General features: G+C 38.9%; 1 pseudogene; it reads left to right on the top strand.

Moving 5' to 3' along the window:
* Positions 1-37,722: 37,722 nt before the first annotated feature.
* Positions 37,723-50,139, top strand: LOC122005735 (annotated as a pseudogene).
* The last annotated feature ends 21,950 nt before the right edge of the window (positions 50,140-72,089 follow it).

Here is a 72,089-nt window from a genome sequence, read left to right as displayed (position 1 = left end):
AACGTTGTAAGGTCTAGGGGAGGCACTGAACTGCCTGCCTCATGCTGGGGCTCAGTAGCTGGTGTCCTTCTAGCTGGGCGTCCTCGTGCCATTTCTAAAGACATAGAGGACAGGACATGTATAACTAATACAATTATAATTGTATAACTATTGCTATCATGTTATCTACTATCACATACTAACATGCATCAGTTATCTATAAACATGAACTATAACAAGAAAGCAAGGAACATAAATAAAGTAGAGGTATTCTTACTTGGAAGCTGCAGGTTCAATGCTGATGTGTGTGTAGGAAGTATGGAACACTGCTCTGATACCACTCTGTAACGACCCGCCTCCTACTGACTAGGCTGCGAGGCCGATCGTTACGTAATGCTGTGCTAAATTACTATTGCGGAAAATCTGGATTGATTAAAATTTTTACTAAACTAATTACTGTAAACTGAACTTAATATTCTAGGTGTACCTAGGAGTCGTACACATGCTAGGGGAGATATTCTATGCCTTTCGGATGTCCTGCTAGCTGTAATCAGGCATTTCAATCGATCCATGGATCGATTGGGCTGTCGGATCGATCCCGTGATCGATCCAGCTTGATACTGGCACGGAAGAAGGCTCTGGATCGGTCGGCTGACCGATCCAGAAGCTGTATCGCTTCTGTATGCGGCTGGATCGGTCTACCGACCGATCCAGGAGTACACTGATCGGTCGGTAGACCGATCCAGTAGCTTACTGATCGGTCGGCTGACCGATCAGTGAACCTCTGTACTCACTGTTCGCCTCTGGATCGGTCGGCTGACCGATCCATAAACTCTCTGTTCACGCTTGGATCGGTCAGCTGACCGATCCAGCGGCACAACCCGGCTCTGATCGGTCTGCAGACCGATCTGGGTTCTGATCTCACCCTGAAACTCTTATTTCAGCACTCTGGCGTGCCAAAACCTCACACAACAATTCTAAAATCAATTGGAATATATTCTAGCAACTATTAACCAGCATTCTAACATAATTACTAACAAACTAAATAAATCTCCCATGGTTTAAACATTCTAAGGTCTAAAAATGCATGAAAGAAGAAATACTAAGAATTCAACTATTTAAGCTTGCTAAAACCCCTGAGGATCTTTTATTCCAGTTCCTGCCACACACACCATCTTTGCATTGAACTCCAGCTTCCTCTGCTAGTCCATTTTTCCTTTACCTTTATCTGCAGTATAAGGAAAGTAGAATCTGTAAGCTTAAAGCTTAGTAAGAAACCAACTACCTCACTAAAACATGCAATGATGCAAACATGCTTTCAAAGAATGCTATTTGAAAACATGTACTGGCATGACATACTATGGTTGCAAGCATAAACTGAAATAACTGAACATGTAAGCTGAAGCATGGCATAACAGGCTAATCACATAGAACAATAATAGAGAACTAAGCTAACTGAAGCTAACCTGAAGCTGAAATCAAACTCAACTAACATAACTGATTTTATGAGTTTTGAAAACTAATAGCATAGTAGATCAAAATAATAATCATGTGCTGTTAGGCCCGGCAACTGTACTTACTGTGCGCGCATCCCTAACTAAACTCGGGTTTGCAAGTCCCGAATTTAGTAGGGTTTACTAGGTTATCTGAACCTAGGGACGACTGTGGGAGTCCAACCCAATGGATATCTAATCCGGTACAGTGCCAACTGAAAAGTAAAATACTGAATATAGCTAAACTGTTCTAATTTGCTGTTTCTAGGTTATCTGAACCTAGAGCTAGGTTGTCTGAACCCAGAGGCGACTGTGGGAGCCCACCCATTGGACCGTAGTCCCCATATAAGCTAGAATAAACTGATTTACTGATTTAGATGCTTCTAATGCATTCAACTGAGCTGTTAAAATGCCTAGTTTGCATTTTTACTTAACTAGGTATTTTATCGAACACTTAGTGTGCCCCAACTCTCCTCTCTATTAGGGAGACCACTTCTAGACACCCGACAATGTCTAGAAACCCCCACTGAAGAGGGATTACGTGTCCGGCCCATCTAGAAGTGCTCACTAAATCCCTAAACCTGCGAGGAGGGTCAATTTCACGCTATGCGTTGATAAAAATCTGCATATAGCTAAACTAATGCGTCGAAACCCAAACGGAGCTACTTATACTGCAGGTGAGGGGTTTCTTACCTCGTACGCTAATTTCCTTACAATTCTATTCGCTAGAATTCCGGTGGAGACGACTTCTCGACGATCTTCTCGCGTCTAAGCGTTCCCCTCGTGAAGGAGAGCGTCCTCGTGCCGGAGTTATCGCCGGAAGATGTCCTTGGGGCCCAAGGGAGAGAACCCTAGGTCTTCCTTGTGGTTGGCGCCGAGAGAAGGAGAGAAGAAGGGTGTTCGGCGTGAGGGTTTGGAGGGGAGGAGTTTGCCGAACCAAATTCTAAACTAAACCAAACCCAACCTAACTCTTCTATTTATATTAAGTGGATAATTGAACCCAACTCGAATATAAATATAATTGATTCCTCTTTCTTTCAGCATGGCCCTGCTGGGTTTACCAGTTACTAAGGCTAACTAAAAGTTATCGGATCCGAGAGGTTCCGGGTTCGATTCCCGCCTAAGCTATTTTGCGGTTCTAATTATTTTTGCTGCTTCCGCTACTCGGAAAATTCCGGAAAAATATCTAAAAATTCCAGAAAAATCATAGAATATTTATAATGTAGTTTCAAGAATTTTTGGGTGTTACAGATTTAGTTTATTTGGTTTTATGTAATGTATTTTTCCTTTGGGTATGTAGTATTGGTTAAGTCCTACTTGCATGGTTAAACACGTTTTCGGAACCCAAGCTTTACTTGTTGGTTTATGTTGGGTTATTAATGATTTAAATGTTTTATTTGAACTTGACTTATAGCCAAGTCCGATTTTGTTGTAAATTACTTTTTGATTATTTAAGATTAAATCTAAAGTTTTAGAACTTGTTGTAAATTTTTCTAACATTTCTTTTAATTTATTAATTTCTATTTTTAGTGATAAATTCTCCTCCCCAAGTGTTAAACCTTGAGTTGTATTATTTTTTGTAATTTGTTCCTTAAGGTTTTGGTTTTCCTCAAGGAGTAATTTGTTTTCATCTTCTAATTTAACTAATTTCCTATTTAAACAAGAAATAATTTTAAAGAACTTTCTATTTAAATTTAGGTATACCTCTTCGGGACTTCGAAAACGAGTATGGACTTGTGGCTCGATTCGGGTTCGGACTCGTCTTCCGATTCGTCTTCCGACTCTGCTTCGCGGGCCATCAGCGCGAAGTGACTCTGGTGTTTCTAATCTTCGACCTCCGATTCGTCCGAGGAAGAGTCGTCCCACGTCGCTTTGAGGGCCTTCTTTTTGGTCGTCTTCAGTTTGTCGATCTTTAGTCTCGGGCACTCGTTCTTGTAGTGGCCCTTCTTGTTCCACCCGAAGCACGTCACATTCCTTAGTTCGGTTGGCGAGTTGATCTTCTTCAAGTCCTTCTTGCTAAAGCTCTTCTTCTTCCTGGTGAATATTTTCCTTACCAGGTTCACCAGGTACTCTTCGTCTTCAGAATCTTGGTCAGAATCTTCTTCAAGTTCAGGCTTGTTCTTCTTTTCTTTGGAGGAACCTGCAAACAACGCAATACCTTTCTCGGTCCTGGAATTAGTTTGCTCGTGTAATTCTAATTTGCAAAACAGTTCGTCTAATTTTAATTTAGATAGATTTTTTGAAATTTTGTAGGCATCCACGATAGAGGCCCCCAAATTATTGCAAGGAAATACGTTTAACGCGTACCTTATCAGATCTCTGTTTTCCATCTGGTGGCCTATCGCGTGGAGCCCGTTGAGGATGTCCTTGATCCTCGTGTGAAGCTGACTCGCCGTTTCTCCTTCCTGTATTTTTATATTAAATATTCTATTTAATAACAAGTCGTGTTTTGTTACCTTAGCATCGCTGGTTCCTTCGTGCAACTCGATCAACTTGTCCCAAAGTTATTTCGCGTTCTGGTGCGGTCCTACCTGGTTCATCTCTTCCCTTGTCAACCCGCATTGTAGCGTGTTGATTGCCTTGTTCTCCGTCGATGCTCTCTTCTTTATGTCCGAAGTCCACTGTTCCGGATCAAGTAGATTTCCGGAGTTGTCAACTGGTGCTCTGTAGGTTTTTGTGACGCTGAGCCATTAGTCGAAGTCTGTCTTCAGGTAGACTTTCATCCTTTTCTTCCAGTACGAAAAATCATCCCTGTTGAATAGGGGAGGACGTACCGTGCTGAAGCCTTCAAGCTGAGACATGCTGACCCTGCACACAATAAAGCAATGACACACAAAGTCCCTAGACTTGGTCTTGGATTAGTAGTGCGGGAAGAATTAAGAATAATAAAAAGAGATAAATTGGTGTTGTGCCAATTTAGAATTAATTGCAATGGAAAAAATTTCCAAAAAGGTAATAATACCAGTTTGGAATTATGCAAAAATTGAAAGCCGAAAACAAATAAAAGGAAAGTTTCACCCCCTTGTCTGATTGGTGTTTGCACCAAATTAGAGCGATACCTACTCTGATACCACTTGTTGGATCGTAGAGTTTCACTAAAGGGGGGGTGAATAGCGATTTAAAAAAGTTGAGAGTACGCAGCGGAAAAAGACGAAATCAAAACAATGCTAACACAAGAACCTTTTTACTTAGTTCAGAGCCTTTGGCGACTCCTACTCCAAGACCCGCACACAAGGGTGCTTTCGATGGACAATTCACTAGAAATTCGGAAATTATTACAAACTAAGTACAGGAATGCCAATGAAAAAATAAAACAATACCGACAAAGTAAGAAACTAAAAGAGCAGCGCGTTATCGGAGCTTCACAGGAGCACAGGAGAGCGGATTCTGAGTTGTTGTGCTGACTCTAGCCTTGACCCTCCTTATATATGAGGTTCGGGGCGCCTGGAACCTTTAGGGCACCCTGGTTGTGATGTAGCCGAGCCAACCAGCGAACTCCATGTGGCATAGCGACGTTGGGGATAAAATTTGCCTCCCGGCGCCCGGGTACCTCCCGGGCACCCGGACCCTGTTTTCCAGCGGTTTCCTACCTGCAAGAAAACGTTAGTCCGAGATAAATATATATCCTACAAAATATAGTGTTAGCATAGTTTATCATTAAATAAAATATTAATTAGATTTCATCTCTCCGAGACCAGAATCTAGTCAAGATCTCGACTTAGAATTCCGAAATGGTTCAAAGTCGGATTGGCGCCTAAGTTCCCTTCCCGGGAATGCGTCCTCACAGTCACTCCCCTTGAGTGACTTACCTTTACTTACCTTCCAGACGTCCGGTCAGCCCTTCGACCTGTCTGGGCTTCGTGTTGTTAGAGTGTATACTAAAAGCCTAGCTTTTTGTATAAACATTTATTTAGAAATAAGAATCACATTGGTCAAATATCTACATTTAAGCTAAATGTAGTTGTTCAATTAATTTATATTATAGATAACATGGCGTGTGGTGTCACACACAGAAGATTATGTTATCAACTCTTTATAAATTATAAATAGTTGCTCACGACTGAGATGGAAAGGAGCAAACCATTGGAGTAGTCGTAGTATAATTAGCTATTAGTTTATCTTGACCAATAAATTATACTAATACACTATGAGTGTATTGAGTAGGACCATTTAAGGAAAGTTCTTTTTATACTGACTTAATAAAAGAACAAGACCTTAGTTATTGTGGAAGTGTGTGCTCTTAATCCTAATATAATAACAAGCACGTGTACTTAGTATTTATTTCTTTGACTTATCAAAGGGTGAAGTTTAGATCAATAAATCAATAAGCCCAAAAAGTTGGGAAATGATATTATTTATAGTGTGTGTTGTTGATTATAGAATAAATCTGTGTCCTAGTATTCTAGGTTGATAATGTCCCCAAGAGGAGCTCATAAGGATTGTCATGTTAAACCCTGCAGGTCAATTTAGTCCGACATGACGATAAGGCTGAGTAGTACTACTCTTGGACTAAGACATTAATTAAAATGAGTTGTCAGTAACTCAATTAATTAGTGGACATCCAACATCTTAAACACAGGGAGACTAACACACTCATAATAAGAAGGAGCCCAAAATGTAATTTGGGATTGGTGCGGTAGTTCAATAATAATTCTTTAGTGGTATGAATTATTATCGATGAAATTAAGTTGTGTGTTCGGGGCGAACAAGGGAAGCTTATTTTCATCGGGAGACCAAAACCAATTCCTCCTTTCGGTCCTTATCGTAGCCTCTTGTATATAAAGAATTATACCCACCTTCTTACCCACTCTTTGGTGGCTGGCCAAGCTAGTTTGGAACCCAAGCTAGGGTCGACCAAGACCCAAGGATTAAGCCAAGCTTAGTGGTCGGCCCTAGCTTGGAGTCCAAGCTAGGTGTGGCCAGCCACATATAATATAAAAGGGATTTTATTTAAATTTTTTCTTATGTGGATAACATGGTTTTAAAAGAGAGTTTAAAATTTAAATCTTTCCTTTTATAGCTTTCTACAAAAGATTAAAAAAAGATTTGAAATCTTTCCTTATTTGTAGATTGAAAGGTGGATTTTAATTTTAAGAAAACTTTCCTTTTTTGTAACCATGTTCATGATTTAAAAGAGAGTTTAAAAATTAAATATTTCCTTTCTACAAAAGATTAAGAAAATAATAAATATCTTTCCTTATTTGTAGATTGAAAGGAGATTTTAATTTTAGAGATAACTTTCCTTTTTGGAAATTATCCACATGTTTAAAAAAAAGATTTTAATTTATAAAATTTCTTTTTATAATACACCTTGAAGGGAAAATTTATTAGAGAAATTTTTATTAAAAATTTTTGGAAATAAATTAGGAAGTTTTAATTCTTGTGAATAAAAACTTTTCTTGAAGAATAGATGTGGTTGGCCACTTTAATAAGAGAAAAGGAAATTGATTTTTATCAATTTTTTTTTCTTTTTCTTGGCAAAGAAAATAAGAAAGTTTTATTAAACTTTCCTTATTTGCCAAGACTAAGGATTATAAAAGAGGGGGTAGAGGTACCTTCAAAAAGAACAACTCTATTCTATTTTTCCTCCCTCTCTTCCTTGGTGGTGGCCGGCCCTAGAGCCTCTTCTCCTTCTCTACTCTTCCTCCTTTGTGGTAGGTGACATCAACACAAGAGGAGTCCATGGTGGCCGGTTCTAGCTAGGAGAAGAAGGAGAGAAAGGATGCTTTGTTTCTAGCATCCCTTGGAGCTTGGTGGTGGTGGCCGAACCTCACATCTCTTGGAGTTTTTGTGGTGGCCGAAACTTGCTTGGAGAAGAAGGGCTTGGGTGGTTGTTAGGATCCTTCGTACGGAGGCTAGAGAGGGGGGTGTGAATAGCCGACCCCAAATCGTCGTGTTTCTACAAACTAGGTTAGCGCAGCGGAAAATAACACGTAGAAACGAAGGAAAAGAAGACAAACCTCAAACAAACCGATGTAACGAGGTTCGGAGATTAGGGCTCCTACTCCTCGGCGTGTCCGTAAGGTGGACGAGTCCAGTCAATCCGTCGGTGGATGAGTCCCCGGAAAACCGGCTAAAAATAACTCCTTATGGGTGGAGAAACCTCGCCACAATACTCTTGCAACAGCAAGATGAATGTACAAGAAATACAAGAAAGCAGAAGACAATACAAGTGTAAAAGCAATCTTGCCTTCTCGTCGACTGGAAGAAGCAACAGCTCAAAGCGCCTACAACAGCAGATGATCCAGCCGGAAGCTCACGCGAAGCTTTGGAGAAGCTCAACAAAGCTCAAGCACAGCAACACTTAGGGACAGGAAGAAGGAAAAAAGAGAGTTAGCACCAAAGGCTTGATCTCCTTTTATAACCTGCGAACCTGCACAGCGAAGACAGAAGCCAGCGGAGAAGACGGAGCGACCCGTTGTGACTCAACGGTCGAACGTGGACCGATCAGGCTCCACCCTGATCGGTCCAGGACCCTTCTGATCGGTCTGGGGACCGATCAGGCCCTGGGCTGATCGGTCCCTAGACCGATCAGAATGCTTCACAGAAAGTTGCCCAACTTTCTGTTCGTTTCCTGATCGGTCTGTGGATCGGTCTTGGAGACCGATCAGGCTTCATGCTGATCGGTCCCCAGACCGATCAGTAAGCTCACAGAACCGATGCGCTTTGCCTTCTGTTTGTTATCTGATCGGTCACCAGACTGATCAAATACACAAACGTATCACTAGATCGGTCTGCAGACCGATCCAGAGCTTGGTTTTTGCCCAAACCAAGTCCCAAGTCTCCCAAACCAACATCCGGTCAACCTTGACCTGTTGGTACATCATGCTTAGCATCCGGTCACACCCTTGACCCGCTAAGACTCTCCACCAAGTGTCCGGTCAATCCCTTTGACCCACTTGGACTTTTCTCTTCGTGTTAAGTATCCGGTCACTCCCTTGACCTACTTGACCTTCTCAACACCAGATGTTCGATCACCCTTGATCCATCTGGATTTTCCCTTGCCCGGCCTCACTCACCAGGACTTTCACCTAGCTTCACTCACTAGGGTTTTCACCTGGCTTCACTCACCAGGATTTCCAATCTGTCTGGCTTCACTCACCAGGACTTCCAAACTGCCTGGCTTCACTCACCAGGACTTTCCCGAATGCCTGGCTTCACTCACCAGGACTTCCACTTTCACCTAGCTTCACTCACTAGGATTTTCACCTGGCTTCACTCACCAGGATTTCCCGACTGCCTGGCTTCACTCACCAGGACTTCTCCGACTGCCTGGCTTCACTCACCAGGACTTTTCCCCGTGCCAAACTCCCTGTTTGGACTTTCCCCGTGCCAAGTCTCCATACTTGGACTTTCCGCGTGCCAAGCTACCTGCTTGGACTTTTCCCCGTGCCAAGTCTCCGTACTTGGACTTTTCCAGTGCCAAGTCTCCATACTTGGACTTTTCGCGTGCCAAGCTCCCTGCTTGGACTTTTCCCGAATCAGGTCAACCAGGTCAACCTTGACCTAAGGTTGCACCTACAATCTCCCAAACACCTATTCTTGTCAAACATCAAGAATACAACTCTCTTCTCGTCAAACATCGTCAAACATCAAAACACAACTCGAGTCAGGTCAACTCGAGTCAGGTCAACCAGGTCAACCTTGACCTAAGGTTGCACCAACAATCTCCCCCTTTTTGATGTTTGACAAAATCCAAAATCAAGTTAGGTTAACCCGATAACCTAACTTAGGTTTTCCAATGTTCTTCCTTGAACATTCTTCCAAAACCTACACTCTCCCCCTTGGGACATCTCTCCCCCTTTTTGACACACATCAAAAAGAGGGAATCAAGGTCAAGAGTTTCTTCCAAATGAAAGTCCCATTCCTTTCATTGAAACCCTTAATTTCCCCCTTGATACTAAACTCAACACTCAACTTAGTGGCAATCCCATATCACTAATCCTCAAAAGTCTTAAGGAGTAAAAACTCCCCCTAAAAGTCAACTCCCCCTTGACAATTAGTTAAGACTCCCCCTTGACCATTGCGCCAACAATGTCTTGGAGAGTTTCAAACCTTTAGAAACCCGAAACTCAACTCCCACAGTTGAAATTTCAGACCACAGTCGAAATTCAGCAAATTCAGCACGCCTGATCGGTCACCGGACCGATCAGGACCCCTCTGGATCGGTCCTCAGACCGATCCAGCCTTCCCTGGATCGGTCCAGTGACCGATCCAAGTTCAGATCAGGCGGTTTCTGATTTCTTCTCTCCCGAAATTCAGAAACTCACAACAAATTCTAGAAAATTCGAAAAATTGTGAAATTTTGAGGATACATTTCTCATACCATATACTGTCAAGGAAAAATAGTTTTCTATGAAAATAACTTCCATTTTTCAATCTTGATACAAAGTTCAAAAGACTTTGAAATAGTTCAAAGTTAAGTAAACTTTGTATCACAATGTTCAATGATGAATGCTATCACTAGAGTGGCTTCATCAAGGTTTTTCAAATCAATTTTGAAATGATTTTTAACCCTTTAATTTAGGACCACAATCTTAGGGCTAAATGTACATGACTTGTACATAAGCTTTCCCTATGATCCTCCTTCTTGAATTAGTCTCATCTAGGTACAAGAACTATGCACCTTGATTCTAACTCATGATCCTAATATCTCACACACATCTAAGGTATATCAAACACATCCAAGTCAATTTTGATGTGAGATATGGGTTTAAGTTATCTTAGGCTAGATTCTCATGCATTTTCTAAACATCAATTTGATCTCAATATCAAATTGTGTTTCTATCCTTAAATCAATTTAAATTGATCATTAATGCAAGAGATGATGACATGACATGAAATAATATCATAAATAGAAGCATGTGCCAATGTCATGATGTCATGGCATAAAGTTTGAAACTTAAATAAACATGACATAAAACTAACCTAAGCATTATCATGACATTTCAAAAGATAAACTTAGATATGATGTCATGACATGTGAGGGCAAACAATCATGGCAAGATTTAGCATGAATAAGACATACCTAGATTACCTATCTAAGTATCCTTAGCCTTAGCTAATACTTAAGCTTTAACCCTTGATTGCCCTAATATGCCAAAATCCTAATTTTGACACTTCTTGAACTCTAGATTCATTCATGCCACTTAAAGATCAAATTTATCCTCAAATCTTGGCATGTTTCATTTTTCCTCAAGAGTTCTCTAGATTTTCCCAAATTGTGCCAATTGAAATTAACATCATCATTTTCCATGATGACACATTTTACTCTTCCAAGGAGTAAATATTAATGATTGTTCCATTTCATTTTCAAAGGTTCCCAAAAACCTTGAAAATGCTCCTTGAGTGTCAATTTCCTCAAAGTTGGGTTAACTACCCTTCTAATCGGAGTTGACACTCTCTAACCCATCTATGGGGTAGAGAAGATGCTCCTAGGTACCCAATACCTATTTGAGCTCATTGGGTTCACTAAATATTCACTAGGGATAACTTCCCTAGCAACCCTCCTAATGACCCTCTTAGGCTTTAAAGCCTTGGTCATTTGGGACTCATCAAGATCAACTCTAGGGGTGACTCCCCTTGTGACCTTGGTGGTGGTCTTCCTAGCCCTAGATTTTGTTCCATAATCGAATGGAACATTATGATAAGTGGGCTTGACCACTTGGGACTTAGGTTTGTGACCTAAACCTCTCTTGTCCTTTGACTTGGGTTTTTGACCCTTAGACCCTAGAGTTGACTTTTCTAAGTTCTTAAGAGCCTTTTCCAAAGTATCAAGTCTTGACCTCAAGACTTGATTCTCCTTCTCTAATACCTCAAGTTTTAATTTATCATTATTCCTTGAGGTATTTCTAGGCATATGTCTATATGATTTGGGATTTCTACCTAGGTTCTCCTTAACCTTAGATGAGTTAATCCTAGTGTTATCATTTCTAGCATTGTCCTTACCTAGACTAACATGCTTGGCACCTAAGCACATATATCGATTCCTAAGATTATCATGCTTATCATTCTTGACAATTGCAATAAAACTACTAGCATGAGTCTTATTATTATTGCAAGAATGTGCCTTAAATGTTACCTTAGGGTTTACCTTAGCTCCCCCTATCGACGTGCTCGGTCTCTTATCCTTGTGAGATTGCCTCCCCCTCGGACATTGACTCCGATAATGTCCCCTTCGCTTGCATTGGAAACACACCACGTGTTCCTTGCCCTTGCGTGTCGGGACTCCGGCTTCCTTGACCTTTGGCGCCGGTGGAGTCTTTCTAATCCTCTTTGGGCATTTGCTCTTGTAGTGCCCAAATTCCCTACACTCAAAGCACATTATATGCAATTTATTTGAACTTAAATTGCTTGAGTTACCTAGGGTTGAGGATGGATGAATGCTCTCTTCTTCATCCCTTCCGGAGGTAGAAGCTTCTTCCTCTTGCTCCATTCTTGAAGAAGAACTCTCCTCCTCTTCTTCCTTAGATGTTGAGTAGCCCTCAACTTCTAATTCCTCTCCTCCATGATGTGAGCTACTTGGCTCACTTGACTCCTCTTCATGGCTTGAAGTGGAGTTCCCCTCATGGAACTTTGCCAAGTTGTTCCACAACTCCTTGGCATTGTTGTATCCTCCTATCTTACACAAAATATCACTAGGTAATGAAAATTCAAGGATTTTCGTTGCCTCGTCGTTGATTGTGGATTGGTGGATTTGTTCTTTCGTCCACTTCTTTTTCTTGAGAAGTTCTCCCTTTCTATCCACCGGAGGAATAAAACCTACTTGTACACAATTCCAATTTGCTAGGTTAGTCATAAGAAAATACTTCACTCTTACCTTCCAATACGCGAAGTCGCAGCACTCGTAGAAGGGTGGAATCGTGATGTCTTCTCCGAGTCAATCCATTCTCTAGCTTGTGCTCCCCCGGGTGTTAATCCGACGAAGAGCAACCTTGCTCTGATACCACTTGTTAGGATCCTTCGTATGGAGGCTAGAGAGGGGGGTGTGAATAGCCGACCCCAAATCGTCGCGTTTCTACAAACTAGGTATCGCAGCGGAAAATAACACGTAGAAACGAAGGAAAAGAAGACAAACCTCAAACAAACCGATGTAACGAGGTTCGTAGATTAGGGCTCCTACTCCTCGGCGTGTTCGTAAGGTGGACAAGTCCAGTCAATCCGTCGGTGGAACCGGCTAAAAATAACTCCTTATGGGTGGAGAAACCTCGCCATAATACTCTTGCAACAGCAAGATGAATGTACAAGAAATACAAGAAAGCAGAAGACAATACAAGTGTAAAAACAATCTTGCCTTCTCGTCGACTGGAAGAAGCAACAGCTCCAAGCGCCTACAACAGCAGATGATCCAGCCGGAAGCTCACGCGAAGCTTTGGAGAAGCTCAACAAAGCTCAAGCACAGCAGCACTTAGGGACAGGAAGAAGGAAAAAGGAGAGTTAGCACCAAAGCCTTGATCTCCTTTTATAACCTGCGAACCTGCACAGCGAAGACAGAAGCCAGCGGAGAAGACGGAGCGACCCGTTGTGACTCAACGGTCGAACGTGGACCGATCAGGCTCCACCCTGATCAGTCCAGGACCCTTCTGATCGGTCTGGGGACCGATCAGGCCCTGGGCTGATCGGTCCCTAGACCGATCAGAATGCTTCACGAAAGTTGCCCAACTTGAGACCGATCAGTTATCGTCAGATCTCCTGATCGGCCGTGGAGACCGATCAGGCTTCATGCTGATCGGTCCCCGGACCGATCCGTAGCCCACAGAACCTGTCGCCTTCTGTTTGTTATCCGATCGGTCACCGCACCGATCAGATACACAACGATCAATCGATCGGGCAGATCGATCGAGCTTGGTTTTGCGAAACCAAGTCCCAAGTCTCCCAAACCAACATCCGGTCAACCTTGACTGTTGGTACATCATGCTTAGCATCCGGTCACTCCTTGACCGCTAAGACTCTCCACCAAGTGTCCGGTCAACCCTTTGACCCACTTGGACTTTTCTCTTCGTGTCAAGTATCCGGTCACTCCCTTGACCTACTTGACCTTCTCAACACCGATGTCCGATCACCCTTGATCCATCCGGATTTTCCCTTGCCCGGCTCACTAACTGGGACTTTCACCTAGCTTCACTCACTAGGGTTTTCACCGCTTCACTCACCAGATTTCCAATCTGCCTGGCTTCACTCACCGGACTTTCCAACCGCCCGGCTTCACTCACCGGACTTTCCGAATGCCTTCACTCACCCGGACTTCCACTTTCACCTAGCTTCACTCACTAGGATTTTGACTGGCTTCACTCACCAGATTTCCCTTCTGCCTCACTCACCGGGACTTTCCCACCGCCCGGCTTCACTCACGTGACTTTTCCCCGTGCCAAACTCCCTATTTGGACTTTCCCCGTGCCAAGTCTCCATACTTGGACTTTCCGCGTGCCAAGCTACCTGCTTGGACTTTTCCCCGTGCCAAGTCTCCGTACTTGGACTTTTCCAGTGCCAAGTCTCCATACTTGGACTTTTCGCGTGCCAAGCTCCCTGCTTGGACTTTTCCCGAATCAGGTCAACCTTGACCTAAGGTTGCACCTACAATCTCCCAAACACTTATTCTTGTCAAACATCAAGAATACAACTCTCTTCTCGTCAAACATCGTCAAACATCAAAACACAACTCGAGTCAGGTCAACCAGGTCAACCTTGACCTAAGGTTGCACCAACAGTTCTCATCTCGGAAGATCGTTGCCCATACAACGTCTGAGATTAGAAGAGGAATGCGGTAGAAGATCAAGAGATTATTTGCTTACAAAGAAAGGTATAACTAGTAATTATTTTTTGCATCATACTAGTTTTCTTTGTATAGTTATTTTTGGAAATACCAAACACAAGAGGTATATGATTCTAGAGTTTTCGGATTTGTTTCAAATTTGTGTTTCTTTTGCTTTATTTTTCGAATTTGTGATTCGATTATTTTTTTGGTTAAACCTAGAGTTATATAAGGAAATTAAATATTAGCTTTCCTTAAAAGGCTTTGTCTAGGAAGTGGTGGTTGCTCCCATATCCAAGAAGGCCTAGTGCCTCACCATTTTAACCTGGAAGCAAATTTTGAAAATTAATATTTAATTGAATTTATAACATAGGTGGATTTGGATGAATAGTGTTAAATTCCCCTTGCGATCCAAATCTAAACCATTAATAACAAATAAGTTAAATTTGGCATCAATAATGTTAAGTTCCGTTTGCGATTCCTAATTTAACTTCTAAAGAACACAATAAGTTGTTTAGGAAAGGTTCGACACTTGTACAAAATTTTTTATATAGTGGAACCGGTACGATCTTCCTAGGACCAACCAACAATTGGTATCAGAGCTAGGGTTTGCCTCTGTGTGTTTGGTTTTCAAATAGATGATGCACATGTCATACATAATTTAGGCAGGATAATAGTAGGATGTGCTAACTTTTTGTTGCAGGCTCCAACTATTATGGCATATAGATATTGTGTGTGATTGGACCCTTGGACATGTCAAGGGCATTTTATTGTGTGTGCATGATTGTAATATTAAATATAGCAGGAACTGTATTAGTTATTAGGATTTTATTTTTTTATTTCTTTCTAGATTACATGTACATTCCTTTATGGAATATAGGATTGATATATGTAAAATTCTATTTTTGTCGCGGATCGTATCCTTGTGATACGTGGTGCTATTGAAGGACCAGAGGCGCAGTGGAAAAGGAAGCTCAATGGACCTGACGACATGATCCCTAGGGATGGCCGCACACGAAGGACAGTGATGAAAAAAGGCCATAATAGTTGGAAAATTAATTTCCATATTAATTTCTTTTATTTACTGTGATGTGTGTGATGTATGCTTGCATAGTTAAAATTTCTCACCTTAAATAACTAAGTGGGAGAGGGATTAGTATATAAATCCCACGGTCTCCATTACTAGTTTGTAAGTGATGCAATAAGCTTGCGTGTTGGCTTTGAGTGCCTCCCTCCATAACGGATGAGTTTGTTTGCGGATCACTAGATTAAACTTCCTTTATGGATGATTATAGGAAGTTATTTAGGATGTGTGTGATCTTCTCCAACTGAAGGGGCACAATTCTATTTAATGGACTTAGTATCAAGTAATGGTATACACTTAGATACATTTAATAGTATCCTCCCCAACGGAGTCACTGTTATCACTTTTGTGACCAAAGGGAAACCAACTATTAATTTGTCTTAAAACTAGGTAGACAAGATAATAAAATTAATGGGTAAAAACCCCTCCTTCAAATGTTTGAATTTGTATATGTCTACACTATCGTGGCATACAAAATTCACGGTGTTTTGAGGTGTTGATGAATTTAAATGATATTGTTTGAGGAATTAATATTATTTTAAATTCTAAAGTTTTGATCAAATATTTTGTGATTCTTAAGATTTCAAATGGCTTTCAATCCTCTTGTTGTTATATTAAAAGAAAACAAACTTATTGGTCTCAATTACATTGATTGGAAACAAAACTTGGACATTGTCTTAACTGCTGAAGGTTACAAGTTCATATTTTTTGAGATCTGTCTAAGCCTGCCTAATAGCGATTCTAGTGAAGAGGAGATTGAGTATCATAAGAAATAGGTCAGGGTAGATGAGATGGCGCGGTGTTATATTTTGACCTCTATGTCAAATATTCTGCAACATCAACATCAGGGCATGCCTACCACTTATGACATGATGCGCAATCTCAAGGAACTCTTCGGACACCAGAATCGGGCTATTAGGCAGGAGGCTATGAGAAACTTGATGATGACCACCATGACTGAGGGGACACTCGTAAGGGATCATATCCTCAAAATGATGGTTCTTTTGAATGAGATGGAAGTTCTTGAAGTAGAAATCGATGGGGAAACACAAGTCGATATCATTCTCCAAACGCTGCCTAAAAGCTTTGAGCAGTTCCGCCTGAATTACAACATGAACAAAAGGGTTTATTCGTTGGCGGAACTTCTGATAGAACTTCAAGCAGCAGGACTATTTCATCAAAGTTCTCAAATTCACATTGCTGAAAATGTTTCTGCTTTTTAGCCGAAAGGCAGAAAGAAGAAAAAGAAACAAGTTGGTTCAGCAAAGAAAGTGAATCGATCTCTAGGGACTGGGCCGCATGCAGGTGTGAAGAAGCCGAAGGGAAAGTGCTTCACATGCAAGCAGTCTGGACATTGGAAAGTGGACTTTCCTCGCATAAAGGAGAACAATAAAGGTATATCTTAGTCTCTAGTGGTTGAAACATGTTTAGTGGTGTTATCTACCGGTACCTGGTGTGTAGATACGGGAGCCACTGATCATGTCTGCAATTCATTGCAGGGGTTCCAAGAAACTCGACGACTACATGAAGGGGAGATTACCGTTTACATAGGTACTGTTACAAAAGTGGCGGTTGTTGCAGTGGGAGATATTTATTTATCTTTTGATAGAAATAAAACATTGATTTTGAGAAATTGTCTTTATATACCATGTTTTATAAAGAACTTAATTTCAGTTTCTAAACTATTTATGGATGGATATTCTGTTTCTTTTGATGACAAAGTAGTTGTCAAGAAAAATAGGGTAGTTATCTGTTCTGGTACGTTGATTAACAATTTGTATACTCTAAATGTAATAACTCCCACGATACAATAAATGAAAACTAATAACACATCTTCTAATTCTAATAAGAGAAAGCAACCTTCGGAAATAAACCAAACATATCTTTAACATCTAAGGCTTGGTTATATTAACTTGAGTAGGATTCAAAGGCTAATAGTCGATGGACCTTTGGGTTCATTAGTGGTGGAAAATTTTACAACTTGCGAATCTTGCTTGAAGGAAAAATGACCAAGAGACCTTTTAAGACCAAAGGGTATAGAGCCAAAGATGTGTTGGAATTAGTTCATTCTGATTTGTGTGGAGCTATGACTATCGAAGCAAGAGGTGATTTCGAATATTTTGTCTCTTTTATAAACGACTATTCGAGATATGGGTACATTTACTTGATGCTCCGCAAGTCTAAGTACTTTGATAAATTCAAAGAATACAAGGCTGATGTGGAGAAACGTCATGGTAAAGGTATCAAGACACTACAGTCTGATTGTGGTGGCGAGTACCTCTTAGAAGAATTTAGGAGTTACTTATCAGAGGTCGGGATTCAATCCCAACTGTCTGCACCTGGTACACCCCAACAGAATAGTGTGGCAGAATGAAGGAATATGACTCTTATGGAAATGGTTAGATCAATGATGAGTTATTTAGAATTACCAAATTCATTTTGGGGATATGCTCTGGAAATGGCAGTGTACATTCTGAACTTGGTACCTTATAAGTCAGTACCCTCTACACCCACAGAATTGTGGAATGGGCGTAAGCCTAGTTTGAAACACATTCGGATTTAGAGTAGTCTAGCATATGTGCTAAAGGGAGATGCTGATAAGTTAGAATCACGTACAGAAGTTCGCTTGTTTATGAGTTATCCTAAAGGAACGAAAGGTGGTTTATTTTATAGTCCTAAATATCAGAAAGTAATTATTAGCACCAATGCCTGATTTTTAGAAGAGAGTTGTAATAAACCACAAGCCCATGAGTAAAATTGTTATTGAGGAAATAAGAGAAGACACGTCTACTTTAGTACCAATGGTACAAGATGAGATACCACAAGAAACTGCAACACGTGTCACAAATGATGCACAATTATAAGTAGTGCCTCATAGTAATGAAAGCATTGTTAGGCAACCTGATATATTCATGTTTTTAGGAGAATCTTTAGACTTGATCCCTGGTGAACATGAACTTGATCCCTGGACATATGATGAAGCACTCCAAGATAAGATGCAGCATCTTGGCAAAGTGCAATGAACTCTGAAATAGAATCTATGTACTCTAATCAAGTCTAGGAGCTTGTAAAATCACCAAATGGTGTAAAAGCCATTGGATGTAAATAAGTCTACAAAAGAAAAAGAGGGACAGACGGGAAGGTGGAAACCTTCAAAACAAGGCTTGTTGCAAAAGGGTATACTCAGAAAGAGGGAATCGATTATGAGGAAACCTTTTCGCCGGTAGTCATGCTTAAGTCTATCCAGATTTTTTTATCCATTGTCGCTCATATGAATTATGAAATTTGGCAAATGGATGTCAAGATAGCTTTCCTTAATGGAAGTCTTGAAGAAAATATCCATATGAAGCAACCAGAGGAATTCATTACGAAGGCCAAGTAGCATCCTGTATATAAGCTCAATCGACCTATCTATGGACTGAAGCAAGCTTCGAGATCTTGGAACATCCGGTTTAATGAAGTGGTCCAGTCTTATGGATTTATTCAGTGTTCGGATGAGTCTTGTGTATACAAGAAGAGTGATGAAAATGTGATGGTATTTCTTGTACTATTCAGAGATGACATTTTGCTCATTGGCAACAATATCAAAATGTTGTCAGACGTAAGGGTATGGTTGTCCAAGAAGTTTGATATGAAGGATTTGGGAGAATGTGGACATATTCTTGGGATCAAAGTAATAAGGGATCGCAAGAAAAGAATGTTGTGCTTATCCCAAGCTTCATACATCGATACTATTCTAGCTCGTTTTAGCATGCAAAACTCCAAGAAAGGTTTTCTACCTTTTCGGCATGGAGTACCTTTATCTAAAGAGATGTCTCCTAAAATATCAAAGGAAATAGAGGACATGAAGGCAGTTCCTTATGTGAAGCCTAATGTATGTGATGTTATGTACGAGATCGGACATCTGTTTTACCGTGGGCATGGTTAGCAGATATCAAAGTAACCCAGGACAAGGTCATTGGACTAGCATAAAGCATATATTGAAGTACCTGAAAAGGACTAGAGATTATATGCTAGTTTACCAAGCAGATGATTTGCTCTCTGTGGATTACACGGATTCAGACTTCCAATCAGATAGGGACAATAGTAAGTCGACCTCAGGGTATGTGTTTACTTTGGGAGGTGGAGCCATAACATGGAGGAGTGTTAAGCAAAAATGCATTTCGGACTCCACCATGGAAGCTGAGTATGTGGCAGCCTCTGAGGCAGCCAAAGAAGTTGTATGGCTCAGAAACTTCTTGATGGACTTAGATGTGATTCCTAGTTTGCCCAAAATTATCACAATTTATTGTGATAATAGTGGTGCAGTAGCAAACTCGAAGGAACCATGAGCTCATAAGGCAAGTAAACACATTGAGCGCAAGTACCACCTGATACGAGACATCGTAAAGAGAGGAGAAGTTATTGTCGCAAAGATTGCATCAGAAGATAACTTGGCAGATCCGTTCACTAAGGCCCTTCCGGCGAGAGCTTTTGATAATCATGTTGAGGGGATGGGGATCAGATGTATGGCAACATATATTGCAGCATAGTCTTTTAGTATAAGTGAGAGATTGTTAGAATATATACTAAAAGCCTAGCTTTTTGTATGAACATTTATTTTGAAATGAGAATCACATTGGTCAAATGTCTGCATTTAGTTAAATGTAGTTTTCCATTTAATTTATATTGTAGATAACATGGTGTATGGTGTCACACAGAAAATCATGTTATCAGTACCTTATAAATTATAAATAGTAGCTCACAACCAAGATGGATTGGGACAAACCATTGGAATGGTTATAGTGTAATTTGATATTAGTTTATATTAACTATAAAATTACACTAGTACACTATATGTGTATTGAGCAGGACCACTTGAGGTTGTTCCTTTTATACTGACTGCATAAAAGAACAGAACCTCTGTTATTATGGATGTACATACTCTTAATCCCGATATAATAACAATCACATATACTTAGTATTTATTTCTTTAATTTATCAATGGGTGAGATTTATTCGTTAAATCAACATGTCCAATAAGTTGGGAAATAATATTATTTATATGGTGTGTTGTTGATTATAGAAGGAAATTGTGTCCTATTTATTAGGATGATGATGCCCCCTTGAGGAGCTCATAAGGATTGTCATGTAAACCCTGCAGGTGGACTTAGTTCCGACATGACAATGAAGTTGAGTGATACTACTCTTGTAGTTAGATGTTAATTAAGTGAGTTGTCAGTAACTCATTTAATTAATGGTGATATGGGTTAGGTTTAGTAGATCCCCAGGGGAAAGGAGAAAAGAGATAGTAGAATTAATCAAACATGAATATCGACCGAGATAATACGCTTAAGGGGCAGTAGGTAATATCGATCGGCATAATACCGTAAGAAGTAGTGGCTAAATATCGGCCGGGATAATACACTTAAGGGGTAGTAGGCAATATCGACCGGCATAATACCGTAAGAAATAGGGGCTAAATATCGGTCGGGGCTATACGTTTAAGATAGATAAGCCAGGATTGTCTGAGTTAGCACATTTGGATATAAACTAGTATCGGTCGGGTTTATATGATCGTCCGGGTATGTAAAGGTACAAGGTCTTACAGGGTATATAGTATATCATCGGATGATTAAGACATATGTTGAGCAATAGTAATAACTTGTCTGGATATAACTTAGGTTCAAGTCCGTCCTAGACAAAATATAGTATAATATCGGGCTGTCTATAATTTAGTAAAAACAGGGAAAGCAGGCATGTGCGATAAATATACCTCGATATAACATGTAAGACAGGGCGAGAACAAATATTTCGGGAATATGCATAAATATCTTATGAAAATATCTACTGCACGTGATTGATAACAGGTTGACTAATTTGGCGGGAAGAATGTTTCTAAACTCTTCTACAAGTGCTAGACGACAAAGAAGGTAATCTGGGGTACAAAAAAGATTCCTTAAAAACTATTTTCTGCAAGTACATGGCTTACGTCATCTCATAACAAACTCTAACAAACCGGGGTCCATTTCATGACTACGGAGGTTATGTGAAGTAGTATAAAAAGGGAATCCTCTCCATTGGCCAGACATGCTCTGACACTCAAAACACACACCTAGTCCTCTACTACCAATCCTAATTCTGGTTACTGTTCATCTTCTTCCTTCCAAGAGAGATCACTGACTTGAGCGTCGGAGGGCCTAGCCAAGGATTCCCACCCCGGTCTTAGGTCACTGACAATAGTGTTGGTTGGTCTCTTGTACGCAGGAAGTCTTGGAAGTTCCAGATCTCGGTGTTCTTCAGTGGATCCTTTCTTTCATCCTGGGGTCTTCGCATAAGGAGGTTGTTCGGTGACTTTATTCTTCTGGATCCGCTTTAGTTTTCTCGGATCGGGAGTCCTCAAGTGTTCTTTTTCATCAGCAGTAAGTTCTCTCCCCAGCTTTCCATTTTGTCAAGCTTCTCAGACATGATCAAATTTGGCGCCGTATGTGGGAAACTTCACCTGAATCTGAGATTGCAAGATGGAAGACACTGGAAAATCGAACCTACTCACTATTAGTCATAAATATCTGGATTTCCTTATTAGCACTCATGTTCAGAAGTCTCTACAATAACAGCAAGCTTATACTGGAGCTACTCTGCCAGTAGCTCATAATCTAGCGATCTCGACTACTGATCATCGAAAGGAAAAAGAGTTGGAAGAGGAAGATCGTATGTATATTACTCCGACCATTGCTTCTCCGACTAGACGCCCTCAAGCTTTTCTTCGTACTCCTTTCAAACAGGGAGGACGAAGGTCTGTATTTCAAGAATCCTCTGGCGTAGCACCGGACAAGGAGAAGCACAAAGCTAAAATGATGGTGGCTAGTGATAGCTCACCAGAAAGAATTATTTCTCCATTTTCTCAATGTGTAATGGATGATCCGCTTCCTAAACGATATCAAAATCTTCAGATTGGTGAATACACTGGAACTACAGATCTAGAGGATCATTTATTAAAATTTGAGAATGTAGCATTATTACAATAATTTTCTGATGGAGCAAAGTGCCGGATGTTCCTTACAACACTCAGAGGAGCTGCTCACTGCTGGTTCAAATGATTGCCTGAAAATTCTATCTGAAGGTTTAAGGATTTCAAGAAGGTTTTCTTGCATCATTTTTCCAGCAACAAGAGGTATCATAAAACTCCCTGGAGCTTATTCTCAATTAAACAAGGATCTAAAGAGTCCATTAGAGCCTATATTAAGAGATTCAATCAGGTAGCCATTGATGTGTCCAATGCTACTACTGAGATATTAGTAAGTGTCTTTTCTCAAGGCTTGAATGATAATGATTTCTTTAAAGATCTGGTGAGAAATCCTCTTGCCAATTTTGACTCATTAATTGAATGTGCTATTGAATTCATTAATGTTGAAGAAGCTTAGACTGCACGCAGAAAAAAAGATACTACTTCTTCTCCTGCTCCTGTTAAGGAGAAGGCTCCCGCTCCCGTTCCTCCACCGAGGGGGCCTCGAGTAACTCCTTCACCCCACCAGCATTCAAAGTATCGTCCCCAAGTAGTACAGCATGTGGAGATGCAGCAAGAAGCACCAAGAAGATGGTGCACTTATCACAAGACCATCAGTCATCATATAGAAGACTGTTTTGTTTTGAAAAATAAGAAAGCAAATAGGGATCGTTATCAGAGGCGAAACTACTATCAACAGCAATATCCCAGGCAGCAAAGTCCACTCAAAATAGAGTACCGCCCGGTCGAGCCTCAACAAGGTGTATTAACAACCCCGGTCTGTACAACTCAGATGCCTGAGAAAACTTAGCCTGAGGCCACAACAGCCCCGCAAGAAGAAAACAAGAGCAATGCCACCCGAGGCAGCATCAATATAATCATGGGCGAGCCCATTGATGGAGATTCCATTAGGGCCAGAAAGGCACACGCGCGAAGACTTGAGATCCATGCTGTGGGATGTAGCATGGAGAGATCAGCAGGGTCGGAAATCAGTTTTGGGCCCAGAGATCTGTTGGTTGCTACTCGGAAAGCCTATAGGTTCCACTGTACAAAAATTTTGTACAAAGGTCTGAACCTTTTCCTAGCTACCATGTGTTCTTTTAAATTAAATTTTGGATCTCCTGCGGAACTTAACACGTTTGATCCAAAACTTAATCTATTTGTTCTTTTAGGTTTTGACTTGGATCTCCTGCGGAACTTAACACGTTCGACCCAAGTCTCCTTAAGTTATTAATTCCATTAAATATTAATTTCCATAAAAGGTTCCCAGTACTGACGTGGCGAGGCACATGGCCTTCTTGGATATGGGAGCAACCACCACCGACTAGACAAAACCTTTAATAGAAAGGTAATATTTAATTTCCTAAAATAACTTTAGGTTAACCAAAGAGAACAATCAAATCACAAGGAAAAGAAAGAAACAAAAGAACACAACTTCGAAAAAACATATTCGAAATACTAGAACGTAAGCCTCTTGTATTTGGTATTATTTCCATAAATAACTAGCATGATGCGGAAATAGAAATTACTAGTTATACCTTGTAGAAAAACCTCTTGATCTTCTACCGTATTCCTCTTCTAACCTCGGACGTTGTGTGGGCAACGATCTTCCAAGATGAGAAACCACCAACCACCTTCTTCTTCTCCAAGCAAGGTTCGGCCACAAAGAAAAGCTTCACCAAAGGAGAAAACCAAAATACTAACCAAGCTCCAAGAGATGCTAGCTTTCTCTCCTTCTTCTTCTTCTTCTCCAAGTAGTATCCGGCCACCACAAGAGCTCCAAGGAGGGGAGAGAGGTTCGGCCACCACAAGAGGAAGAGAGGGAGAGGATGAACCGGCCACCACAAGGAACAAGAGAGGGAGAGGAATAATAGATGTTGTGTCTTGAGAAGGCACCCTCACCCCTTCTTTTATATTCCTTGGCCTAGGTAAATTAGGAAATAAATTTTCCTTAATTTCCTTGACATGATTTAATTGAGAGAAATAAAATAAAATTTCCCTAATTAATTTGTGATGGCCGGCCACATCATTGGAAGGCAAATAGGACAAGTTTCAATCAACAATTAAAACTTCCTAATTTGTTTCCAGAAATTTTAAAAAATAAAATTTCTCTTTAAAATCTCTTCATGGTTAATAAAAGGAAATATCTATAATTTTAATTTTATTAACATGTGAATAATTTTAAAGAGAAAATAAAACATCTCTCCAATCTACAAATAAGGAAAGAGATCTAATCTCTTTCTTTAATCTTTTGTAAATTTTTACAAGAGATTAATTTTAATTTTAATTCTCTTTTAAATTAAATCTTCCACATAATAATAAACATTAAAATTAAATTTTCTTTTTAATTAATTATGGCCGGCCCTACTAGCTTGGGTTCAAGCTAGGGCCGGCCACCTTAAACCCAAGCTTAGGCCGGCCCTAGCTTGGTTCCCAAGCTAGCTTGGCCGGTCCCCTTTAGGTGGGTATAAAAGGTGGGTATATGTGGGTATAGTACTCTATAAATAAGAGGCTACGATAGGGACCGAGAGGAGGAATTGGTTTTGGTCTCCGATAAAATTAAGCATCCCATGTTCGCCCGAACACACAACTTAATTTTATCAATGATAATTCATTCCACTAGAGAACTATCATTGAACTACCGCACCAATCCCAAATTACATTTTGGGCTCCTTCTTATTATGAGTGTGTTAGTCTCCCTGTGTTTAAGATATCGAATGTCCACTAATTAAGTGAGTTACTGACAACTCATTTAATTAATATCTAAGTCCAAGAGTAGTACCACTCAACCTTATTATCATGTCGGACTAAGTCCACCGCAGGGTTTAACATGACAATCTTTATGAGCTCCTCTTGAGGACATTATCAACCTAGTATCACTAGGACACGGTTTCCTTCTATAATCAACAACACACACTATGAGTGATACCATTTCCCAATTTATCGGGTTTATTGATTCATCGAACTAAATCTCACCCATTGATAAATTAAAGAAATAAATATCAAACATATGTGCTTGTTATTATATTAGGATTAAGAGCACACTTCCATAATAACTGAGGTCTTTGTTCCTTTATAAAGTCAGTATAAAAGGAACGACCTCAAATGGTCCTACTCAATACACTCTGAGTGTACTAGTGTAATTATATAGTCAAGATAAACTAATACCTAATTACACTACGACTTTCTAATGGTTTGTTCCTTTCCATTCTGGTCGTGAGCTACTGTTTATAATTTATAAGGTACTGATAACATCATCTTCTACATGTGACACCACATACTATGTTATCTACAATATAAATTAAATGAACAACTACAAACAAATGTAGATAATTAGACCAAATGTGATTCTTTATTCATAATGAATGTTTACAAAGCTTAGGCTCTCAGTATACACTCCAACAATCTCCCACTTATACTAATGACTAAGCTGCCATATCTTCTACCATACATCTGATTCCCATTTCCTCCACATGCCGATCGAAAGCTTTCGCCGGAAGGGCCTTAGTGAAAGGATCTGCCAGGTTATCCGCTGATGCAATCTTGGCGATGACAACTTCTCCTCGCTTCACGATATCTCTTATCAAGTGGTACTTGCGCTCTATATGTTTACTTGCCTTATGGGCTCGTGGTTCCTTCGAGTTTGCAACTGCACCACTATTATCACAATAAATTGTGATGATTTTGGGCAAACCAGGAATCACATCTAAGTCCATTAGAAAGTTCCTGAGCCATACTGCTTCTTTAGCTGCCTCAGAGGCTGCTACATACTCAGCTTCCATGGTTGAGTCCGAAACGCATTTCTGCTTAACACTCCTCCATGAAATGGCTCCACCTCCTAAAGTAAACACATAGCCTGATGTAGACTTACTGTTATCCCTATCTGATTGAAAATCTGAATCCGTGTAACCCACAGGGAGCAGATCGTCTGCTTGGTAAACTAGCATATAATCTCTAGTCCTTCTCAGGTACTTTAATATATGCTTTACCGCAGTCCAATGTCCTTGTCCAGGGTTACTCTGATATCTGCTAACCATGCCCATGACAAAACAGATATCAGGTCTCGTACATAGCATTGCATACATTAGGCTTCCTACAGTCGAAGCATAAGGAACTGCTTTCATGTCCTTTGATGTCTTTGGAGACATCTCTTTAGATAGGGCTACTCCATGTCTAAAAGGTAAGAAACCTTTCTTGGAATCCTGCATGCTAAAACGAGCAAGGATTGTATCTATATATGAAGCTTGGGATAGACACAACATTCTTTTCTTGCGATCCCTTATAACTTTGATCCCAAGAATGTGTGCATAATCTCCTAAGTCCTTCATATCAAATTGTTTGGACAACCATACCCTTACATCCGATAATACCTTGACATTGTTGCCAATTAACAAAATATCATCTACGTATAGTACAAGAAATACCACCACGTTTCCGTTACACTTCTTATATACACAAGACTCATCCGGACTTTGAATAAATCCATATGACTGGATTACTTCATTAAACCGGATGTTCCAAGACCTTGAAGCTTGCTTTAGTCCATAAATGGACCGATTGAGCTTGCACACTAGATGCTCTTTGCCTTTTTCAATAAACCCTTCTTGTTGCTTCATATGGATGTTCTCTTCAAGACTTCCATTAAGGAAAGCTGTCTTGACATCCATTTGCCAAATCTCATAATCCATATGAGCAGCAATGGATAAGAGTATCCGGATAGACTTAAGCATGGCTACCGGTGAAAAGGTTTCCTCATAATCGATTCCCTCTTTCTGAGTGTACCCTTTCGCAACAAGCCTAGCTTTGAAGGTTTCTACCTTCCCGTCTGTCCCTCTTTTCCTTTTGTAGATCCACTTGCATCCAACGGCTTTTACACCATCAGGTGGTTCTACAAGCTCCCAGACCTTATTAGAGTACATGGACTCTATTTCAGAATTCATTGCCTTTTGCCAAGATGCTGCATCTATATCTTGGAGTGCTTCGTCATATGACCGGGGATCAGGTTCATGTTTACCCGGGATCAAGTCCGAAGACTCTCCCAAAAACATGAATCTTTCAGGCTGCATTACAACCCTCCCACTACGACGAGGCACTGTCTGTGGTTGTGTATCATGTGTGACACGTGTTGCAGTCTCTTGTGGTACTTCATCTTGTACTGTTGGTACTGAAGTAGACGTGTCCTCTCTAAGTTCTTCTAAAACAACTTTGCTACTGGCTTGTGATCCATTATATAGTCTTCTTCTAAAAACTGGGCATTGGTGCTAACAATGACCTTCTGGTCTTTAGGACTATAAAATAAACCACCTTTCGTTTCTTTGGGATATCCTACAAACACGCGAACTTCTGTACGGGATTCTAACTTATCAGCATCTGGTTTCAGCACATGTGCTGGACTACTCCAAATCCGAATATGTCTTAGACTGGGCTTTCGCCCATTCCACAATTCTATGGGAGTAGAAGAAATTGATTTAGAAGGTACTAAGTTCAGAACGTGTACTGCTGTTTCCAGGGCATATCCCCAAAACGAATTTTGTAATTCTGAATAACTCATCATTGATCTAACCATCTCCATAAGAGTCCTATTCCTTCGTTCTGCTACACCATTCTGTTGGGTTGTTCCAGGTGCAGACAATTGGGATTGAATCCCGGTCTCTGATAAGTAATTCCTAAACTCTCCTAAGAGGTATTCGCCACCACAATCTGACCGTAGTGTCTTGATACTTTTACCTAGTCGTTTCTCCACATCAGCCTTGTATTCTTTGAACTTATCAAAGCACTCGGACTTGCGGCGCATTAGGTAAATGTATCCATATCTTGAATAATCGTCTATGAAAGAGACAAAATATTCAAAACCTCCTCTTGCCTGGACAGACACACAAATCAGAGTGAACCAACTCTAACACTTCTTTGGCTCTATACCCTTGGCCTTGAACGGCCTCTTGGTCATTTTACCTTCTAAGCAAGATTCACAAGTTGGAAAATTTTCCAACTCTAATGAACTTAAAAGTCCATCAGCTATAAGCCTCTGAATCCTACTTAAGTTAATATGACCAAGCCTTAGATGCCAAAGATATGCTTGGTTCATTTCTGAAGGTTCTTTTCTCTTATTAGAATTAGAAGATGAATTATAAATTTCCATGTTTTGCTTTGTGGAAGAATTTGGATTTAAAATATACAAATTGCCAACTAATGCACCGTAACAGATAATCACTTTATTTCTTTTAATAACTACATCGTTATTGAAAGAAACTGAATATCCATCAAAACAGTTTAGAAACTGAAATTAAATTCTTTCTAAAACTGGGTACATAAAGACAATTTCTTAAAACCAAATTTCTATTCCTATCAAAAGATAAGTAGACGTCTCCCACTGCAAAAACCGCTACCTTAGTAGCATTGCCCATGTAGACGATTATCTCTCCTTCAAATAGTCGTCGGGTTTCCTGGAACTCCTGCAAAGAATTGCAGACATGATCAGTGGCTCCCGTATCTACACACCAGGTGCTGGTAGATAACACCGCTAAACATGTTTCAACTACTAGAGCATGAGATATACCTTTGTTTTGGTTCTTACGAGGACAGTCCGCCTTCCAATGTCCTGCCTGCTTGCCCTTGGCTTCTTCATTCCTGCTTTAAATCCCGTTCTGAGATTTATTCACTTTCTTTCTTGAACCAGTTTGTTTCTTCTTCTTCTTACCTTCGGTTTAGAAGTAGAACCATTTTCAAAGATAGTGAATTTGAGCATTGTGACGAAATAACCCTTCTGCTGCATGTCAGTAGTTTCCCTAATGAATAAATCCTTTTATTCATATTATAGTTCAGTGAACTGCTCAAAACTTCTAGGTAGGGTTTGGAGGATCATATCGATCGGGTTTCCCATCAATTTCTCCTCCAAGGATCATATTTCGGATAAGCCATCATCTTTAGGATATGATCCCTCACAGGAGTACCCTCTTGCATGGTGGCTGTCATTATCTTTCTCATGGCTTCTTGTCTAGAAGCCCGATCCTGATGACCAAAGAGTTCCTTGAGATTGTTCATAATATCATAAGCTGTTGGTAAATCTTGATGCTGATGTTGCAATACATTTGACATTGAAACCAAAATGTAACACCGTGCCATCTCATCTGCCTTTACCCATTTCCTATGATATTCAATCTCCTCTTGGGTAGATTCACCAGTGGGTGCATCAGGACAAGGCTCAGACAGTACAAACTTATAGCTTTCAGCGGTAAAAACAATGTCCAGGTTTCTTTTCCAATCTATGTAGTTAGGACCTGTAAGTCTATTCTGTTGTAGTATGATGGACAGTGGGTTGAAAGTCATCCTAAGAATTACAAATAACTTTTGGTCAGAACTCTAAATTTAGAATAATATTGATTCCTCAAACAATACTAATTTAAATTAACCAACACCTCAAAACACCGTGAATTTTGTATGCCACGATAGTGTGGACGTATACAAATTCAACATTTGTAAAAGGAGGGTTTTAACCCATTAATTTTATTATCTTGTCAACCTAACTTTTTGACAAATAAAATTAATAGTTGGTATCCTTTGGTCACACAAATAATAGCAGTGACTCCGGGGAGGATACTATTAGATGTGTCTAAGTGTACACCATTACTTGACACTAAGTCCATTAATAAGATTATGCCCCTTCCGTTGGGGAAGATCACACGCTCTTAATTAACTTCCTATAGTCATCCAAAAATGGAAGTCTGTTCTAGTGATCCGCAAACAAGCTCATCCGCTATGGAGGAAGGCACTCAGAGCCAACGCGCAAGCTTGTTTGCATCACTTACAAACCAGTAATGGAGACCATGGGATTTACTTAAAAATCCCTCTCCCACTTAGTTATTTATAAATGAGGAATTTTAACTATGCTAGCCTACTAAACTTGTAAACTAACATGCACACACAACACAATATAAAAGCAATAAATAGAAAATCTAATTTTCAACTATTATGGCTTTTATCTTTAATTGTCCTCCGTGTGTTGTCATCCGAAGCTGCTGCCATATTTGGCCACCGCCACCGGGTCTAACTGTCGCATCCATCTTGCTCCGAGTTCCGCTGCGCCTCTGGTCCTTAGAAGGTTCCACGCTTTGCAAGATTCGATCCGCGACATAAATAGAATTTTACATTTTGATCCTATATTCCATAAAAGGAATGTACATGTATCTAGATCAAAAATAAAATCCTAATAAAACTAAATACAGCTCCTGCTGTATTTTAATACAATCATGCACACACAGATAAATTGCCCTTGACATGTCCAAGGGTCCAATCACACACATAATTAACTAAAAGCCATAATAGTTGGATCCTGCATCCATAGAGTTAGCACATCCTACTATTAACCTGCCTAAATTATGTATGACATGTGCATAATTAAACTAAATACCAAATACAGCAAAACCCTAGCTATTGTTGGTTGCTACTCGGAAAGCCTATAGGTTCCACTGTACAAAAATTTTGTACAAAGGTCTGAACCTTTTCCTAGCTACCATGTGTTCTTTTAAATTAAATTTTGGATCTCCTGCGGAACTTAACACGTTTGATCCAAAACTTAATCTATTTGTTCTTTTAGGTTTTGACTTGGATCTCCTGCGGAACTTAACACGTTCGACCCAAGTCTCCTTAAGTTATTAATTCCATTAAATATTAATTTCCATAAAAGGTTCCCAGTACTGACGTGGCGAGGCACATGGCCTTCTTGGATATGGGAGCAACCACCACCGACTAGACAAAACCTTTAATAGAAAGGTAATATTTAATTTCCTAAAATAACTTTAGGTTAACCAAAGAGAACAATCAAATCACAAGGAAAAGAAAGAAACAAAAGAACACAACTTCGAAAAAACATATTCGAAATACTAGAACGTAAGCCTCTTGTATTTGGTATTATTTCCATAAATAACTAGCATGATGCGGAAATAGAAATTACTAGTTATACCTTGTAGAAAAACCTCTTGATCTTCTACCGTATTCCTCTTCTAACCTCGGACGTTGTGTGGGCAACGATCTTCCAAGATGAGAAACCACCAACCACCTTCTTCTTCTCCAAGCAAGGTTCGGCCACAAAAGAAAAGCTTCACCAAGGAGAAAAACCAAAATACTAACCAAGCTCCAAGAGATGCTAGCTTTCTCTCCTTCTTCTTCTTCTTCTCCAAGTAGTATCCGGCCACCACAAGAGCTCCAAGGAGGGGAGAGAGGATCGGCCACCACAAGAGGAAGAGAGGGAGAGGATGAACCGGCCACCACAAGGAACAAGAGAGGGAGAGGAATAATAGATGTTGTGTCTTGAGAAGGCACCCTCACCCCTTCTTTTATATTCCTTGGCCTAGGTAAATTAGGAAATAAATTTTCCTTAATTTCCTTGACATGATTTAATTGAGAGAAATAAAATAAAATTTCCCTAATTAATTTGTGATGGCCGGCCACATCATTGGAAGGCAAATAGGACAAGTTTCAATCAACAATTAAAACTTCCTAATTTGTTTCCAGAAATTTTAAAAAATAAAATTTCTCTTTAAAATCTCTTCATGGTTAATAAAAGGAAATATCTATAATTTTAATTTTATTAACATGTGAATAATTTTAAAGAGAAAATAAAACATCTCTCCAATCTACAAATAAGGAAAGAGATCTAATCTCTTTCTTTAATCTTTTGTAAATTTTTACAAGAGATTAATTTGAATTTTAATTCTCTTTTAAATTAAATCTTCCACATAATAATAAACATTAAAATTAAATTTTCTTTTTAATTAATTATGGCCGGCCCTACTAGCTTGGGTTCAAGCTAGGGCCGGCCACCTTAAACCCAAGCTTAGGCCGGCCCTAGCTTGGTTCCCAAGCTAGCTTGGCCGGTCCCCTTTAGGTGGGTATAAAAGGTGGGTATATGTGGGTATAGTACTCTATAAATAAGAGGCTACGATAGGGACCGAGAGGAGGAATTGGTTTTGGTCTCCTGATAAAATTAAGCATCCCATGTTCGCCCCGAACACACAACTTAATTTTATCAATGATAATTCATTCCACTAGAGAACTATCATTGAACTACCGCACCAATCCCAAATTACATTTTTGGGCTCCTTCTTATTATGAGTGTGTTAGTCTCCGTGTTTAAGATATCGAATGTCCACTAATTAAGTGAGTTACAACTCATTTAATTAATATCTAAGTCCAAGAGTAGTACCACTCAACCTTATTATCATGTCGGACTAAGTCCACCTGCAGGGTTTAACATGACAATCTTTATGAGCTCCTCTTGAGGACATTATCAACCTAGTATCACTAGGACACAGTTTCCTTCTATAATCAACAACACACACTATGAGTGATACCATTTCCCAATTTATCGGGTTTATTGATTCATCGAACTAAATCTCACCCATTGATAAATTAAAGAAATAAATATCAAACATATGTGTTTGTTATTATATTAGGATTAAGAGCACACACTTCCATAATAACTGAGGTCTTTGTTCCTTTATAAAGTCAGTATAAAAGGAACGATCTCAAATGGTCCTACTCAATACACTCTGAGTGTACTAGTGTAATTATATAGTCAAGATAAACTAATACCTAATTACACTACGACTTTCTAATGGTTTGTTCCTTTCCATTCTGGTCGTGAGCTACTGTTTATAATTTATAAGGTACTGATAACATCATCTTCTGTATGTGACACCACATACTATGTTATCTACAATATAAATTAAATGAACAACTACAAACAAATGTAGATAATTAGACCAAATGTGATTCTTTATTCATAATGAATGTTTACAAAGCTTAGGCTCTCAGTATACACTCCAACAAGATCTTGAAGGGGTAGAAATACCCCATGATGATACGTTAATAATTAAAGCTGTGATAGCCAATTATACTATTTCCCGTACCTTTATAGATACTAGTAGTTCTGTAAATATTATTATCAAAAAAGCTTTTGATCAACTACAAATTGACCCAAGCGAACTTCAACAGATGGTAACTTCTTTATATGGATTCACTGGTAATGAGGTACAACAGCTTGGTCAATTAAAGTTGGCCATATCTTTAGGGGAGGAGCCCCTAATGAGGACAAGAAGATCTCACTTCATGGTGGTGGATGCCCCCTCTGCCTATAATGTGATACTGGGTCGACCAGCCTTAAATGAGTTTAGGCGGTCGTTTCTATTTTTTTTTCAGAAAATTAAATTTCCTGTTGACGACCAGGTTAGGGAAGTACATGGTGATGAGAAGACCGCTTGTAAGTGTTATATGGAGATTGTTAGAACTGAAGTTAGTGTCGCCCGAAAAATGCAAAGAATGGAGGTCAATGCCATTCAAGAGAAGTCACCTGCCCTCGTTTATGAGGAGAAGGAAGAAGTCCAGATACAGACCGGTCGACCTGAAGTCGTCACTTATGTTGTGGCCGAGCTTGATCCTACGCTGAAAATAGAGCTGGTTCAATGCCTGAAGAAAAACAATGATGTCTTTGCTTGGATGACCAAGGAAGTCATGAGCGTTTCTCCTTCAGTAATGGAACATTCTTTACATGTCTTCCCAGATGCTCGGCCTGTCATGTAGAGAAAGAGGAATTTCAGTACGGAGCAAAATCAAATCATTAAAGAAGAAGTGGCTAAACTGATGGAGGTCGGTTACTTTAGGGAGGTGCAATTCCCTAGCTGGTTAGCTAATGTCATTCTGGTCTGTAGACCAGGAAATAAATGGAGGGTATGTATTGATTTTTGCGATCTTAACAAGGCCTACCCAAAATATTATTATCCTTTGCCCCGGATTGATCAATTAGTAGATTCCACGGCTGGGTGTGAATATATTTCCATGTTGGACGCCTATCAAGGCTATCATCATGTCTCTCTTGCTAAAGAGGATCAAGAGAAGGTCAGTTTTGTGACATCTGAAGGTACTTATTATTATAATGTTATATCTTTCGGACTAAAAAAAGTAGGAGCAACTTATCAAAGACTTATGAATAAGGTCTTTCATAAATAGATTGGAAGGAATATAGAAGTATATGTTGATGATATTTTAATTAAGTCTCTTCAGGCTACTGATCTCTGCAGGGATGTAGAAGAAACTTGTGGAACATTGAGGCAGTATGGTCTCAAGTTGAACCCGGGCAAATGTCTCTTTGGAGCAAAAGGTGGAAAGTTCCTGGGCTATATGGTGTCCGAGCGGGGAATAGAGGCCAACTCAAGCAAAGTCAAAGCACTCCAAAACATGGATCCACCACGACATATGAGGGAAGCTTAAAGACTCACTGGCCGGATCACAGCCTTGTCCAGATTCATTTCAAGTCAGCCGATCGTAGCTGTCATTTATTCAAAATACTCCGGAAGGCTAACAAATTTCAATGGGATGAAGAATGTGACAAAGCCTTCCAGGAATTGAAAGATTACTTGTCCACCCTTCCCGTGTTAGCTAAGCCTGTAGTAGGAGAAACCCTATGGGTATATTTGTCAGCCAATGAAAATGTTGCGGTATTAAAATTGACATGTCCTAATCTGTCATGCCACAGATCATAAGACTCAATGTTATATGAACAACCAATATCAGAAGTTTTATTTAAAGTAACATTTTCTACATTGAGTTTAAATAAACCTTCATTAAGGTAACCTTTTCCAATAAAGGTTCCTAAATGTAATAAAACTTTATTACATTTGAAGTTCAACTCATAACCAGCACGGACTAACTTTGATCCGCTGATCAAATTCCGACGGACCGCTGGAACATGATGCACATCATGCAGTGACAGGACTTTTCCAGAGGTGAACCTCAGGTCAACTTGTCCTATCCCAAACACCCTGGCTGCAGAATGGTTCCCCATGGTCACGGAAGTGCCTTCAATTACCTGATAAGTAAGGAAGACAGAGTGATCAACACAACAGTGTACATTAGCACCTGTATCAACTAACCATTCATTGGGTTGATAGATCAAGTTTAGTTCGGGTTTGAAGGTAACAAACCTATCGCTGGTGTCGTCACTAGCAGTCACGACATTTACTTGTGCCTTGGTGTTGGACGTATTGCTTTGGTTCTTGTCCTTTCGCTTAGGGTAGAATTTGGCATAATGTCCAACCTGTCCACATGCCCAGCAAGGCTTAGGTTTGGTTCCAGTTTTCTTTTGAACCTTTGGGTTGAGTTTCATCTTGTTCTTCATTTTCTGATTTTTGAATTTCTTCTTGTCAGATGAGACTACTACATTTGCCTTTGGAATAAAATCCATAGGCATTCTTGTATCATCATTTTTATGTTGCTTCCGATGTTTTTCTTCGATATTTAAGGCAATCATCAAATCTTCTAGAGAGATTTTACCTCTCCGATGTTTAAGAGTCATGCCAAAATCTTCCCAACTCGGAGGCAATTTTTCAATGATAGACAAGACCTGAAATTTTTCAGGTAATGACATATCTCCTTCAGCAAGACCATGAATTTGAACTTGGAATTCATGTGTCTGCTCAACCACAGATTTACCTTCAACCATTTTGAAGTTCAGGAATTTTGCCACAGTATACTTTTCTAAACCAGAATCTTCGGAGTTATATTTTTTATCCAAAGATTTCCACAGCTCTTTAGCTGAAGAGGTTGAGCAGTACACATCAAATAATGCGTCTGAGAGGGCAGAGAGGATTCTCCCATGGCAGAGATAATCCCTTTGCTTAAATCTCTCTAAAGCAGCACTACGGGCAGGTTCCTCTTCATTAGGTGAAGGAGGGTCTGTTTCTATAACGGAGAATAGCCCTAGCGTAGTAAGCCAAAATTTCATCCGTTGTTGCCAATGTCTGAAGTTTTGCCCGTAAAATTTCTCGGGTCTAGCACTAGCCTCATCAAATCCTATTACCCTATCATTCATCATGTCTATTGATACAGGCAATAAATTCTCTAAGAATGTAGTATAATAATAAAGCAATACAAGCAGTATTATATTTGCACAAAAATAAGCATGCAATAGATAGATAAATAAAGGAGTAGGGTTTAGAATATAGTTATCCGGTTGAAGCGTCGGCACGCCGATTGTCCTTAGAGAATTTATTGCCACCTCACGGTGCAAAGACTCTCTGACAAAATTCCCCCAAGATCCGACAACCGCTCGTCCGTAGGTGCACTCCAAAACGGACGTGACACTCGGACCCAACCTCAGATCGCCGGAAGACCAAGCCTCAGGACAAGAAAGACGAGAAGAAAGGAGAAAGAATCGCACAGAGAAGGGAGAAAGCTCGAGGCTTGAGTGAAGAATAGAGGTGCTGCAAGTCCCCTTTTATTCACTCTGAGAAGGTACGAAGCACTGCTTCGCTAGCGAGGAAACGCGCCTCAGTTTCCTCACGCGCGGAACCAAATTCTGGTTTGGTTTTGGTTCAGACTGAACCAAACTAGCAAAAACGGCTCAAACCCCCCAAATCCACTCAATTTGGGCTTGGCCCGCGCATGCGTGTAGGTCCTCTTATCATTGCTAAGCAAGGATGGAAGGACTTCCTATATAAGCCCTTCCAAGCTTCTCCACTTAGCAATGTGGAACTAAAAATACTAAAAAAAAATGCTTTGAATTTAAAATAAAATTCAACACATTGCTTTAAGGTGGCGTGTTTTCAACGCCCCTTGTTATCTCTTTTACTATGGAAAGTACTTTTCACAGTTCCATCCTGATGTCTTTGACTGTTGATAGATGTTTTTGCCAATATGATTGCTGCCCTTCATGGTATACACTCTACGTTGGAAATCATACTCTTTGAGTTGAAAGATAAACTCAAGTTCCCGGACACTTATGATAATTTAATGGCACGCGTATTTTTCAATATCAATCATTCTTTTTCTTTGTTCTTCGGCCAGAAGGATGTCAGTTCATCTCAGATACGTAGAAAACTTCCTTCGTGCGTAAGCTATAAGACAAAAACAAAGGAAGTCAGTAGCCACGTCCTCTAGCATCGACCTTTTATTTATCTTTAATTCACAGATCTAAGTTTTTAACCCTCTGTTTGGGAGGAGATGAGTAAAGGGGAGGAAAAGATAAACATGGATAAAATAAATTTTTACCCTTGTTTGGGAGAGCGTGAGCTATGAAGGAGAAGGAGAGAGAAGGGTAAAGCTTCCCCTTGCATGCTCGGGAATAAGCGAAATTCCTTACACCCCAAATTGGGGTGTAAGGAAGGGTAAGGAGAAATTATTATAATTATATCCTTATTTATTTTTTCACATGCAGATTTATTAAAAAAATAAGAGGATATTTTTATAAATTTGTATATTTAACCTTCATTCCATCCCTTTTCTCTCACATAAACTTTCCCTCTCTTCCAAACAAGGACAAGATAAATATATTACTTTCCCTTTCTTTTCCTCCCTTCCCCTTCCATTAATGAACCTCTCACCCTATCCAAACAGTGGCTAACACGTAACACGGTCCACCAGGAGAGCAAGAAACGAGAGAGAAAAGGGTATGGCATCGGCTCCGTCGTCTTCATCGACGCCGCCGCCAACGCGAATACTGTTCGGGGTGAACGAGTCGTCCATTCGCGGGTATCCGCACCCTTCCATCAGTAGCTGCACTGCCTTCGACTAGACTCTGCAGAAGCTCATTCGCTCTAACGCTGCTGGGTTTTATTTCCTCTTTCTTCATGTCCAGGTCCCCGACGAAGATGGTCGCTCTCTTTCTCCTTTTAATAATGCTTTTACTACTATCCCCGTTCCTCTGCTTCTAAATTGTAGGTTCTGTGACCGATTAAATGCATTCCCCTTCTCTTGTTGCGCTTCCCTCTTCTTTTTCTTATGGAGATTTGGGATTTTTTTAAGAAAAACAAACGAAAGAAATTAAGTACATATGATATCTCCTATACAAGAGATGTTTGTTTCTTTTGTTTTCTTTTACTGTTATTTTGATACCTTTGATGAGTAATGGTTGCGGACGCGGGTCATACTCTAGGATTAACTATGAACTAACATAAAATCAAGATGGTTGGAACTGTCAAATTGCTTCTGGATTTAACACCAATATACACTTAGGAATGACCTTACCAGATCAGCAGGCTATGCCTATGTAGTCCCTCACCACATTGGTATATTGTGCTTGTTCCTAAACACCTAAGGGTCCGACCTCTCAAGAGGAGTCTTCCCGAGCTCCCTACTTTGAGCTCTCCTCTCTAAGCATGATACCGATATGACGAGGAAGTCGAAAGTGGAATAGGATGAAATTAAATTGATAGAAGTTTATGTTAAGAAACAAACATGATAAAGGGCACTGTGGAGTTTCACTAAGAGAGTATCTGTCGCTTAGACTTGTTTCAAAAATCTGCAAATTTGCATTCATAAACTGAATTTACTCTCCCTATGAATCTTGAATAGCCATAATTTTACTTTGGACAATGCTTTAACTTGTTTCCAAAATTTGCATGCCCCTTAACCCTTACTTTGACTTGTTTCAAGAAATATTCTAAATGCTACTTAACTCTTTAAGCTACTCAATCAACTTGTGCTTGCAACTTATTTGGTTCATGAGTTGTAGGCAATACCATAGGTTCAACAAGATTAACAAGATTGGGTTGTAGCACATTCTACACTCCTATTTCAATCTCCCCAGATTGAAAAAGACTTGCCCTCAAGTCTTCGTTTGCTTCATGATAAAAGTCAACCACATCGAACTTTGGGGACACACTATAGTTGAATCTCATAAGCATTCTTGCCAATTCTCTTAAGTGCCTTAAATGGATCATTTTCCTTTGGTTTCAACCATGGTTTGGAATCTCGTATCGTGCCGGATGGAACAGTCGAAATGTATCGTTTTAACAAATTACTGAAATGCAATATTACTCGACATAGATAATGTCTCCTTCCTTGTCTCCATCTCCTTCGTCTTTCAATCTTCAATCCATCACCGACACCATGTATTGGAACGCCAACACTATATCGCTCTAGTTAAAGATTGAAATTCCACATGGCTTGAGATTTTGAACATTGGTTTCAATTATCTAAATTTACCATAAACAAAAACTCTCCTCCCTTAGGTGAATAGAGGCCAAACCACCCTCATTAAATTCCACATGCTTTTTGTGTTTGTTGGCAGCTTGCATGTACTTATTTTTCTTCTCAATTGTTGCCTTAACACTTTTGTGCAACTAGTTTCTTTATTCACTTAGCTCTTTCATAATCATCTCCAGTGAATTGTGTAGTTATAGAATGAGGAACTAAGTCCAAAGGAGTAGTAAGATTAACACCATAAATAACCTCAAAAGGATTCTTACCAATCCTATGATGAATGGTACGGTTGTAGGCAAACTCAATTTGTGGAAGAATGAGATCCCATTGCTTGATGTTTTTACCAACATAGCTTCTAATTAAGTTTCCCAAGCTTCTAATGTTTACTCAGTTTGCCCATTGGTTATGGATGATGAGAGCTACTGAAATTTAGTGAGGTACCCAACTTCCTCCATAACATTCTCCAAAAATGCTAAAAACTTGAATCTTGATCATACATCATAATTCTTGGGATGCCATGCAATCTCACAGTCTACTTGAAGTACAAATCAGTAATATGAGATGCATTATTTGTGTTGTTGCAGTGAACAAAGCGAGGCATCTTTGAGAATCTATCAACAATTACTATGATAGAATTCTTGTTCCTTTGAGTTCGTGGCAGTCCCATAACGAAGTCAAGACTCACATCCTCCTATGGAGCACTAGGAACTGACAGTGGAGTGTACAAACAAGAAATTGACTTCTTGTTTTGGCCAAATGATACCCGGAATTTATTCACAAATCTCTCCACATCCTTGAACATCTTTGACCCATAGAAATTAGATTAAACAAGAACGAGAGTCTTGTCCCGACCAAAATGTCCTAGAACACCACCATGAACTTTAGCTAGTATCATTTGTCTCAAAGAACAAAATGGAGCACACAAAGCATTAGCCCAAAAAAAAAAAATCCAGGAATGAATATTGTTGAAAAAGAGCTTGACTTGCAGATTTGCCAAATTGAGCCTAAATCCACATTGTCCTTGTAAAGATCCTTAAAGCCCTAGAATCTAACCACTTCTGCCTCCATGACTGATAATAAGGCATGCCTTCAACTCAAAGCATCAACAACCACATTTTGAACACTAGATTTGCTCTTGATAGTAAAGTCATAAGATAGCAAGAAGTCTACCCAAGCTCCATGTTTCGTCTAACTTGTGCTGGTGATTATTAAACTTCAATGCCTTGAGAAGATACTGATTCTAATGGAATAAGTCTCTATAAATGACATAAAACTCCTTATCATTGCATCATTCATCTTCTCATTAAAGAAGGAAATAAATTTTCCTTCTTGGTTCAAAGTAACACCGATACCCGTATTAGAAGCATCCCTTTCAACCTCGAACACCTTGTCAAAATTTGGGAAAAAAGGGTAGGAGTTTCGGTTAGCTTTCTCTTTTGTAGTTTGAAAGCATCAACTTCACTTCACTTGAATTTACCATAATCAAACATTCAGGGATTGGAGCAACATAAGAACTCAAACCCTTGATGCTCCTTCTGTAAAAGGAAGTTAATCCATGGTAAAAAAAACTCCTCACATTATACAATGAAGTGTTGGCCAGTTAAGAATAATCTCTACCTTGCTTTGATTCATCATGATTCCATCTTTTGAAACAACATGCCGCAACAACACTACACTAGACTTAAAGAAATCACACTTTTTTATACTAACATAAAGTTTCTATTGCCTCAAAATAAGAAACCTTAAGATGATGTATGCACTCCTCTTCATTCTTGCTGCTAATATGCCATCAAAATAAACCACAACACAAGAAAACTAGGCTTAAGTATGTGATTCATAAATCACATGAAAGTGCTAGGGGCATTAGATAATCCTAAATGGCATAAACAACCATTCATATAGGCAGATTATCTATTTTTAAATTTTGCCTTCCACTCATCTTCAGGCTGACCTCATTCTGATTTAGTGGTAACCACTCCTCAAATCAATTTTCGAAAAAAATAAAGGAAACACACAATTGATCAAGTAAATAATGTAAACTTTAGATGGGAAAGCAGTAAGAAATTGTGATCTTATTGATTACTGATATGGCCGATTACAGTTATGGCCTGGTAACCCCGGTTAATAGGTAATCTATTGACGACCTATTGACCCGATTAAGGTTTTGGGCTGAGTTCGATGAACTTGGTCCATGGTCTGGTCTACCCTTATAAAGTTTCATATACCTCAACTCACTTCATGGAGGGATATAGATACCCTATGGGAATGACCTTACCTCATATCAACATGCTAAGCCTATGTGGTCCCACACCACATCGGCATATCACACTTGTTCTTAAAACCTAAGGGGAATACCTCTCACGATAAAATCTTTTCCAGCTCCCTACTCGGAGCTCCCGACTCCGAGCTCCCTAAGCGGTTACCAAGTTATTTTAGTAACCACAATAAGCAGGCATGACCCACAACCTCTATGTACACATTCATGACTTTGGAATTAATGTCCAACTAAGCATTTGTATGGAGATTGTGGTCATAACTTATGCAAGTTTCTCTTTCATTGCATGTCTATAAATACTAATGTACATGTATCATTTGCGGATCTCTTTTCCTCTCGCAAATTTCTTTAGTTTCACTTTTACTATACCATAGTGGTTTTAGCATCAAAGGGAGGGGCTTTGCGAAATGACTTTAGCGCCCTTTGGTGTTTGCTCTAGTGTGTGCCGGTTGGACTTCATCCCCACTTTTGTCCTTAGACCTTGCATCAACACTGACACCTTCACATCCAACTCAGTAGATTTCCATCATTATTTTTTAGCCGGCCTCCTCATCAACACTGCCAGTGACATCCGACTCAATAATAGATTTTCACATCATCAACCATAGTTGTATCAAGTTAGGTAAACATGCTTCCTTGATAGTAAAATGATCAGATTTGTGTTTCCTACACCTTATGTATATATATATATATATATATATATATATATATATATATATATATATATATATATATATATATATACCTTCAATGTCTGCTCTTTAATCATATATATACATTCACACACCCATTGTAATAACATATTGACATCAGCATTAATTAACCTGTATATTGAGACTTTAGTATGGAGGCCGATTGTCATAGCTTCATGTCTGCTGTCATTTGAGAGTATGCATACTGATTAAAATCTTATCGATTTCACTTGTTTGGACTGAAATCTTCAAGTAAAACCTTAATAAGATACTGGCTCTTGATCCATAAACAATTTCATCTAGTTTCTTGCTCTAACAATTGATTTTGTACACAAGGAATAAACCAATAACAAACATTTCATTCCATTATCATGTCACGAACTTCTTTAGTAACCATCTGAATAACAGTGCTTTAAATACAAAGTTGAATGTCAAGTAAAGTTTCAACCTTCAAGATTAAGTTTCAACCTTCAAGATTATTGCTGGCTAATAACGTTTCTCTTCTCTTTGTTGTAAAGGATTTGATGACATGGACAGTGTTTATGCATCACCTGATGACTTCAAGAACAAGAATGAAAAACAGAAGATAAAAGGGCTTTACTTACTTCAGTACTTTGTAGAACGCTCTCATCAAGTTGGGGTAAAAGTTGCCTAAGGGGAACTGCACTGTTGATTGACATCTAGGATATAGAAAAAAGTTTTAGAAAGTTATCCTACAATTCTTATCTTTGACATTATGCAATTGTTCGAGATAAAATGTGAAGCATGGTTAAAGATGGGTGATCCTGAAGTAGTTATATGTGAAGAGGCAAAGAGAGTGCAACCAGATCTTTTGGTTGTGGGTAGTCGTGGGCTTGGACCTGTCCAAAGGTATTAGCTTTGATGAATGGATTAATTACTTTCTATGTTATTATCACTACTGTCTCATTAGTAGAATTTACAAGATCCACTGCTATTTTGCTCTGTTTCTTATGAAAATTTGTCTTATCCTTTCTTTCTTTGTGTGACCAGACTACCGTGGATGTTAGCCTTAACACTGAGAGTATAAGCTCATTCCTCCTTTTGTTTTAAAATGGCGTAACCCCCATCATTTTTGACAATACGAGATTTCCCTTTTTTTGTCAGATTAATTCTTGCTACATATAGTCTGTAGAGGGCGCTTGAAAATAAGTTTTAGTTTTTTCATCACACATTAGCCAAGTAATAGAGGGTGGATGCCTAGCAATTGTAGTTATCTGTAGATTGGTGATGAGTCTGAATTTGCTCATCAAGTTTCTTTTTTTTAAAAAAGCCCTTGTAATGTGAATTGCTACATTTTGCTCATTTGTATTCGCTCTAAATTTTGGAATCTCCCTGCACTTAAATATGTCCATCCAAGTTCGGTAAAATGGTTGCAAAAGGCGAATACGCTCGCCCCGGCACCCCCGCCAACTCGTCCCAGGGCCGATACGGAGGAGGATTGGTAAAATAACTTCATTAGGAGGGGTCAATAAGTAGTGACATCCAAACTTTCTTGGGAGCAAAAGCATTTCACATCTAAAAATAACCCATTTACATGAGTATTTTGTTTTTTGCATCTACAAATTGTTAGATTGAGAAGAATGCTAAAAGGGGGAACAACGTTTACAAAAATATGTTTCAAATGATTTTAGAAGGTTGTGATAATTTAAGTTAGATCAAAGAAGATTTGGTTAACAATGATAAAATAAGATAAAATTTATTTAAATATAAATGATGATATAGTAGGGGATAGAGATTAATGACTTAAAAGGATTCATATAACCGATCCCACCTAGTGAGATAAGGTTTAGTTGTTATTGTTGTTGCTAAATAATTGTCCAATGAAACTACAAGAAAAGAAAACAATGAATTTAACCTAGAACTCTTAGATTCCTACTCTATGACTTATGACTCATTACACGAGTTACTCCTCAGAAAACCACTAAACTTTCCTCTTTTGGGAAACCTTCCAAAGGTAGAGAAATCAAATCACAAAATTGATCTTGCGATGTAGAAAATGGGATAGTTAGAGGGGAAGGGGGTGAATAGCGAACTTGCAAATAAAATGTCTAATTTCTCTTACTATGTACTTAGCAAGGACACACGTTAGCATATAAAACAAATGCACAAAGAGACTCATCATTTTACTTGGTTCACAAACTCAGGTTGCTAGTACAAGACCTATGCACATGGAGTCACTATTTTTCTCCTCTTTGGTAAAGGGCTAGAGGTGGAGAAACCTCTTGGTACATAGAACAATACAAAAGCATATAAGTGACAATAAGAGGCCTAGTGAAAGAAACAACAATTAGAATAAGGATTTTTGAGTATGGTGTTATGTCTCAGAGCCTCTGGTTCCATTTTATACCCTCCACCTCAATCTAATCACTTTGTTGACATGGCAGTGTTTTGGTCGCTTGGAGTGTGCTGAGTTCGTCGTCATCCTCATCCATGAATAGGTTTCCTTCTATCTGCTGTCGATGTGGCACCCTTCCGGTTGCTTGGATCCCCGGTTAAATTGGATCCTTGATTGTCTTATTTTGATTTGTGCTCGTGTAATCTAGGATCCAGTTTTGGTCACCTAGATCTAGTTTCGATCGTTTGGATCAAGTTTCAATTGCTCGGAGCTCCCAAATAGGTCCGCTCCAAACTTGTTCAAAGATAAGCATTTATTACATTGATAGGTCGAACATATCCATTCATGGAGTTCCAAGCGATTGGAACTTTTATGCAAGTCGATTGCGATTGAGTCCGCCTAAGTTGAGTTTATCCTTTATCCCGAATACTCACTCAACTCAGCTCACTAACAACTTAAGCAGTTTTACTCTTGGTTTCTTGATGTTGTACGAAATTGCAAGTGCATGATCGTCGTTAAGTAATAAAAATATCATCCTCTGGGACTTTGTTGTTGAATACTAGTTACGTACAAAATAGGCTATCTAGATGGAATCAAAGAAGGAATAATTGTAATAAAAAACTAAATTAAACTAGGAACACTGGATCTGTAAATGATTCTAGGAGTTTCATTTCACCACGATGAGTATTGACAATTCAACTATGATTCCCTCTCTTATGATGTGAGATTACTCTTGAAGGTGATTTATCCTCAGGTAATCGATGTTTCCTCTTGAAATACAACGACGTGTTTATCTCGACGCAACTCCTATTACCATGGTAATTGAATCAAGTAAACCCATTAAACTATATGACAATTGATGCTATCTTCGATAGAATTTGAACTACTTTCATGATCAAAAACTCAAATTCGATTTTATGGATCCAAGATTAAGGTTCATCTCTTAATCTCTAATAATTGTAATACGCTAATATATTCGCAATTGCCAACGCTTTGTTAAGCTTGCTAAAATCGAATCAAATATAATCATGACATTTTAAGAGAGAGAAATCACAAGGTCAATGTTAGCATGTCATTGGGCTACTTCTTAATTCTTGAATAAGAAAACAACTCCATAACGTTAGAGATACAAGCCATCTTGTAGCTTCTTTTGATGTCTTTGATACAACCTTCTCTTTCGTCTCGTGTCACCATCTCCTCTAAATCGCCGCTCCTTTCTTCCTTTTATAGTTTCAAAACCCTAACAAAGTTTCCTAAAAATTATGGTAAAACCTAATAGAATTTCCTAAAAATTAGGGGTGCCTGACATAATTTTCTTTTTCGGTCTATTAAACTAGGCTACCTCCCTAACCCGAGTGCAGACTCGAACCTGGTTAACTGAAACCAATCGGTCTATTGATCCTTGGGATCGGTCTACCGATCCTTGGGATTGGTTGATCGAATCAGTTTGAGTTCGGTTCAACCTGAGTTAAGTTCGATTCACCCTGGACTTGGTCCGACTGCTTTTGATTGCGTTTGCCTGCTTTTTGTTTTGCTTCCCATTCCAGGTTCTTGCAAAACAACATTCAAATACAACAAAGCATGCAAACCTAAACCTGTAAGTCTTACCTGACCTACTAGGTTTACTTTTTGCTTGGATTTCACTCCTCCAAGATTTTACCACCTAAGGATCACTTCCTTAGGATCAAGCCTAACTACTATGCTTCTTGCTTGGAGTTCCTCCAAGACTTCACCAGCTAAGGTTTTACTCCCTTAGGATCTCACCACCTAAGTACACTCCTTAAGATCTCACCACGTAAGGTACACTCCTTTATGATCAAGCCTGCCAAGCATCTTGCTTGGACTTGTCACTTGCCGAACATCAAGTCATCCTTGATCGCCTGGGCTTTCCCTTGCTTAACATTATGCTTGGACTTTTCCTTGCCAAGCATCTGGTTACCCTTGATCTGTTTGGATTTTTCCTTATTAGACTTAGCTCACTTTCAAACATCGGTCCTCTTTAAATCAACTTTTGGTCAAATTTGATCGGACATAAGTATATTATCAAATATTGAAATCCTGGAGGCTGATTGTACTAACAATATCTATTAAGTCAATATTATCGCCCCTTGCTCGACGTATCTCATGATTTGGGCCGACAAACTGTGGCCCACGTGGAGGCCCGGATGACCATGGGTATAAGAAGGTAGGTGACTCCAAGAAAAAGGTATGCCTTTATGTGCGTGCTTTATTTCTCTACTCTTGATTCTCTTTGTTGGGGAGCTGACTTAGCATTGGAGGGGTTCCGTCGGCCATCGCAAGCCCTCTAACTGGTGTTAACGTGCAAATGTCAGGGCGACTGAGACGCAAAGACGACCATCTCTAGCAGTCAGGATCCATTGCTAGGAGAGCACATCACTACTGTTGACTTTGTTCTTTTATCATCGAGTTGACTAATTCTAATTTGTTCTATTTTAATAATATAATAATTCAAATTTAAATATTAGACGATTGGCAATGTAAACTCTGAATAGAAAAATCTCATCAAAATCTCAATGTAGATTAGTCGTCCATTACTTAAATCACCACTTAGTCATCTGTCAACTGGTCTGTTGACTTTGTCCTTGAAATAATTGTTTCGTGGCCAAGTAATTGTTTATGTGAGAAAACTCTCACCCGTCACCTGCTAGAAGTTTAGCTCTTGGACTTTTCTTTTGTCTAGTATCTGGTCCATTTGACCTTTCAGAACTCCACCTGCCAATACCTGGTGGCCTTCAATGTTTTGCCTACACCGGAGGGACTTTTCTTGCCAAATATCTGGGTCAACTTCTGTTAGTCTTTCACATTGCAGCTTCAATGCATGTCAAGATAAATCTACATCTACACATTTGACATGAAGTATTAGTCCAAACCATTTGGTGCCTGCTTGCACTGACAAAGATAACTGATTTAGAGGTCCGCCTTTGATCAAATCTGTTTCATGTACAAAATCATTAAAAATTTTGAATGAGTTTGAACTATCATTGCATTATACTACAGTCAACTCCCTCCTCTACCCATTGCCACCAGGAAAGAGACTGATGAAGTCTTCTCGATAGTGCATTTGTTGATATACATTCTCTTCTAATTTTTGAAATCTCCGGTCAGTTCTGTTTAGAGGGAAACTTGTCCATTGAAGGTCAGCATAATTCTTTCAGTTTTTTTTTTGAACGGCACATATGCATATATCAAAATAAATGTACAAGCACTATGCGCCTATTAAGCGATAGATATGTATCAGGATCTTGAGGAAGATCCTCTCTACATTGGGCTCCTCACCCTCAAAACGACATCGGTTCCTAGCTTGCCACAAAAGAAAAACCATACAAGTGATGACAAGGTATCGTGCCTTGGTTAGGCGGCCCTTGCCACGGTACAATCTTGGGAGCACCTAAAATAGTTGCATTGCCGTGCTGATCTCATGCCAAATCCCAAGCCAGGTCCGCACCTTGTCCCAAATCAGTTTACTCACGGGGCACCGAAAGAAAACATGTGGGTTGGACTCATCCTCATGTTTGCACAGCCAACACACCTTACACTGCTGATCATATGGCATCTGATCTGTAGTCCACAGCCTACCATGCACCAATAGCCAGCAGATGGAAAGGTTTCCAGATCATCTTGACCCATTGCTGTCAGGCACCTCGTGGTTGGAAGAAATCATAGGCTTTGGCAGCCCCTTGCTTCTCCGCAACAAACCATTCGATAAATTTCATGTTAACTGCATCATGGCCTCCGGCTTGCTGCACCATTTTGTCTCGAATCTGTAGGAGACGCTTTATCAAAGGTGAATCCGAATGCTTACTCCGCCAATGCCACAAATCGACTTGTCGGAAGTATTGATGATAGATCCACCGCACTCATAGTGAGTCTTTCTTGTGTTGTATGTTCTATAGTGTCAGCAAAGAAGTGCAGAATTCCATGACGATAAATCTGACTCCATACCCCCCATCCTCCTCTGACAGGCATATAGATGCCCAAGAGATTGGGGGATGTTTTGTCGACTAAACAAAGGATCGACAAATACCGTACAACTTGTCAATGACTCCACATGGTATAGGAAGGATCAATAACCAAAAGCATTCAACTCCTTAGAAAACCAACCTGACCAACTCCAGCTTGTCCGCATAAGATAAAGAATGCTTTGGCCATGAGGTTAGTTTCTTGACCACCGCATCAGTGAGAGGCCTGTAGTTTGTGATACAAAGCTTTCCTGCTACCAAAGGGATGCCTAGATAGCGAAACACAAAGGAAGTTTCTTGAAAACCTGTGAGCCTCAAGAGTTCAGCTCGCGCCCTGTGATCCACCCCTGCAAAATTCTTTCTCATACATGACTTATCCTTTGTTCTCATGAGTGTGCTATTAGTCGAAGTGGCATTAATGATTTGCTTGGTGACCAGCATTTTTCAAGCCCCTTCAAAGTTTCTATTTCACTCAAAGCTGTTCCTTGAGAAAAAAATCCATTGAAGATTTTAATTCTAAAGGAATTTTGAACTTCCACTGCAATGTATTTAAATAAACTCTTTCCTCTGCTGTGTGAATGTGCTGATGAAGAGGCTGAAAAATATGTTTAATTGATAAAATAGTATTCTTCCAGCTCAGTTTGATGCTAACATCGCTCATTAACAGCAGCATGTACACTGTATTTTTGGTAACTATTTAGAGTCAGTTACATATCTCACTTCCTTTACCTTCTTCTTTCTGCATTTATAATCCTCAAATTAATTAAGTCTATTTAGAGTCAGTTATATACATCTTAATTTATTTACCTTTTTCTAGCTGCATTTATAATTTATAATCCATAAATTAATTAAGTCATTTTTTTTGTATTAATGCATATTGTTTGTCTCTTTATCACTTACATCTAGCACTCTTACTATTTTCGTCTCTTTTACATACATATTAGTTACATATATTATATTAACTAGTAGTTTAACTCTTCTAGAATCACGTTTGATAAATGTACATATTTTTGAATAAAATTGAGTTGAAGCTGGGAAAAAAAATTCATTTTTATTTTATTTCACAATGCTTTATATTTTTTGAAGGAATTATATGATTTATTTATTACATTTTGCATTTCACTTCAGCTCACCTTGTTATAGTTGGTTCAACATTGAGGTTTCCATCTGAAAATAACAAGATATGCTATTATGGTGTTAGGGATAAGGAACAATATTCAGAGTAAAAAAGATTATTAACCTCCATATTTATGCTTATGTTTTCGATGTGATATATTCCATATCTGTCGATTATTGACTCATTACGGCCTCTTTTCAGGGTTTTTGTTGGGGCGGTGAGTGAGTTCTGTGTCAAGCATGCAGATTGCCCAGTGGTAACCATCAAAAGGAATGCTGAGGATTCTCCAAATGACCCTGTTTATGATTAGATTTAAGTAGTGTACTAGATCCATGCGATATTGTGTGAAACGAACATGTTTGAGCAGCACCAACATCGCTTTGATGCATGCCTTTGAGCCGTCTGTGTGCTGCGGTATGATAAATAAAGATAATATATGGAGTTTAATTATAAGTGAATATTTTTTTAGAAGTTTACAATGATAGAAATTTTAGAGAAGTTTTTTCAAGTAAACATACTAATCAAGCTAAAATTCACTATTGATAAGTTCAATGAGATGCGTACCCATGATTTTTTTTAAGCTACTGAATTTTTCTTCCATGAGCTATTCCAATTCAAAATAAAAATAATATTCCACAAGCATAATAAAAGATGTTAATGTAGTAGGTTTAACGGGAAATTGCTTGCAGACTTAAACATTCACATTTAATATTCGCGTTGGTATAAATTTGTTTTTGATACTTGATCAAATTAATTTATTTGTTTCAGCTCTCTAATTCCGGTAAAATTATCATATTGCCCTTGTTTGAATTTAAAACACACAATTATTCCTTTCTCCTCTCAACGTTTGATGCATCATTTCATGACACTGTTCCTTTCTCTCCTAATGTCCGACGCATCACTTCGCGACTCCAAACCTCGGTGATGCACTCCTCTACGACTCCAAAACTCGACGACGCACTTTGCCTTCGTAACTCCAGACCATTGGCGACACACTCCTTGGCTTCGTCCTTAAACCATTTCCATCAACGTTGAAGGCAAAAATCAGATAGACAGCAAAACTCGATTAAACCATCTTAAACTCTTAAATCATCGATAAGTAAAATTTGTGTACCCTAGATTTCGATTAATTTGTTATTTCTCTGTGAAAAATTGAAGCTTTAGTTCATGGGTGTTTTAATTCATGTGTATTTTCGATTTTGTGAAGTTGAGGTTCAATGAAATTATGTTTAGATGTCTGCAATACAATTTTATGAATAAGTTTGTATTGCATCTTCTTCAATTCAATGAATATGAGATATGTGTAAATTTTATAGTACTTATCAATAAACTGAGTAATGTACTTAATTTAAGCACTTTGATGACCAAAATCTATAGGATTATACTTTAAGATATGAATGAGTAAATTGTTATAATTATTGGTGTTGTCCATTCCGCTGGCTTCAATAAAATTAGTTTTGATGTTTGAATTATATTTTATGAATGTGTTTGTGTTTTATCTTCTTCAATTGAAGAATTAAAAGATATATGTTGATTTTGGGTATTGATTATTAATACACTGAATAATATACTCAATTTAAGCACTTTGATGTCCAATATATTTAAGGTTTTTATTTTAGGGTATGAATGAGTAAATAATTTAAATTTTTGATGTTGTCCAATCTGCTAGCTAGAATAAAATTAGTTTTGATGTTCGAATTATAATTTTATGATTGTGTTTGTATTTATCTTCTTTAATTGAAGAATTGAAAGATATGTGTTACTTTTGTGTTTTGATTAGTAAAAAATTGAATAATATACTCATTTTAAGGCCTTTAATGCCCATATTTTTCATGATTATACTTTATGATATAAATTATAAATTATTCTTGTTGTTTGAGTATGATTGATTTTGGTAGTTTGAATAAAGATAGGTTTTGGATTGTTCTAATTACAACATGTTTTATGAATGTGTTTGTATTTTATCTTCTTCAATTGAATGATTGAATGAGATATATGGTTGTTGTGTAGTAATTATCAATAAACTGAATAATATATTCAATTTAAGTGCTTTGATGCCTATATTTTCCATGAATTATAGTTTATGGTATGAATTGTTAAGTAATTTATTTTTATGCAGAAATGGGAAAGAAAACCAGAGCTATTAAAATAAAGGAGGTTAAGGGGAAATATGTGGAGAAGACCAAGAGTAAAAGCAGCAAACAATCATGTTCGCATTATCCACCAGCATATTTCAAAACTGTGTTGGATGAAGTGTTACCCAATTTGGGTAATAAGCAAAAGGAGAGGATCAAAAACACTCTACTTGCTCCATGGCTCGAGATTCCTGAGATGCCAATTAGTAGTACCAGAATAGATTTAGTATTAAATAGATTTCAGCAATCTTCGCGTTCTTTCTTGTTTGGTGATACATTGTAGTTCCATTCACATCGACCGAATTTTGTATCATTCTTGGTTTGACCCATGTGGGGCAACCTATTGATTTGGATGCCAACATGGAGTCTAAATTTGTGGCTCAGTTATTTGGTGGAAAAGTCGGCAATGTAAATAGAACTAAATTCATGATAAAATGCTTGTATTAGCTGGATTAGAGAAGGATTCTGAAGTGGATGATTTTGTTAGGATGTTTATTTGTTTTCTATTTAACTGTGTTAGTTTTCTTGTTGGTAACTATTTCACTCCTCGATTTATTATGCCCTACATTGATAACCTAACGAAGTTCTTTGATTACTCGTGGGGAGATGCAACACATAGATTTTTGTGTCACCAACTTATTTTACATACAATCAGTAATGACAATAGGCTGGAAGGAAGCAAAAAGTCTTTAGATGGTTGTGTTATTGGCCTAATGGTGAGTTTTTTTAAAATTTTTTTGAAGTACGATTATGATATATTTTATATTATTTTAATAATATCTTTTTATATTCAAGTATGGTTATATGAAACATACCTTCATTTGGACATGCACGGTCTTTATGGTGTTTCCCCCGGTCGTTTCGTTGAGAAAGGAGTAAGATTTCCATCCAACGTGATGTCATCGAGAGATTATTTACCGACATTTATTTCAGCAGTATAAGTTGCTATGTTTTTAGTATGTTTTTCTAAATATGATTGTATAAGTGATATTTTGTTTATAATTATGAAAAGGTGTTGGATATAGTACCATTTTCAGATGAGGAGATTCTATTAAGTGACAAACAAGAAAGTTCTTTGGTAAATATAAAAATAATAAAATTATTTATGTTAAATAATGATGATAGGATATTTTTTGACTATATTATTCTTATTTTGATGATAAAAGCATTGTGTGAGATATCATGAATTAACTAATAAAAAGATAATGATTGAACCAAGCAGTGAAGAAAAGAGTAATGATGATGTGGAGGCAAAACCAGGTGGTGAAAAAATAGGTGGTGAGAAGGAAAATTTTAATTTTGAAGAGAAAAAGAATGTTGAAGTTGAAGTCGATGGTGAGACTGAACTTGCTGGGTTATTTGAGTTGAATGTGAAAGTGAATGAAGATGTAACTCCTAACTTGGATGATAATGTTGATTTGATGGTAAAAGATGTTATTTCTCAATTGAATAAAGAAAATACTAGATTGGTAGGATCTGATGGTGATGGATTGGAAGTAGAAAAGAATAGTAGTTCAAGTGAAGAGCATGTTTCAGGTAGTGACGTTGCTATTTCAAAAATAGAGAAGATCAATCTTTTTCAATCTTCTATTATGGATATTATAAGGAATAGAGCTGATCGTGTGGTGAAAAGAAAGGTGTCAATGTTTGTGACTCCCTCAGCTCAACACCAAAACACAGGAGGAAGGGAATAAAACAACAGGTAGATGGAGCAGAACCTAGAATGATTATTTTGAAGTCTAATAGTTTTTGTATGCTATTATTATATATTGTTGCTAAACATGTATGAATTTTAACTTATATTACTAAATATATTGTCATATAGATAAAATTCATCGTAGATGTTGCGAAAGATGGCAAGAGTCCTGTCAAGAATAAAATGGATGCTTATAAAGGGAGAAGTGATTTCTATGGTCATGAAGAAGGATCAGAAGAAGAGAGAAAGATGTTGACACAATTTCTGTCTAGGGATGAATTGGAGCAAGTTTAATTTAAATATATTAAATTTTGTCTTAACACTTCTTTCTCAATATTTGTAATGAAAATAATTTTTCTTTCTATCTAATGTTGTCATTTGGCAAGATGACTTCCTGAGCCTGACTGGACCTATATTCTGTCCTTTTTTGTTTGGTAAGTTTGTTGATAGTCAAATCATAAATATTTACATGAGAATTATGAAAAAACAGAGTCTGTCTTATGGATTTGAGATATACTGTATGGACACTACTGTGCAGGTTCGTAGCATAGTTGATATTTGATTAACTTTTTATTAGATTAAGATGGATTAAGATAACATTTGCACTCTTGTTTTAAATATCTAGCAAGAAGTGTTGCTGCATTTGGAGGTATATGGTAAATACAAGCAGTTACAGAACATGAAATACGAATTTTTTCTTGCCAGGTTGACATCGACCACCAGGGGAAGACTGCAGGATCTAAATGAAGATATATTTACAAGATGTAGATATATAATTTTCCCTATTAATGACAGGTGGCATTGGTATCCGTTGGTTTTTAATGTATTTGAAGGAAAATTCAAACTATAGATTCAAACCATGATTCCTTTTCAGTTGGGATAGTCAGAGTATATGTGAGTTTGATAATATTCTACTCAAATAAGTCTTAAGATCGAGTATTAAAGAATTTTCTATTTTGTACGTATAATTTTTAGCTGATTGCATTGCTCATATTTTAGGTTTCACCATAGGCAATCAGGAGGTGATTAGAGCAGATTGTCGTCATCAAGGTGCCACTTTGGATTGTGGTATCTATGCCTACATGTGGGTTGAGTGTCTATCCCTGACACTGATGATTTCTGGAGGTTTGCTAATGACATGAAGATGAATAATTATCGGACACATGTTGCACCAACAATATTATCAGATGATAATAGATTGTTGAAAAAAATATTTGACTAATTTTTCTTGTCCTCTAGGTTGGTTATAGAAAAATAGATGTGAAGACTAATTTTTCTCATACTATTGGTTTTTATATTGTAATGATGATAGATATATGATTTTTATTCTATAGAAATTATGTTGAGTGATGACAACCTGAGTACACAATTTATAGGTACAAAAGATCAAAAATTCAGTATACCTCCTCCGAAATTCAGGATAAATTATACTTAAATCTAGTATATTTTGTAGTCAATTTAGCACTATCTACAATAGGTCGATCAATAACTTAGGGCACTATTGCTTGAAATATTTTTAAGAGATATCATTGATCATAATGGTACATAATGGTCAATGATGACACTATTAATTAGATACGAAAATATAGGTACAAAAAGTCCAAATCATGTATACTTCCCTCTAATCCAGCACAATGTTTACTAAATCTAGTATAATTCCTATCAAAATGAGAACTATCTATAATAGGACTATCAAAACTTGTTAGAGCCGTGTGACAAAATATAGGTACAAAAAGTCCAAAATCAGGTATACTTCCCTCTAAATCCAGTACAATATTTACTAAATCTAGTATAATTCCTATCAAAATGAGCACTATCTATAATAGGACTATCAAAACTTATTAGAGCCGTGTGATAAAATATATGTACAAAAAAAAAAAATCTAAAATCAAGTATACTTTCCTCTAAATCCAGCACAATGTTTATTCAATTTAGTATAATTCCTATCAAAATAAGCACTATCTAAATAGATCAAAACTTGTTAGAGTCAATTTATATCAAAATGAGCACTATATACTACTTTATTCGGGTAGAAATTCATGTATAAACTACTTTATTAGTATAAAGTACATATAAATCCATAAAATATCCAAATTCATGTATAAATATAGTATAAGATACACAATCCACTTTATTAGGTACAATTTAACCAAAAATGTTAACATAAATATGGACGAATCAATATGAGAGTTAATACTTCATAAGTAGCAGAGGAAAAAGTATGTGATATTCACATGATGTGATATACACTCATAACCAAATTCTAGAAGAGGATAATGTTGTAAGTTGTTTTGGTCATATCACCTTGTGTACATACTTGATCATATAGTATGAATTCAACTTATTTCTTGTAGAAATTCATAAATCTACTTTATTAGTATAAGGTACATATAAATCCACAAAATATCTAAATTAATGTATAAATATAGTATAAGGTACATAATCCATTTTATTAGGTATAATTTAAATAAAATAAAGAATATATGTACACAATTGTAGTACAATTTGTAAAATATCGGTTACAACTGGATACAATATAAGCATTAATTAGGATGTTGTGGAATCTATTACTTCGCATTTATTGTGGTCAATAGCCTTGCTTCGAATGATTATTTCCATTAGTAGGGCAAAAGTCATATTAACATAAATATGAACGAACTGATATGAGAGTCAATACTTCATAAGTAGAAGAGGAAAATGTGCGTGATATTCACATGATGTGATATACATCCATAACCAAATTCTAGAAGCGGGATAATGCTTGTAAGTTGTTTTGACCATATCACCTTGTGTACGTACTTGATCATATAATATGGATTCAACTTATTTCTTATAGAAATTCATGTATAAATCCACTTTATTAGTATATGGTACATATAAATCCACAAAATATCCAAATTCATGTATAAATGTAGTATAAGGTATATTTTTCACTTTATTAGGTATAATTTAACCTAAATAAAGTATATATGTACACAATTGTAATACAATTTGTAAAATATTAGTTACAATTGGACGCAATATAGGCATTAATTAGGATATTATGGAACCTACTACTTCACATTTAGTGTGGTCAATAACATCGCTAGGGATGATTATTTCCATCAGTAGGGCAAAAGTCATATTAACATAAATATGGACGAACTAATATGAGAGTCAATACTTCATAAGTAGAAGAGAAAAATGTATGTAATAGTCACATGATGTAATATACACCCATTACCAAATTCTAGAGAGGTTAATGTTTATGAGTTGTTTTGGCCATATCACCTTGTGTACATACTTGATCATATAATGATCCACTTTATTAGGTACAAATTTTCTAAAAAATGTATAATTGTATGTTAATTTGGTATAATTAAATGTCTAAATTTATATGTCATTGATCATATAAATACAGTTTAATTAGGTATAAAAGGTCCAAAAGAAGGTATAATTCCACCTTAATTCAACACAATTTAAACTAAATCAAGTATATTTTTTTATCCAATTGAGCACTATCTACAATAGATTGATCAATCATCAATATATACAAATTAGGTATAGTTAATTAGATATAAATTATCCTAAATAAAGTATAAATATAGTTTAATTGTGTATAAATGTAGTTTAATTAAGTATAATTATACAAGATTTGACTATCCGTGTACAAAGCCCCCTCATCTGAAATATGTCCTTATCATGCTGTTAAAACAAAATACTTAACAGATGTTGTGCATGTGATCCTCAGGTGCGTGGGTAAAAAATCTTAAAAGTCAAAGCGGAGGCCGTAAAACCCTACCAAACCCTAAGCATCATTCATCTCCCACCCAACTCCCTAAAATTGATCTACTCCCTCCCAACTCCCTCTTGCAAACTTCGATTTGTATCCTAAAATAGGCGACGACACCAACAGAGGCGGTGACAGCAAGATAGGCAGCGACGACAAGATAGATTTGAGTGCTAAAATGGTAAGCCCTAAGATTTTATTTCAACATATTGTTTTAGAAGAGATTTATGGTTGAAATGTTTGTTTATTGTAAATATAAGGAAAAATGTAGTTTTTGTTAGAAGGAACCTTGGTGTTTATGATAGTTGGGAAGAAAGTCATGCTCAGTTAATAGCGGCACATTGCACAAATCGTATTTGAGTAAAGAGAAAGCATTGACAACTTTAAATTCATATAAGGAGCTTCCTTCACCCCTAATTCCAAAAAATGTTTGAGCTTAGCTTTGACATCAACTTCAACTGCCTCTTTAAGTTATAGTAAAAAGAGAAGTAAAATGAACAACTATCAAAATTAATCAATATTCAACTAGAGTTAGCTGATAAGTACCATAAAAATGCATCTAAAATCGTTAACATACATGAAGAGCTAATAAACAAATTAGATTCTTTGCATGTTAGTGATTAATTAATAGACTTGTTTAAGTTTGATGAATGTATTCTTATAAAATAAAATAGTTGGATGAATGTACCCGTAACTATTTTCTGCATGAACTTGTTTCTTTCTTGCTTGTGGGAGCTAAATATGACCATCTCATTTGCATATGGAGATTTTGCCATATTTAATAAGCTCATTTAAAATTCATTATACAAAAAAATTAAAGCACAATTGACTCTAATTTAGGTATATATTTACATGATGTTAGTACAATTTGTAAAGTATTGGGTATATTTGGACGAATGTTAGGCACTCTTGTCGCACCCCACTAAAAATACTATTTGATTCGGTATAATATATCCAAATTCAAGTTGATTGAGGGATTGTGAATTGATACCACACGTTCTTGAATGTTTATTGAGGAAACATCATTATATATCATATATCCAATTTATCAATACCAAACATGCTTATGATACCATATTTTAGTTAATTAGTCATTATCATCATATACCTAATTTCTCAATATTTGTACTCATCCTTGCACATCATATACCCAATTTATCAACATTTGTACTCAAGTTTCTACCAAAATTGGACATGGTCATTTCATAATCCCACCACTTGACCGAAAGTATACAAAACAACACATATCAAATATTAAAATACAAACACATATTATTCATGTTCCTAACATCGTCCACAAACACAATAGTAATTATTACATGACACAAAGTCAACATAAACTACAAAGACAACTCATATATGTTTGCATATAAAACCATCATAGATTATAATATACTACATAAACAAACAAACAAGTCTTGCACAAGTTTTTCAAAAACAGAACCATCATGCAATGCGTAAATCACCAATGCTACTACTCGGTGTAGGTCTTATAGTATGTAAGATCATGCTTGATTCCCCTTCAAACAATCTCTTTTTTTAGATGGAAGTGTAAAAAAAATATTAGTCAGGCTACCCATAAATAAACTAAGTGTCATATATTTACTAACAAATGACAAATCAAACACTTAAACACCATTTTAATGAAATAATAACTAGTTTATAACCTCTTTGCTGTTGCGTTTATTGTGGCCTTTCTGATGACAATGACTACACTTTGACACACATATTTCAACTTGAGATGGTATGCTTAAGTGTCATATATTTACTAACAAATGACAAATCAAACACTTAAACACCATTTTAATGAAATAATAACTAGTTTATAACTTTTTTTTGCAGTTGCGTTTGTTGTGGCCTTTCTGATGACAACGCTTACACTTTGACACACGTATTTCAACTTGAGATGATACCCTCTTAGTCCTCCTACGACCTGGCTAATTGAGCACATCAAGAGCATTGATTACATTACCTTCATCAAGATTTGATTCGTTAATGTCAAAAGTTGGGATTAGATTAATAATTCTTTTGTACGCTTGACGATACTTTCCATTCTTGAAATACTTGTCGCAAAAATCATACAACGACAACAACCTCGACTCAATAGTGGTGCAAGCGTGCTTGCATGGAAACTTATTGATCTGCTAAGCTCTGCATGAACAATTCTTATCCATTAAATCAACAGCAAAGGATTTTTCACCATCAACTACCTCAAACTTCCAATTACATGATCAATGCACTCTCAAATTTTAGGATTCAAGATATACTCTAGCAATATCATTCTCCTTTCTTGGACTTAATTCCTTAACCATCGCCAATGTTGATTCATGTCGTTGGTGCATTATGTTCATGATCTGCATTCATATGTGATCCACCATAGCCAAATAGGGAGATAACGAGCTAGTTTAACCCAATTATTCCAACACTCGGCTATGTTATTATTTAAAACATTTCATCTGTCACCAAGAAACAAAGCATTTGGCCAACTTTGAGGCTAAAATTGTACAATAAACCCTCTGGCAAGCGGTGGAGTCCATGATATTATTTATATATTATTCATGCTCTTGCAAACATGGAGCATAGCAGCTTTCTTGAATACCGAAGACCAATACTTTTTGTCATATTTTGGATAACTTTGCAACATCTAGAATGAGGTAAATAAATCATTTCGGATTCAAAACATGCATCTGGACAAAAGTAAGTAATTATTTACCTGTTTTACAAAATTATCCACTAAATGCCTCAAACAATAGGAATGATGACTATCCACAAATAATTGCTCAACTGCCTTTATAATCCTAGAATGTCTGTCGGAGAAAAAAGTGAACTCATTGAACAAAATGCTTTGACATGAAATTAGGACACTTCTCTAATGATAACAAAACCATTCTCAATCAATATCATTCTCAGCATCCACTACATAATAACCAATTATGAAAAGATCATCGTTGGCATCCTTTGACACAATAACTATGATACAACCTTTATATTTATTCTTTATATGAGTCCCATCCAAAAAATCAATGGCCTACAACCAATAAGAAAACCAACTGCACATGCATGAAAATAAATGAATAACCGTTTGAATTTAGATATTACAAGATCAATCTCACACTCAGCAATACTGCCAGGATTTGTTTCTCGAATAACACGACAATACCATCTTAGTCTATCGTAGCATCCCTTCTCTATGCCATGAATATCATGCATTGCTAACTCCTTGCCTTTCCATACTTTGTGGTAGTCTAACTCTACCCCATAGTCTCTTTGCAAGTCTTTTTGAATTGTATAAGGGCGATAAGAGGACTCTCTTCTCAATTTATCTTTCATCACATTAACAATCCAAGTTGCATCAACTTTAGGATTTCCTCTACTACACAGATTGTTCTCACCACATGTATGCTGCAGATTGCATTTTTGGATTGCAAATATACTATTTGCTTTATATTTTGAAGCATAAATTCTCCATCCACAACTCCTTTCACTACAAATAGTAATTACCTTCTTGTAGTCATTTTTTCTATAAACAAATGAACGTCTTGTAGCAACAGTATAGTTTTTAATACATCTTCTAAAATTAGTAGTATCCTTGAAATTTTACCCTTCGTCATGGATGCAAAATAGTATTTGACAATGGGGCCTGTTCGATCTCCTCAACACTCCTTGACTATGTTTGTTCCTCCCCAACCCTCACTAATATGATATGATTAATAGTGTCAACTGTTGGGTTTTTCGGGCCGCAAAAATCGCTTTTCGCGTCGCGGAAACCCTGAATCACCCATGCCACCGGATCCGTGCAAAGGAAAAATTCGAAAAATTTCGAGTACGAGTTAGAAAACTTCGATTTACACTAAATCTATAAAGGTTAAGATGTATATACCCTTGATGCGTGCCTTACGCGAATCCCGCTCTTCCAAAATGCCGGATCTCTAGAGTATCAAAATAGATACTCCTCTAGAAGTATCCACACAAACAACTCTAGATGGAGAAGACCAAAACTGTAACGACCCGCCTTCTACTGCTATGCTGCAAGGCGGACCGCTACAGTTTCTTTGCTAACTGCAGCTAAATTTCTAATGCGGAAAAACTGGGCTGAATAAAAATTTTACTAAACTATTGTAGTTGTCTCTGTTAACTCTGTGAGAGTGAGATTTCATGTCCCACTACCTTCTATATATTCATAGCTAGGCTGAGGAGACAAAATTGGAACTTTGGATCGGTCCGTGGAACGATCCATTGACCCCCCACGCGAACACTGGCTGGATCGGTCTGGGGACCGATCCAGTATAGGCTGGATCGGTCGGCAGACCGATCCAGGAACCTGCAGAATCCTGGGTTCGCTACTGTCCCGTGATGGATCGGTCGGCAGACCGATCCAGGTATGTCTGGATCGGTCGGCTGACCGATTGGAATACTTGGGATCGCTACTGTATCGCGCTGGATCGGTCGGCTGACCGATCCAGTGGCACAGCTCAGACCCTGATCGGTCTGGTGACCGATCAGAGTCTGATTTCACCCGGAAGTTCTGATTTCAGCACTTTGGCGTGCCAAAACCTCACACAGCAGTTCTAAATCAATTGAAGCTACTTCTAACATGCATTAACAAACATTCCTATAATGACTACTAACAATCTAACTCATTCTTTCATAGTTTAGTACGTTCCAAAACTAAAGGTGCATAAAAATGAAAGTATTAAACCATAAACTGTAAGGTGCTAAGGTAAACATGCTAAAGAGTCTAATGTTCATCCTGCTAAGTCCCCTAAGGACCTTTGCTTCCAGTTCCACACACACACACCATCTTCGCATTGTCCTCCAGCCTCCTCTGCTAGTCCATTTTCCTTTTACCTGTATCTGCAGTATAAGGAAAATAGTATCTGTAAGCTAAAAAGCTTAGTAAGAAACCATCTACCTCACTAAATCATGCATACGATGCAAATATGCTTTTAAAACATGCTTTTGGAAAACATACTGAATATGCAAGCATGGCATGGCATAGTATAATACAAGCATGGCATAGCATAAGCTGAAACATAGAGCTAACATGGAAAATTACACTGAAGCATAATGCTGAGCTAAGCTAGACTAAACTGAAGCTGCAATCAAACTCAACTGGTATAACTGATTTTTGAGTTTTGAAAACTAATACATAGTAAGTGAAAATACTAAACATGCTGCTGTAGGGCCCTGGCAACTGTACTTGCTGTGCGCGCATCCCTACTAGACCCGGGGTTGCAAGTTCCGAATTTAGCAGGGTTTACTAGGTTATCTGAACCTAGGGACGACTGTGGGAGTCCAACCCAATGGATATCTAATCCAGTACAGTGCCGCTGCTGAAAGTAAAATACTGATATGCTAGTTAGCTGAATCTAGGTTATCTGAACCTAGAACTAGGTTGTCTGAACCTAGAGGCGACTGTGGGAGCCCACCCATTTGGGCATCTAGTCCCATATAAGCTAGAATAAACTGATTTACTGATCTAAATGCTTCTAATGCATTTATCTACGCTGTTTAAAATGCCTAAGTTGCATTTTAGCTGGTCTAGTCATTTTATCGAACACTTGGTGTGCCTAAACCCTCCTTTCCCTTAGGGAAATCACCTCTAGGCACCCAACAGCGTCTATGAACTCCAACTGAAGGAGAATAAACGTGTTCGGCCCATCTAAAGGTGCTAACTAAATCCCTAAATCTGAGAGGAGGGTTAAAACACCCTACATGTCAACAAAAATCTGCATATTACTAATCTAATGCATAGAAAGTCCAAACGGAGCTATTATACTGCAGGTGAGGGGTTTCTTACCTCCTAATCGTAATTCCTTACGATTCTATTCGCTAAAACTCCGGTGGAGATGGTCCTCTCGACGATCCGCTCACGTCTTCGCGTTCCTCTCGCGGAGAAGAACCCTTTTCGTGTTGGAGTCGTCGCCGGAAAGTGATCCGAGAGCCCTTGGGGGCTTGGGCGCCGAGAGAGGAGGAGGGAGAGATGTGGGCGGCGGTGCAGGTTTTTGGGAGAGGGATAGGTCACGGTGAAGGTTTATGAGGAGATGGCTGCCGAACCAAATTAATCCCAAACCCAACTTAAGTTTTCTATTTATACTTAGTGATAAGTTCCGCCCAAATCCCACTTAACTAGGATTGTTTCCCTTTCCTTTCAGCACAGCCCTGCTGGGTCCACTGGTTACTAGCCTTGTCCACTAAACCATAGGTCTCGGGTTCAATCCCCGCCTAGGCCATTTTACGCTTATATTTATTTTTGCTACTTACGCTACTCGAAAAATTCCGGAAAAATATCTAAAAATTCCAGAAAAATCGTAGAATAATTCTAATGCAAGTTTGAGAATTTTCGGGCGTTACAATCCCCCATACCTTATAGTTAGAACAATTCTGGGTACTTCTGTCTCATGCTGGCTTCTGTCTCCCAAGTTGCCTCTTCTGCTGTGTGATTGTGCCAAATAACTTTGACTAATGGTACTTCCTTGTTCCGCAATTTCTTAACTGCTCGGTCTATTATCTGAATAGGCCGACTATCATAGCTGAGGTCTTCGCGGATCTGTACCGACTGGGGCTCAATCACCTGGGTGGCATCTGGGGTATGCTTCTTCAGCATAGAGACATGAAATACGTTGTGGACAGCTGACATCTCCTGAGGTAGCTCTAGCTCATATGCTACCTTGCCCACTCTTCGACTGATAAGGTATGGTCCCACATATCTGGGACTTAGCTTGCCCTTCTTCCCAAAACGCATTACTCCCCTCATGGGAGCTACTCTGAGGAACACTGAATCCCCAACTGAAAACTCTAAGGGTCTGCGCCGCGTATCAGTCTCTATCCTCTAGCGGATCTGCTGTATGGCTGCTGTGGTATCTGCTACTAGATCTGTCTGAAGCTCTAGTTCTTTCTGTTCACCACTCTCATACCAGCAGATTGGAGATCTACACCTCCGCCCATAGAGAGCCTCGTAAGGTGCCATGCCGATAGTGGCCTGATAGCTGTTGTTGTATGCAAACTCTGCTAAGCTCAGATATTTGCACCAACTTCCCTTAAAGTCTAGGGCACAAGCTCGGAGCATATCTTCGAGTACTTGATTTACTCGCTCCGTCTGTCCATCTGTCTGAGGATGGAATGCTGTGCTGAACTTTAGCTTTGTACCCAATGCTGACTGTACACACTCCCAGAAGTGTGATGTGAATCGGCTGTCTCTGTCTGAAATGATGGTTCGTGGGACTCCATGTAGTCTGACGATCTCCTGGAGATACAACTGAGCTAGCTTCTCCATGGAGTAGGATATCTTGATGGCTAAAAAGTGGGCTGATTTGGTCAACCTGTCGACTATTACCCAGATGGCATCGAACCCATTCGTGGTTCTGGGCAGTCCCACTATAAAATCCATAGAGATATCCTCCCACTTCCATTCTGGAATCTGTATAGGCTGCAAGACTCCTCCTGGTCGCTGATGTTCCGCCTTGACCCTCTGACAGGTGAGGCAGACGCTAACATATCTGGCGATGTCTCGCTTCATCCCAGGCCACCAAAAATGTTTCTTCACGTCTTGGTACATTTTGGTGGAACCTGGATGCATCGCATAGGGAGTCTTGTGAGCCTCATCTAAAATCTGTCTCCGTTGCTCCTTCTGAGTCTGTCTCCAAAATACAGCACCCCGCTATCGGACACCCTGAACTCTCTACTTTCTGATTCTGCTAGTCCTTGCTTGATTTTCTGAATTTCAGGGTCCTGTCCCTGAGCTGACTGAATGTCACTAAGCAAGGTAGACCCTAAGGTCATAGTAGAGAGCTGTCCAACAATAAGCTCGAGACCGAACTCTACGATCTCCTTCTGTAGGGGCGGTGACATAGCTGTAAGAGATAACAAGGTAGCGCTGGATTTTCTGCTGAGTGCGTCTGCTACCTTGTTGGCTTTCCCTGGGTGGTAGAGGATGTCTATGTCGTAATCTTTGACCAGCTCTAGCCACCTGCGCTGTCGCATATTCAGATCCTTCTGAGTGAAGAAGTACTTCAGACTCTGATGATCTGTATATACTCTGCACTGAGCTCCATATAAGTAATGTCTCCAAATCTTGAGAGCGAACACTACTGCTGCAAGCTCAAGGTCATGAGTAGGGTAGTTCTTCTCATAATCCTTGAGTTGTCTGGAGGCATAGGCGATCACCTTGCCGTTTTGCATCATCGCTCCTAGTCCCAACTTAGAGGCATCCGTAGATGTCAAGGCTGTGTCGTCTGTAGAGCCAAAGGGAGCACGGTCAACCTCCTTTAGCTCAAAGTCACCCTCCGTCCACCGAAATTTCTGTTCTTCCCGGTAAGAGCATGCTGGGGAGGCTATCTGGAGAAGTCCTCTACAAACTTCCGGTAATATCCTGCTAATCCCGAGCTCCCGATTTTTAGGTCTCTTCCAGTTACTTACCGCTTCTATCTTGTTGGGATCTACCATAACACCATCCTTGGAGATGATGTGACCGAGAAAGGCTACCGGTCTAGCCAAAATTCACATTTCGTGAATTTGGCGTACAACAAACTGTCTTCAGATGCTCTGCATGGTCCTCCTGAGTACTCGAATAGATAAGGATGTCATCTATGAACACGATGACAAACTTGTCCAAGTATTCCCTGAATACTCTGTTCATGAGGTCCATGAATGTAGCTGGAGCATTGGTCACGCCAAAGGGCATGACTACGAACTCGTAGTGTCCGTATCTGGTCCTGAATGCTGTCTTAGGTACATCCCCTTCCTTGACTTTCACCTGATGATAACCCGATCTGAGATCTATCTTAGAGAACACTGCTGCTCCCTTCAACTGGTCGAACAGGTCATCGATTCTGGGAAGAGGATACCTATTCTTGATCGTGACTTGATTCAGGGATCTGTAGTCTATACACATGCTTCCATCCTTCTTCTTCACGAACAATACAGGCGCTCCCCATGGTGAGTGACTCGGGCGTATGAAACCCTTGTCGAGCAGCTCCTGTAATTGCTCCTGAAGTTCCTTCAGTTCTGCTGGAGCCATGCGATAAGGCGCTTTGGAAATGGGATTAGTACCGGGGAAGAGCTCTATCTCAAATTCAATCTCCCTGTCTGGTGCTAAGCCTGGTAATTCCTCAGGGAAGACTGCTGGGTAGTCACATACGACTCGGACCTCTGCTAGCTGTTGGTCCTTGCCCTGACTAGTACTGACTACATGTGCTAGGTACCCCGTACATCCCGAATCCATCAACTTCTGGGCCTTCATTGCTGAGAGAAATCTTCTGGCTTTTCTCTTCGGTTCGCCGAGGTATTCAAACTGTGCTTCTGCTTCGGGTTGGAATACGACTTTCTGTTTACGGCACTCTATGGAAGCACCGTATCTGATCAGAAAGTCCATTCCCAAGATGACGTCGTAGTCAGTCATTTCTAGCAGGATCAGATCACAGAAGAGTTCCCTGTCTGCTATAATGACTGGCACTGCTCTGAGCCAGTGCGTGGATGCCATAACTTCTCCCGAAGGTAGTGTCGTCAAAAACTGACCACTGAGTAATTCTGATGGTATTTCTAATTTTTCGGTGAACACCCTGGCTACGTATGAATGGGTTGCCCCAGTATCAAATAGAACAGTAGCACTATACTGAAAAATGCTAATCTGACCTGTGACGACTGTCGAGGCATTGGCTACGTCCTCTCTGGTGAGTGAGTAGATCCTCGCATTCGCCATAGCTGGAGGGGCTTCTAATCTGCCCTGGCTGATAAGGGGACCTTCTAGAGCAGACTGCATCTGATATAACTGCGCTGGCTGGCCTGCATGCTGAATCTGCTGTGGCTGAGGAAGACCAGTCTTGTTCGGGCACTGCTTGGCCATGTGCCCTTCTTGTCCACATTCAAAGCATCCTCGCGTGCCCTTGCGGCAAACCCCAGGGTGGAATTTCCCACAAGTAGCACACTTTGGATAACTGGGTCGCTTGCTAGATGGTCCTCCTTTTGAGTCACTCCCTGATTTGCGCTTGCTGTTGGAGTTCCCCTTCCAGTTAGAGCTGTGGCCTTGCTGTTTTTGAGGGTGAGAGCTTCCTTGGCCTTTGGACTCTGAGGAGACCTGCTTCTGCTGCTTTATGCTGTTCTGATAATGTTCTGTGGTCAAGGCGCTGCTTACTAACTCCTCTGTGGTTTGTGGCTTATGTACGCCACCAGCCACGTTCACTGCTATCTCTGGCCTCAGCATCTTGAGCATCAACCGGATTCGCTCCTTCTCTGTGCTGACTAGCTCTGGGCATAAACGAGCCAACCTGTTGAATTTCTTCACGGCTTCCTCCACTGAGAGGTTGCCCTGGCGAAATTCAATGAACTCGTCGTAGCGGCGGTCTGTAACTCGCATGTGAAAGAATTCCTCGAAGAACTCTTTCTCGAAGTCAGCCCATGACATCTGATTCACTGGGCGCTTCGCTCTAACTCTCTCCCACCATATGCTAGCGTCCCCTGTCAGGCAGAAGGAAGCACATTTAACCTTCTCCTGCTCCATTATCCTCTCCAGTGTTTTGAACCATGCTTGAGCATCCCATGGTTCGCTAGTGCTGAGAAATTCTCGGCTTAACTCTCTGCCATTGGATCAGGTAAGCTTCCCTCTTTGCCTCTGCTACTGGGGCTGCTGGTGCTGTAGGCTGGACTGGTGGAACCTCTATAAATGCTGGGGTTGCTAGGTCAGGTTCAGGGGTGACTGTGGGAGTATTCTGCTGACTAGCCTTTAAGGTGGCTATTTCCTGTTGCTGTTCAGCTAGCTGTTGCATCTGGAGGGGGCACTGAACCGCCTGCCTCCTGCTGGGGCTCAGTAGCTGGTGCCCGCTTAGCTGGGCGTCCTCGTGCCATTTCTAATGACATAGAGAACATACATAACTAAAGCACTCATAGTTTCACAACTACTGATATCATGTCTAAAACTATCATATACTAGCATGCTTCAGGTATATATAAACATGAACTGAAATAAGAAAGCAAGGAACATATAGAGAGTAGAGGTATTCTTACTTGGAAGCTGCAGGTACAATGCTGATGTGTGTGTAGGAAGTATGGAACACGGCTCTGATACCACTCTGTAACGACCCACCTTCTACTGCTAGGCTGCAAGGCGGACCGCTACAGTTTCTTTGCTAACTGCAGCTAAATTTCTAATGCGGAAAAACTGGGCTGAATAAAAATTTTACTAAACTATTGTAGTTGTCTCTGTTAACTCTGTGAGAGTGAGATTTCATGTCCCACTACCTTCTAGATATTCATAGCTAGGCTGAGGAGACAAAATTGGAACTTTGGATCGGTCCGTGGAACGATCCATTGACCCCCCACGCGAACACTGGCTGGATCGGTCTGGGGACCGATCCAGTATAGGCTGGATCGGTCGGCAGACCGATCCAGGTATGCCTGGATCGGTCGGCTGACCGATCCAGGTATATCTGGATCGGTCGGCTGACCGATCCAGCACCCGAATACTTGGGATCGCTATCGATCGATCGGTGGCCGATCCGATCCAGAGGATCAGCAGTCACTGGATCGGTCGGCTGACCGATCCAGTGGCACAGCTCAGACCCTGATCGGTCTGGTGACCGATCAGAGTCTGATTTCACCCGGAAGTTCTGATTTCAGCACTTTGGCGTGCCAAAGCCTCACACAGCAGTTCTAAATCAATTGAAGCTACTTCTAACATGCATTAACAAACATTCCTATAATGACTACTAACAATCTAACTCATTCTTTCATAGTTTAGTACGTTCCAAAACTAAAGGTGCATAAAAATGAAAGTATTAAACCATAAACTGTAAGGTGCTAAGGTAAACATGCTAAAGAGTCTAATGTTCATCCTGCTAAGTCCCCTAAGGACCTTTGCTTCCAGTTCCACACACACACACCATCTTCGCATTGTCCTCCAGCCTCCTCTGCTAGTCCATTTTCCTTTTACCTGTATCTGGAAAATAGTATCTGTAAGCTAAAAAGCTTAGTAAGAAACCATCTACCTCACTAAATCATGCATACGATGCAAATATGCTTTTAAAACATGCTTTTGGAAAACATACTGAATATGCAAGCATGGCATGGCATAGTATAATACAAGCATGGCATAGCATAAGCTGAAACATAGAGCTAACATGGAAAATTACACTGAAGCATAATGCTGAGCTAAGCTAGACTAAACTGAAGCTGCAATCAAACTCAACTGGTATAACTGATTTTTGAGTTTTGAAAACTAATACATAGTAAGTGAAAATACTAAACATACTTGCTGTGCGCGCATCCCTACTAGACCCGGGGTTGCAAGTTCCGAATTTAGCAGGGTTTACTAGGTTATCTGAACCTAGGGACGACTGTGGGAGTCCAACCCAATGGATATCTAATCCAGTACAGTGCCGCTGCTGAAAGTAAAATACTGATATGCTAGTTAGCTGAATCTAGGTTATCTGAACCTAGAACTAGGTTGTCTGAACCTAGAGGCGACTGTGGGAGCCCACCCATTTGGGCATCTAGTCCCATATAAGCTAGAATAAACTGATTTACTGATCTAAATGCTTCTAATGCATTTATCTACGCTGTTTAAAATGCCTAAGTTGCATTTTAGCTGGTCTAGTCATTTTATCGAACACTTGGTGTGCCTAAACCCTCCTTTCCCTTAGGGAAATCACCTCTAGGCACCCAACAGCGTCTATGACCTCCAACTGAAGGAGAATAAACGTGTTCGGCCCATCTAAAGGTGCTAACTAAATCCCTAAATCTGAGAGGAGGGTTAAAACACCCTACATGTCAACAAAATCTGCATATTACTAATCTAATGCATAGAAAGTCCAAACGGAGCTATTATACTGCAGGTGAGGGGTTTCTTACCTCCTATTCGTAATTCCTTACGATTCTATTCGCTAAAACTCCGGTGGAGATGGTCCTCTCGATCCGCTCTTCTCGCGGAGAAGAACCCTCGTGTTGGAGTCGTCGCCGGAAAGTGATCCGAGAGCCCTTGGGGGCTTGGGCGCCGAGAGAGGAGGAGGGAGAGATGTGGGCGGCGGTGCAGGTTTTTGGGAGAGGGATAGGTCACGGTGAAGGTTTATGAGGAGATGGCTGCCGAACCAAATTAATCCCAAACCCAACTTAAGTTTTCTATTTATACTTAGTGATAAGTTCCGCCCAAATCCCACTTAACTAGGATTGTTTCCCTTTCCTTTCAGCACAGCCCTGCTGGGTCCACTGGTTACTAGCCTTGTCCACTAAACCATAGGTCTCGGGTTCAATCCCCGCCTAGGCCATTTTACGCTTATATTTATTTTTGCTACTTACGCTACTCGAAAAATTCCGGAAAAATATCTAAAAATTCCAGAAAAATCGTAGAATAATTCTAATGCAAGTTCCACATCAATGCCAACTCACCAATGAGGTGGCATAAAGTCAAGTCAAACTTGACTTTTAATCTTCCTCTCAAGTCAAGTCAAACTTGACCAAATCTCTTCCATGGTTGATCTAATCTAACCATTTGATTCAAGACAACTTAATATAATGAATCTAATTCATTTAATTAAATTGATTCAATGAGTCATAATCTAAATTAGACTCATTGAACACATGAATCAACTTGAGTCGAACTCAAGTTAGCCCAATTAGGATTACTCTTAATCCAATTTGATTCATCAAATGAATCTAATCCTCTTGGTTCATCATATGAACCTAATCTCCATCTAATTGTCCTTAGTGTGTGACCCTATAGGTTCTTGTAACGTTGACAATGCCCCTAAACCCATTTAGGAACATAAGTAATGAGCGATATCTAGCAACACATCATTACTACCAAATGTTACAAGAATGTTGAGATCCAACATCACCTTGTGACTACTAATTGTGACTCCTCACAATATATGACAAGTGTCCTTCTATCCTAGACATCTAGATTGATCAATGTGAGGCATAGACCGCCTCATCCTCTGACCAATCTAAATCTTGAACTCCAAGTAGACTCACTAAATCAAATGAGCTCAATATCCTATATTGACTCATTTGGGCATGGACATGCACTTCGTGGTCTCACTCTATCAAGAATACCGATGTCTCTCCCGTCATATAGGGGGGATAGATCCCATCTACATCACTCACATCCCTCTGCATAATTTGTTATAGACCCAGTAATCGCCTTTATAGTCCACCCAGTTACGGGTGACGTTTGACGAAACCAAAGTACATAACTCCTTATGTAGGGATCTATGGTGACTTCAGGTCTAAGGACTAGTAGTCATACTAATAGCCACATGAGAAAGTATATGACACTCATATAACGATCCATGATACTTTCTCATGGCGGGTCATTCAGTATACATTCTCTAATGTATACCCATGTGTCAACTTGATATCTCTATATCCATGACTTGTGAGATCAAGTCATCGAGTTGACCTACATGCTAGTCTTATTGCATTAACATTGTCCCTGAATAATACTCGACTAGGAATGATTAAGAGTAGTGTTCCCTATATCATCTCACTATCGGTTCAACTAACCGATTGATATAGGTGAGAACTGTCTACTCAAGGACATTATTATACTTAGTTTATTTGACACCAATACAAGTAAGTATAATAACCAAAATCCAAATGCCTTTATTTATATAGAATATGATACAATAAGTCCAATATACAATCATCAAATGATTGGCCCTAGGGCTCTAGCTAACATCAACTTAACTATATCATATGCACTTGTGCTAGATGTAATATATAATATTATCAAAACTACAATATGAAAAGGGATATAATATATATTACCTCCCTAATTTAGGCTATCATCGACATGTTCATTTATGCTCTCTAC

The sequence above is a fragment of the Zingiber officinale genome, chromosome 7B (assembly GCF_018446385.1).
Source record: "Zingiber officinale cultivar Zhangliang chromosome 7B, Zo_v1.1, whole genome shotgun sequence".
In the NCBI taxonomy this organism is placed as follows: Eukaryota; Viridiplantae; Streptophyta; class Magnoliopsida; order Zingiberales; family Zingiberaceae; genus Zingiber; species Zingiber officinale.
This window is presented reverse-complemented; position numbering and strand designations above follow the sequence as displayed.